The sequence below is a fragment of the Petaurus breviceps genome, unplaced genomic scaffold, assembly GCF_028583685.1.
Source record: "Petaurus breviceps papuanus isolate PSGF00001 unplaced genomic scaffold, PetGlider_PUasm1.0 99, whole genome shotgun sequence".
NCBI classification, from domain to species: Eukaryota; Metazoa; Chordata; class Mammalia; order Diprotodontia; family Petauridae; genus Petaurus; species Petaurus breviceps.
Genome location: NW_027187465.1, coordinates 23430871 through 23497126, shown reverse-complemented (window position 1 = coordinate 23497126; position 66256 = coordinate 23430871). Strand labels below are relative to the sequence as shown.

The window sequence follows — 66256 nt, the reverse complement described above, 5'->3', positions numbered from 1 at the left end:
AGAGAGAGAGAGAGAGAGAGAGAGAGAGAGAGAGAGAGAGAGAGAGATTGGGGGGAGAGAGAGTGCTTTTTTCCCCTTAAAAGCTGTGAAAGTTCTGAAAACACTTGTAGGTCCTAGGCACCTTTCCCCCTCCCCCTTCACTATTAATATGTATCCCCATTATTCTCCACAGGGTTTGAGCCTGAGCTATGGGGGGGGTAATATGTTCCCATGTGGCTGGGAGTGGGCTTGGTCGGTCCTTTTTCCTGCTCCTCCAAAGATTTTTCTAAATCTCTCTTCAATCCCTTTTTCATTGGACACTAAAGGGTAATTGCTGTTTCAAAGCTTCTCTCAATAACTCTAAAGATCTCATGCTTACGTAGACTATTGATCTTCAAATCAAGTTTAGAATGCACTTCTGGTTCCCTCTCTTAACTGTCCAAAACATTTTTTCTTTTTTCCCATAATTTTCCTCATCCCTACTGAGCCTCATCTCTTAGTGGTGGACATAACTGGCAGGATTTTACCAAACTATTACAGTTTGAATACCTGGGAGTCCTGCTCCCTCTAGGAATATCTGTATTCCTGTGCAAATGTATGCATTTACTCACCTGCCTCTTCCTCAAACCTTCCCATCTTCATGCACAAGTGAAAAAAAATCAAAATTTGAATTTTGGGGGACCTGTTTCTCTTTCCCATTGTGAGTCTTGGGGAGCTGAATTCTTCACCACTTCACTGTTTAATCAGTGTGGGCGGTGGGGAGCTCTACCCCAGCTTGCTCTCAGGCAATGCCTGAATGTTGACTTTTGGGGTGGTGAGTGGGGGTGGGGGTGGGGTGAAAGTCCTCAAAAGAACTACTGGCTGGCTTGCCAAATTTTTTTTTGTCATGAAGAGGTATTCTCTGCTTACTTCTAGTTTATTATGTAAGTGCTTTCTTAGGGACCTGCTTCTAGCCACGCCTGACTCAGGGGATCTGAGAGGCCTGTGAGTTCAAAAGCTGTGGTGGCCCTAGAGCAGTGTGGACTGATGGCAGGGGAAGCCTCTGCATTAGAGAGGATGGTCACTGGTGAGATTGGCCCACGCCTGTCCTTTTTACCCACAAACATGTACAAGGAGTAGTCGGACAGTATGGTACATGGGTGAAATGTGAACCTATTTCCCCGTCCATTAATAGCAGCCTTATCAAACTACTTCTGTTCTAACCAGGCATAAATATTAGACTCCCATCATGTTGTAACCAGAACTACAAGTTAAGTTACTGAATTCTAGTTATTCTGTTAATGTTATCTACTTAACATTCCTTTTAGACGATATGAACAAAAGAATACCTGATTCATATTGTACTACGAGTAGCCTTTTACTTTCCCATCACCACCACTTTTGGGGTTCTATACAAAAGCCACAACTCAAGTCACAGTGAATGGGGGTCTGGGTTTGTTAATGACTCAATCCAACTAATTAGAATTCCTTTTTTCCTGGGACTGAACCCTATCTATTGATCACAATACTTGGGAACCTGACAGGAGGGGTCCCTGTGGGCTTAGTGAACCATCCCTCCAAACTAGATTACAATCTTTATTTTAAGGCCATAAATTTTGTGAAAATTTCTTTAAAAAATAAAAACTTCTGTTAACATAAGTTAGATGATGACAGTAATAGTTTGGGGAAACCAGTGCTCAAGTCTCACTTTGCATATTCCTCATGCTGTGCACTCCTAAAGAAATTAGACTGGAATGGAAATTTGCAGTTGTCCAGTTTTGTTTTTTATTCCCCTAGATTTTTTTTTTAAAGCAAATGGGGTTAAGTAACTTGCTCAAGGTTACACTGCCAGTTATTTCTGGGTGTGGTGCTAAGTGTCTGATCCCGGATTCGATCCCAGGTCATCTTGACACTGGGGCCGGTGCTCTTACTCGCTGTGCTACCTGGCTGCCCCTATTCCCCTAGATTATAGATAGAAGACTATGACTTTAAAATGAATAATAATAATGAATTAAAACCCCTCTATTATACCTTTTGGTATGCACTGATTTTATTAATATTCATGCTCCCTTTTCCTCCCCACCCCAACTTTCCTCTGTTTTCTTCCCATTTGTTGACTTACCAAATCCTCTTTGAGGCTCCACAGGACATCCCAAAAGTTTTAGTGTCATACTAAGCTATTAGAGCCTTCTGCCTCCAGGTCCTGTGCTCTTTCTTATTCATGCCCATGCTGCCTCTGTGAGGGATCAATCCCTGAGGCACAGAGTTTGTATTAGTAAAAAGTAATGTTGCAAAGGTAGGTATAAACTTGTTATTCTCCTTGGTAAACCTTGACAAACTATGAATGTTTGGGTATAAACTTTTAAAGAGTGTTTTATGGATTTTTAAAAACTTAATTTTCATTCCTCAATGATTTCCCTTCCAGCCCCCAACACATAGACTCATAAAACTTTCTGTTTTAACAAAGAATTATTGTTGTTATTCAGTTGTTGATTCATATCCAACTCTTTGTGACCTCATGGACCATCGCACTGTAGGGTTAATGGAATATAAGATCTCCCCTGTCCATTAATAGGCCTATGTGACCACACGTGTTCCCCTTTTTTCCTGGGAACTGGGTGTATTTCCAGTTTTTTTTTTTTAAGCAATTGGGGTTAAGTAACTTGCTCAAGGTTACACGGCCAGTTATTTCTGCGTGTGGTGCTAAGTATCTGAGCCAGGATTTGATCCCCAGGTCATCCCGACACTGGGGCCAGTGCTCTTACTTGCTTAGCTACCTGGCCACCCCTATTTCCAGTTCTAAAGGTACTGAATCACACAGAGCCCTTCAGGTGAAAATATTCAGGGAAATTTATATTGCCTTGGGAGAGGAACTTGCCTGAGGGGGAGCTTGCTTATGGTGAAACTTGCTTGCAGGAAGACTTTCACACTTTTTGGTACTAAGCCAATTAGGTACTGAGTCATGTGGGTTGTGATGCCTTCCAGCTCTGAGCCTATTAGTTGAAAACTATATATACTAGGAGGCTGATATTTTGCTTTGGGAGCTCACTCATTGGAAGAATGTTTCTTTGTGATTTGGTCAGATGAGACTCTGGGTAGCCATTGTTAAGGAGTCCCCCAGCTGTGCCTGAACCCAGATGTTGGTGTTCCTGGTCTGGTGATCAGGTATCTATTACTCTGTTTACATAGTTGGAGCCCTGTCTGTTAGATTCTTTCTTGGATACTCACTTCTTTCTACTTATCTGTCTGTTAAAATAAGATCATTAACCCCTTTAAAGCTATCTTTCCTTTAGAAAAGCAGATTAAAAAACCTGTGCTAGCAGGACATCCTGGGTGTGCTAGGGTGCTTGCTAACACAAGCACATCAGGCCCTTCTATCCTCTACTATTTCCCAAAGTCTGTCCATGCTCATGTCCATTTCTTCCATGATACTATCCATCCATCTCATCCTCCACTGTCCTGTTCTTCTTTTAACTTCAATTTTCCCCAACATCAGGGTCTTTTCTAATTAATTCCATCTTCTTATTATGTGGTCAAAGTATTTAAGCTTCAGCTTCAGTATCTGAACTTCCAGTAAATAGTCTGAATTAATTTTTTTAAGTATTGACTGATTTGAACTTCTTGTCCAATGGACTCTCAAAAATCTTCTCCTGCAACACAATTCAAAAGAGTAGATTCTGCAACTCTCAGCTTTCCTTATAGCCCAACTCTCACAGCCATACATCACTACTGGAAAAACCATAACTTTGACTCTACAGCCCCTTTTCAGCAGGGTACTGTCCATATTTGCCATAACTTTCTTCCAAAGAGCAAGTGTCTTTTCGTTTCATGGCCCCAATTGCCATCTGCAGTGATCTTTGAGTCCAAGAACATAAAATCTGATATTGTTACCATTTCTTTTCCCTCCGTTTGCCAGGAAGTGATGGGACCAGTTGACAAGATCTTAGTGTTGTGAGACTTTTTTTTTTACGTTAAGCTTCAAGTCAGCTTTTACTCTCTTTTGTCCTCACCAAGAGGCTTCTTAATTCTTTTTCACTTTCTACCATCACAGTGGTGTCAACTGCATATCTGCGATTATTGATATTTCTCCTGACAACCTCAATTCCAGCTTTTGATTCATTTAGTCTAGCATTACATATGATGTACTCTGCATATAAGTTAAATAAATAAGGTGACAATGTACAACCTTGTTGTACTCCTCTCTCACTCTTAACCCAATCAATTGTTCCATGTTCAGTTCTAACTGTTGCTTCTTGACCCGAATACAGATTCCTTATGAGACAAGATGATCTGAGATTCCCATCTCTTTGAGGACTTGCCACAATTTGTTGTGATCCACACAAAGACTTTAGTGTAGGCAATGAAGCAGAAGTTTTTCTGGATTTTTCTTGCTATCCCCATAATTTAGAGAATGTTGGCAATTTGGTCTCTAGTTCCTTTAGTCTCTTGGAAAACCAGCCTGTTCTTCTCATAATTCTCAGTTCACATATTGGTAAAGACTATAGTTTGCTCACTCTTACGCGTAACCTTGCTGGCATGTGAAAAGAGTGCAATAGCAACATTCTTTGGCATTGCTGTTCTTTAGGATTATATAAACTGATTTTTACCAATCCAGTGGCCACTGTTGATTTTCCAAATTTGCTGGGATATAGAGAGTGCAGCACTTTAATAGCATCATCTTTTAGGATTTTAAATAGCTCAGCTGGAATTCTCTCACTAGTCATTACTAGCAATACTTTCTTTTTTTTTCTTTTTCAAATGCTTTATTAACTTCTGATTTACATCATTCATTTCCACCAGATTTTGAGTTATAAATTTTCTCCCCGTTTTTCCCCTACCCACCGCCCCCAAATAGCATATGCCCTCCTCCCATCTGCTCTCTCCCATATTTTCTCCCATACCCCTTTCGACTTTTCCAGTGGATCTCTATGCCCCAGTGCCTGTATATCTTATTTCCCAATTACCTAGCAATACTTTCTAAGACCCACTTGACTTCGCCCTCCAGGATGCCTGGATCTAAATGAGTATCCACACCATGGTGGTTATTGGTGATGCTAAAATCTTTCTTATATATTTCTCCTCTTCTTAATTCCACCTCTTCTCATCTCTTCTGCTAATGTTTAGTTCCTACAATTTTTGGCTTTTATCATGCCCATTTTTGCATGAAATGTTGCCTTGATACTTGAATTTTCTTGGAGAGATTTCTTGTCTTTCCTATTCTATTATTTTCTTTTATTTCTTTGCATTGTTCAGTTAAGAAAATCTTCTTATCTCTTGCTAGTCTGTGGAATTCTGGATTTCACTTGGGTCTATCTTTCCCTTTCCTTCTTCCCTCAGCTATTTGTAAAGCCCCATCAAACAGTCATTTTGCTTTTTTGCTCTTCTTTTTCTGTTCATTGTTGCTTCCTCCTCTACATATTGTTAACCTCAGTCCATAGTTCTTCAGACACTCTATCTACTAGCTCTAATCCCTTAAATCTGCTCATCATTTCTGATTCATATTCATAAAGGATATTATTTAGGTCACACCCATATGGTCTGACAGTTTTCCCTACTGTCTTCAATTTAAGACTGAATTTTGCAATAAGAAGCTCACGATCTGAGCCACAGTCAGCCTCAGGTCTTGTTTTAACTGACCATGCAGAGCTTCTCCACCTTTGACTGCAAAGCGTAGAATCAAACTGATTTTAATATTGAACATCTGGTGATGTCCATGTGTAGAATTGCCTTCTGGGTTGGTGAAAAAGAATGTTTGTTATGCCCAGCAAACTCCATTTGTCTTTCCCCCGATTAGTTTTGTACTCCAAGGCCAAACTTGCCTGATGTTCCAATTATCTTTGAATTTCCTACTTTAAAATTCTAATCCCCTATGATGAATGTGACATCTTTTTGAGGGTGTTATTTCTAGAAGATGTTGTAGGTCTTCATAGAGCTGATCCACTTTGGCCTCTTCAGCATCAGTGGTTAGAGCATAGACTGGTATCACTGCAATGTCGAATAGTTTGCCTTGGATTCAAACAGATCTCATTCAGTCATTTTTGAGATCATACCTCAGTACTGCTTTTCTTCCCCTTTTATTGACTATGAGGGCTACTCCATTTCTTTTTTTCTTTTTTTTTTTTTTTGCTTTTTGGAGGGGGAAGGTAGGGCAATTGGGGTTAAGTGACTTGCCCAAGTTTACGAAGCTAGTTCTGTGTTAAGTATCTGAGGCCAAATTTGAACTCAGGTCCTCCTGATTCCAGGGCTGGTGCTCTATTCACTGAGCCACCTATCTTCCCCTACTCCATTTCTCCTAAGGGATTATTGCCCACAGTAGTATGTGTAATGATCATCTTAATTAAATTCACCCATTCCTGTCCAATTAAGTTCACTGACACCCAAGATGTCAATGTTAATGTTTCCATCTCCTGTTTGACCATATCCGGCTTACCTTGGTTCTGAGACAAATGAAAAACCTGAGAGACAGAGTTTCTGGGTAATTAATAATGAGTTTATTAATTAAGCTAGCTAATAATCAATAAATTGATGGTCAGTGGTTTTTCTCTGTAACCAAAGACCTAATGGAGACAATGAATGTTTTAAATATAGTTTTTTTTTGAAAGGGAATGTCCCTGACAGGAGAAATCAACTCTAATTGGTGAACAATTAATGAGAGGGTGGGCATATTAATGAGGAGGTGAGCTAAAAGTCTTTAGCTCCTCCTGCTAAGGATGTGGCTTGATCATGAAACTCAGCTGCCTCCACCAATCTGGACAGAGGAATCCATCTCCACTCAGACCACTCTGGTTGATTTTCTCCTTCACGGAGTACAAGGGCATAAGTTCATTGCTTTGGGGCTGGAATGCACCTAGATTGGATACTGTTTACACTCTAAATAGAAGTAAGGTCCTCCTAGTTGAGTGTGGTCTTGGCCAAGATTAAAAAGCATGTGGTTCCAGGAGGATTTGGACAATCTCATCTATCAGCCTTGTCCTTCAGAGACTGACTAACCTCTAGGTCCTGGGCCCTTAATGAGGAAATAGAAAGTGAAAACCTTCAATCCCACTTTAATAATTGGCTATAAATACAATATAAAGACAATTTTGTTCAGTTCATAGATCTTACATCCCAGGTTCCTATGCAATATTGATCTTTGTAGCATTGGGCTTCCTTTTGTTACCAGACACAGCTACAGCTGAGCTTCCTGTGGCCCAGCCACTTCATTCTTTTTTTTTTTTTATTTTTTGGAGGGCAATTGGGGTTAAGTGACTTGCCCAAGGTCACATGGCTAGTTTTTGTGTTAAGTGTCTGAGGCCAGATTTGAACTCAGGTCCTCCTGACTCCAGTGCTCTATTCACTGTGTCACCCTGCCGTCCCCAGCCACTTCATTCTTTCTGGAGTCACTTGTAGTTGTCCTTTGCTGTGAAAAATAGTGTGCTTCAGTCTGTATTCATACTTCATCCATTCTTTCTCTAGAGGCAAATCACATTTTTCATCATGAGTCCTTTGGGATTGTCTTGGATCATTGCATTGCTGAGGATAGCTAAGTAATTCACAGTTGATCATCATACAATATTGTTTCATATTTCAATACTGTTTCTCTGTGCAATGTTCTCCTCACTTCACTTTGCATCAGTTTATTTAACTCCTTCCAGCTTTTTCTGAAATCTTCCTTCTTATCATTTCTGATAGCACAATAGTATTCTTTTACAACTTGTCCAGCCATTCCCTAATTGATGGTCATCCCTTCAATTTCCAATTTTTAGCCACCACAAAAAGAGCAGTTATAAATATCCTTATACAAATAGGTCCTTTCCCCTTCTTTTTGTCTCTTTAGATAGAGACCCAGCAGTAGTATTGCTGGATCAAAGAGTATGCACAGTTTTATAGCCCTTTGGGGACAGTTCCAAATTGTTCTTCAAAATGGACCAGTTCACAACTCCACCAATAGTGTATAAGTGCTCCAGTTTTCCCATATCCTCTCTAATATCTATCATTTTCTTTCTCTGTCATATTAGCCAATCTGATAGGTGTGAAGTTGACCTCAGAGTTGTTTTAATTTGCATTTCTGTAATCAATAGTTATTTAGAGAATTTTTTCATATGACTCTAGATAACTTTGGTTTCTTTGACTGAAAATTGCCTGTTCATGTCCTTTGACCATTTATCAATTGGGGAATGACTTGTATTCTGACAAATTTGACTCAGTTCCCTATATATTTGAGAAATGATGCCTTTTACAATAGCTTTTCAATGAAATACACTGATTGTAATAGTGCAAGAACATAAAACATTAAAAACATTACAGGTTTTTGCCAGTAGCTTAATTGCTTCTTTGGTACAAGGCCATTTAGAATAATGAAAGCAAAGAAGAATAGAAGCAACCAGTTTTTGAGATTTAATTATCAGTGTCCTGAAGTTACAGGGTTTCCCATAAAATGAGCCCTCCATTGCCAAGGCTAGGAAATGTGAAACTGCTTTGAGTTGTTTTGTCAATCTGGTTTGACAAGGACTATTTAACCATCAACGAAAAGCAGGTAGTACTTGAATCAAGTACATACCATGTGCTGGGCATGGGTAGGAAAGAGAGCATATCATAATGATTCTACATGAGATGCTAAGAATGTGTTTCTGATGGGTTCTGATCAGACTCAGAGATCTTAAAATTTCAGATCCCAAGATCACTGTCTGATACCAGCATCTGGGAATAATGCCTTTTCTTGGCCTGTTCCAATAAGAAGTTAGTCTTTGTAGGAGAAAAAGAGAGGAGTGAGAGGAAAAGGGGAGGAAGGGAAGGAAGGAGAGAGAGACAGAGAGAGACAGAAAGACAGACAGAGAGAGAGAGAGAGAGACAGAGACGGAGACAGAGAGAGAGGGAAGGAGAGGGGAAGAGAAGGAAAGGGAGAGAAAAGAGAGAAGAGAGAGAGAGAGAGAGAGAGAGAGAGAGAGAGAGTAGATGAAAGAGAGTTGTAAATCTACATCTAAAATAATTAAGTTCAGCCCATAAATAAGAATGGCAACTTCCATTTGCATAATGCTTTGTGGTTACAAGATGCTTTGTCCACATCATCTAATTCTGAGCACAGAAGAATCCTGTGAACTTTCACAAATTTTAATTTTCAAAGAATTAAAGCCACAGAAGGCTCCCCAGCAGCCACCAAGCCCAACTCATAGCTAGACAGTAATTTCCTCTCCTCTCCCTCCAGTGGGGGAGGGGGTCCTCCAGGCTCCTGGGGCAGCCCACCCCACTTTGGGACAGCTCTCATTTGAGAGAGTTTTCCCGGACATCCTCCTTAAACTCACCTCCTCGTTACTTTGTTCTGCTCTCTGGGACAAAGCAGATAAAGCTAATTGCTTCCACGTCTTATTTAACTGAAGTCTTTCCCCCCATCTCCCCAAGACAAGAAAGCGACTCTAAGTCTTCTCTTCTCTAGGGTAAATGCCAGCCAGGAAGTTTGACTGACCATCCATGGCCTGAGCTGAAGGCCCTGGTGCTTTCCTGGTTATCAGCATCTTCTGGGATCAGACCCACTTACAGTGCTCCAGTAGTGTTCTGATGAGGGTAATGCCAATCTCATTTTGGTCCCATTTTACAGATGAATACAATGAAGTCAGAGAGTTCATAAAATGGTAGAGCCAGGTCATCGAGTGGTTGATATCTGCATAAAAACTTGTATATTCTAAAAAAAACACACACACACACAAATTATGGTTGTTTCTGCCCTTTTGGAACCCAATCTTACCATTTTCCTTTGCACAAAAGCATCAAGAACATTAAAGAGGCAAGGCCTGTGTTTGGTAGTTCAGCCAACTATTCCAGAAGAATTTTCTGTTATGCCAATGATGGGGGCAGGGACTGCACCCATGTTTGTAATGGTACAGGGAACTCCCAGATGAAGACATACCTGCTACCAATGCAAGTCGGCCACTCACAGTCTCAGAGTGTGACCCTAGCCCACTGACTGAGAGGTTCAGTGACTTGTTCAGGGTCACCTAGCCAGTAAGTGTCAGAGGTGGGATTTGAATACAGGTCTTTCTGGCTTCACAGCTCATGCTTTAGTCTTGTGCCCCACTAAAGAACAGGAGTTAATATGCTGTGAGAGGAAAGTGCCATAAGCCTATCCATTAAACAGAGTCCTGCTTATATATCGATCTATTTTGAAAATCACCCATTCATCATCTTAAATTATAACCTTGATTACAACTGTTGTAATGTCAAGGAAATGCAGGAGGCATGAAATTCACAATTCTGGAAATTAAGCATATTATCTCTTGCTGACAAGTTCTAATGAAGAGGAGGACAGTCAGCTTAAAGAAACAAATTATTACAGTTGGCACCCAAAGTGTAAACTGGGCCTGAATGAATCAATTTGCTAATTGATCTTCTCCACTGCAGCTGGTGACATTTCTTTTCTAGGGGATGGTGGGGCTTGTGAGCAGATGAGAAATATCTGCGTTCCCCAGGGAGGGAGTTCAGGTCACTTTTTGTGCCTTAACGCTGGAATGTTACCTTGTGTCTGGAATTCTTTAGCCGTGCTTGTCAGGGAATAGATTATGTTTCTCCAGTGGCTCAGTTAATTATCCAGAACTTTTCGGTATTGATTGAGCCAGGAGATGATCTGATCCTTCAAAGTCAGTGTTCACTCAACATCAAAGATCTTTTCCTCCCTGGGGGCTCAGTTTCTAGGTAATGTTGCATTTTCTCGGGATGTTCCAAGTTTGTGTATGTATGTTCCCAGGAGAATTGGTTCATGTATTACATTTTCCTTGGGAAGCCTCTGCTGGGTAATTCATGTTTAGTACCATCACAGTGATGATCTATTTTCCCTAACACGTTGTCTTAGAATTGCCCAACAACCATAGCTGGAGTTTGTAATTTTCCAAAGTATCCGCTCTTGCTCAGCTGACATCAGCAGCAGGTAATGCATGATTTCTGCCACACTGCTGGCTTTCCCATCTGTTGCGGGAGGCGAAGCCTCAGTGCAAACACTTTGCTCCTGGTGTATCACTGCCTAACGGGAGATGTGAAGAATGAGTGATGGAAAAACCCTGCATTTGGTATGCACCATGGTATGTGCATGGCGCATGTCCTCATCCAGTTCCTTGAAACACTACAAAATTCACTGCATGGTATTTGGTGTTTGTGTGTTTCTCACCTAACTCTGTGAACTGATCAACAAGCATTTATAATGTTCTCTGCTTGGCCCTGTGCTAGGTGCTCAGGATATAGCTTAACCCCGATTGCCTTGAAAAAGGTGGGGGGAGTGCCCAGGCTAGTACCATGGAGATCTAGGCTTGGTCCTGTGCTGTTTGAAATTTTCATCAGTGCTTGGAAAAGGCACAGATGGCCTGCTTGCCATGTTTTCAAGTGACACAGAGCTCAGTTTCCTTACTCTGTGGAGGGGCATCACTATCCAGCTTCTTGCCTCTGGAGACATCTTTGACTTCCCTCTTCCTCACCCCTCCCCGCTCTCCCACCAGATCCCATCAGTCAGTGTGTTTCATCGATTCTACCTCAAGACCGGCTCTTGAATTTGCCTCCTTTGCACTCCCGTGGACAGCACCCTAGTTCAGGCCCCTCTTGCCTCTTGTCTGCTTTCATCCATTCCTCTCATAGCTATCAGAATAATCTTCCTAAAGCACAGGGACAATCATCGCGTTTTCTTGTTCAGATTCAATGACTACATATTGCCTCTATGATAAAATACAAACTCCTTACCTTGGCATTTAAAGTCCTGTGCAACATGGCTTTAACCTGCCTTTCCAGGCTTCTGTTACTCCCTCAGTTTCAGGTACTCTGTTCTGGCCAAACAGGTCCACCTTCTATTTCCCCTACTTGACTCTCCATCTCCCATCTCCCATATCCACACCTTTGCACATGCTGCCTCCCACGCTTGTGATGCCTCCTCCTCACCTCCGACTCAGAGAATCCCTAGGTCTCTCTGTACGCCATTTCCAATGGGAAAACTTTCACAACCTCCCCGCCTTGAGCTGTTAGTGTTCTTTCCCTTTTCCTCATATTATCATACATATAATTATCTCTTAATATGTTGTATCTTCTCCCCTTGGAATGCAAGCCTCAAGATGTCAGGGACTGGGTTTCATTTTGTTTTCTAGTCCCAGTTTCTGATACAGCAACTTGCACAAAGTGGGTGCCCAGTGAATGCTTGCTGAATCGGATCAGTTGAATTGAATGACAAAATAATCAAAAAGAGCTTGATAGGCTAGAACATTGGGTTGAATTTAAAAAGATGAATAACAACCAGTCAACATGTATTTATTAAGGGTATACAAGAAAAAAAATCCCTGCCCTCTAGGAGCTAATAACCTAATGAGGGGAGACATGTGTGTACATATGTGTACATACACATGTACACAGTGTACATGCATGTAGAGACCCACATGCAGTGCATTGGGATGGAAAAAGAAATATATGCACACATATTGTTTCCTTTCACTAGATTATTGTGTGTATGCACACACTACCTACCTACCTACACATATACACACACAAAATAGATACAAGGTAATTTGGGGGGGAAAATCAAGAAAGGTTAGATGTACATCTCCCACCCCAAATTGCTCTGCATGTCTTTTATGCATATTTTGTACAAAGTATACTCTGGCCCTTTCTACCAGAGCCCAACAGGCTTTATCTGCCCCTTAGGGCTCTGGGGTATCCTAAGGAGTTTTGGGGGGTGGCTCTTTTCTATTTCCACCAGTTCAAACCCATACCAGTTATGTTCCCCTCTTGTCAGGGGAACATTGCTGAATTGGATCAAATAAGGTATCAAAAAGAACTTGATAGGTTAGGACGTTGGGTTGAATTTTAAAAGACGAAGTTGAATATCAACCATTCAATATGCGTTTATTAAAGGCATACAAAAAAAGGTTCCTTTCCTCTAGGAGCTTATAACCCAGTGAGGGGATACAACACATGTATACATGCATGCATGCATTTATTTAAGTATGTATATCTATGTAAAACACAATGTGTTGATATATGCATATACACATGTGTTATCTCCCTCAGTAGAGTATTATATGCATATGTGTATATATGTATACATGCATGTATATATGCGTGCACACATACAGACAGATATACATACACACACAAAAGAGATATAATTTTGGGGGGAAGGCAGAAGAAAAGTTGGAGGTAGAAGGTGATACTTTAGCTGAGCCTGAGGGAACAAATGACCATGTCACCTCAGTCCCATTTAAGCACTTAATACCAATTAGCTTTTACAAAGGGATATTAACTGCAAAGTTCTAGTAAGAAACATTATATAAATATTTCCCCAATAGAATGCATGCTTCTTGAGGGCGGAGGCTTTTTCCAGTGTTTGTATCTTCAGCACCCAGGACAGTGCACTCCCCTCCCCCCCACTCCCCCCCACCCCCTAGTGTATATTTAATTAAGATTTGTTGTTGATTGATTATTGGATTCTCTTGGGAGGAATGATTATTCCTCCTTCAAATGTAAAAAAAAAAAAAAGAATACAGTGAGTGTTTGTGAGAGAATGTTACAATTATTTCAATGAGATCTCTTCTTTTTTTTTCTCCCCAAACTGGTGATTTTATTAGCATATGGAACTCCCTTCGCTGATGGGCATTAGGAACTCCTCTGCAACTAATTGTCTTAGACAGTTGGGTGGGAACACCAAGAGGTTAAATGACTTTGCCATTCCCACAGCCCAGACTGTCCTGACTTCTACCCACTAAACCAAACTGCGCTTCTATCCAGTATCTGAAATGTGCAAATTCTTGGTGATGATAATAATAATTATAGGTAATATCTTACATTTATATAGTGCTTTATGGTTTGTAAATCACTTCACACTTTGTTCAATCTTATTATCAGTGATTGACCTTTCATGCACTCTACAGGTAGAATGAACAAATAATTTAACCCATTCCTATTTAACTCAGTTTCTCTATCTGTAAAATACAGACAATAGTAGTTATTACCTTGTTGTTACTGTTTTCAGTCATGTCCGACTCTTTGTGACCCCATTTGGGATTTTCTTGGCAAAGATACTAGAGTGGTTTGCCATTTCCTTTTCCAGATCATTTTACAGATGAGGAAACTGAGGCAAACAGGGTTAAGTGACTTGTCCAGGGTCACAAGTTGAATTTGAACTCAGATCTTTTTGACTCTAGTACCAACACTCTATCCACTGCACCACCTTCAGTTATTACCTAGGTCAGTATCAATTTCAAAATTTAGCTTGGGAAGGAGAAATGAGTTGAAAGGGAAAAAAATGAGGTAAAAAAACATGTTAGGATTAAGACAAAAAAATGGATAAACACTGTGCTTCTGGATGATTGTCATTTACTAGTCCTTCCCACTTTCCCTGCCTATGCTATTTCTTGTGCTAAGGCGAGGACATGAAGATAGATCAGTTTCAGACATTGATTTAACTGGTTCTAAATGTTTAAAAGCTGGTCATCCTAGTGTTTTGTCACCATGTCAGTCCCTCTCTGGCTGCTCCTTTGAAATGGGGTTGTTTTTATTTCAAGGAATACAGTTTTTCTCCCCAAATTCTGTTATACCTAAAGTATTCCCTCTCACCCCAATGGAACTATACAATTATTCCAATCACTGGAGCCTTCTCAGACAATTCATATTTATTGCTTGTATAGCACCTGTTTTAATGGGCTCTCATACAAACATTATGGATGCAGTATCTCTTTAAGAGCCAAATGCAATATTGAGTAAATGGTAGTTTTTAGACTCCTTTTGGAGACACTATAGAGACTAATAGATTGAAAGAAGTTGAAGAAACTGTTTTCCTTCCTTTGCTGAAGAGAAACTAGAAAAAAACAGAGGGGTAAGGGGGGCTGCTAGGTGGCACAGTAAATTAGAGCACCAGCCCTGGAGTCAGGAGTATCTGACTTCAAGTCCAGTCTCAGATAGTTAAAACACACACACACACACACACACACACACACACACACACACACTAGCCGTGTGACCTTGGGCAAGTCACTTAACCCCAATTGCCCTACCTCCCCCCTCCAAAAAAGCAAAAAAAGAAAAAGAAAAAAAACAGAGGGAAAAAGATGGAGAGTCCTTCTTTCTTCATGGAACTATTTTAATCTTTATCGTGAAAAGAGGATAAAAGGAATTTTTGAGATGAGAACTTGTCTGGCATCTTGAGTAAACTGAATGGTGAAACTGTTTCCAGAAGTAAGGAAAAAATAGTCTGCAATTACAGTGATGGCTAGAAGTGATTCTGGCTATGGTCTCTGGCATAGTTAAAATACTATAGTTACTTGTGTTTTGCATTATTATTTATTATTAATAACTTACTAGGAGATAAGGAGTTTTGATGTATTGAGGGTTAGAAACAACTGTTTATGAGAAAAACAGGTTCCTTCAGTTTGTTAAACAAATAATAGTTGATGAACCAGAGTGGGGGCTCTGAGCTTAGTTGGTTATTTTAGTAATTAAAGAGAAAATATCCAAACTTCCCCTGAATTACCATAGAGTTGAAAATTATAAGATAATATAAGAATGAGTCAAGTAGCAGATTGAGGGGTGAACAATTGAGAATATTTAACCTCTTTGTATTAGCTTGTTATACATGCAATAGAAACTATTTATAACATTATATCTTTTATCGCTCAAGAGCCCTCATCTGTCAGTCTATCTTTACAGTGTTTTTGGAAGCCTGGAAAAAGAAAATGATATTTAAGTAAATTTCCTATTCTCTCACTAGGAATCTAATTTTCTTCTCTTCAGCAATTTCCATTGATATGTAAGCATGCCCAGTTTTACCCTGTTGCTGACATGCTAAGAAAAACATTTGGTTTTTCAAAACTTTTATTCATAAAAATTTTTGTTGATACTGATAATACTATTAAACAATGAAGTTAAGAAATAATTATACAATCAAGCTATTAACATGTATTTATTAGGCACCTGTTGTACCAGGCACAATACTAGCACTTGGAAAAAAAAATAATGAAACGATCCCTACTTTCTAGGACAAAGAGTGTAGGTATTTTTAACTTCCTCAGTTTTTTTTAACTTATTGTTGTGGTTATGATTCACATTTTTTATTATTCCTGCTCATAAAAAATTTAATTATTTTTAAAAATCTTTCTTAAAATTTTCTCTGCAGGTGGAATTTGTCAATTTATAGATAGTTCTGCCATACTGAAGATGAGCAAATAGTCTCACTGGAGCCTTAAGACAGAATTAATCAAGCAATGAATTAAAAAGTATTTACTGAATTACTACATAACAGGCACTGGGCATACAGAGCCAAAAATGAATCCAACTCTGCTTCTCCAGGAGCTTAGAAGCTCTTATCTACATGCAGTAGCATTTGGAGTACTGTTTACCAGGGATGGACAACCTCCAGGCTTGAGGCCACATGTGGCCCTCCAGGTCCTTGGGTGTGACCTTTGGATTGAGTCCAAGTTTTACAGAACAAATCTTTTTTTTTTTTTTGCTGCTTTTTGGAGGGGGGAAGGCAGGGCATTTGGGGTTAAGTGACTTGCCAAGGTCACATGGCTAGTAAGTGTTAGGCAGGATTTGAACTCAGGGTCCTCCTGACTCCAGGGCAGGTGCTCTATTCACTGCACCACCTAGCTGCCCCAACAACTCCTTTTATTAAAGGGATTTGTTCTGTGAAGTTTGAATTCAGTCAAAGGGCTGCACTTGAGGGCCTACAGAGCCACATGTGGCTGTGTTTTTAGGTGGAGTAGTATAGTGTTGAAAAACCTGGATTTGGGGATGAGGACAGAAGTAGATTCAAATCTGCCTCTTCTCTTACTGGCTGTGTGTTATTCTGTATCCCATACTGGGCACTTAATACAGTAGGTGGCACCACTGTGTATAGAGCCCTGACCGAGAGACAGGATGACCTGTATTCAAATCCAGCCTCAGACACTAAATAGCTGTGTCACCCTGGGCAAGTCACTTGACCAGTTTACCTCAGGTTTCCTCATCTATAAAATGGGGATAACAGCATCAGTATTGTTGTAAGGACAAAATGACACATTTGTAAAGTGCTTTGCAAACTTTAAAGCACTATATAAATGCTAGCTATCATGTTATTATTACTATTATTAATATTTCCTTCCTTGATAAGGTTGTTGTAAGGCACAAATAAGATACGGTATTTAAACTGTTTCGAAGGCATTAAGGGGATATTTGAATATTATTTTTATTATTACTAGAGGCAGTGTTTGCATGGTGGCTAGAAAGTCTAAGTTGAAACAAAGAAGGCCTGAGTTCAAATCCTGCCTCTGATCCATGTTGCCCATGTGACCCTGAGCGGCACACTTGATCTCTCAGAGCTGCAGGCAATTCTCCAGGGCCATAAATGGTAAAGAAAGCGCCGGAGTTTTCTCACCTGTTCCCCGTATCAATGACTTCACAGGTCCATCTGGAACAGCGGATTGAGCCCTGGGCCTGAGTTCTAATCATACCAGCTGTATGACCCTGGGTCACTTAACCTCTTCCCAAAATTGTAAAAAATCGATGCTTATAGCACCCACCTCCAGGGTCGTTGTGAGGATCAAATAGGAAAACATTCGTAAAGCGCGAGGCACAGCGGGCCCTATGGCGTGACTACGTCACGTGGGCCTCCCAGGCCCTCATCTCCCGGCCGGAGCCTCTTTCCCAGGGGGACCCTTTAACTCCCTCCCACTTCAGCGCTGGTTTCTATGGGGATGTAATCCGGCAGCGCACAGCTCTCGCCCAACAACTTCCACCTTCCCGCTTCGGGTTCTGCTTTCTGATTGGTAGGCTGCCTCCCACCTGACCCGGCCCGGCCTCCCTGGTTGGCTGTCGCGGGCAGAAGCCGGCCGGAAGTGCTTGGTTTCCCGGGTTACGGCGCTGCGCGCGGCCCGCCGTTACCGCTGGAGGAGCCGGGGCTCCGAGAGTCGCCGCTGTGGGCGGCGGCGGGGGCGGCCGCCATGGCGAGCGTGCACGAGAGCCTCTACTTCAATCCCATGATGACCAACGGCGTGGTGCACGCCAACGTGTTCGGCATCAAGGACTGGGTGACGCCCTACAAGATCGCCGTGCTCGTGCTGCTGAGCGAGATGGGCCGCGCGGGCGGCTCCGCCATCGGCCTGCTGGAGCGGCGGCGGCTCAACCAGCTCCTGCTGCCGCTGCTGCAGGTGATGCGCGCGCGCCGGCCGGGGGCGGCCCGGGGCGGGGGTCCCGCCGGCCCGGGCCCAGCCCACCCACGTGCCAGCCCTCCGGGCCGCCCCCACCCAGGCGCGGGGAGGGGGAGCCCCAGGATCCCCGCCCTCGGGGTGACTGAGTACGCCTGCCGGGCGGTGGCCCGGGAGACACCGTCTGCAACATGTATTAAGCACCCACTGGGCGCCAGGCACCGTGCTGAGCGCGGGGGTACAAAGACAGCGCCTGCCCTCAGGGAGCTTAGAGTCCACCGGGCAAGAGAGGAGGGGAACCAGGTTGTTAGGCACCGGGCTAAGTGCTGGGGGTACAGAGAAAGGCCAAGACAGCGCCTGCTCTCAGGGAGCTTACAGTCTAGGGGAAAGAAGGAAGGAAACTACGTGCCAAGGACTGTGCTGAGGCAAAGACAGCCCATGCCCTGAGAGAGCTTATGGTCTGGCGGGGAGACCACATGTAAACAACTGTATACTAACAAGCTGTAGACAGGGAAGCTGGAAATAAAGACCTGGAAGGCCCTGGAATTCAGAGGGTTTGAGAAAGGCTTGTCCTCTAAGGTGAGATTTTAGCCGAGAAAGGAAGGTAGTTAGGAGACCCCCGTGTTGACCCCAGAGGGAGGCCGGGAGCTGCAGTATGATGGGGGGGTTGAGGGGGGGGAGCACGTGCCTTGGTCCCCGTTTCACAGCTGGGCAGTCTCACCCTGAGCGCAGAGCGCGTGCCTTCCATTGCACCTTGGCTGGTGCTTTTTCTACCATTGCAGTTTTCCAGCCCTTGACTGGCCATCTTGTGGGAGGAGGGAAGACCCCCCCCAGGAGGGGAGGCTTCGGAGTCCCAGAGAAGGTCCCACCTGGTGAAAGCTGACCAAAGTGGGATGGTGGGATGGGGGGCAGGGTGGGGGACTGACCCCTGCTGAGAATGGGGGGCAGGGGGTGTGCTGTGGGTCAGTTCAGCCAACAAACATTAAGTTCTTAATACATGTCAGGCATGTTGGACTTTGAGTGAGGGAGACCCAAGTCCAAATTCTCTCTCTGGCACATGGTAGGTGGGTGACCCATGGCAAGTGAATTCAACCTCCCCGTACCTCAGTTTCCTCCTCTTTAAAATTGGTACAATAATAGCACATGTCTCACAGGGTTGTTGTGAAGGTGCATCATTAAATAACTAATGGCAAATAATAGTCATCATTTATGTGGTGATTTAAGGTTGACAAAGCATGTTAGAAACATCCCATTTAGCCTTATGGGAAGTAGAGGCTCTTATTGTCCCCATTTTACAGATTGGGAAATTGAGGCACACACAGGTTAAGTTATTTGTTGTATCAACTACTAGATGTCTGAGACTGGTTTTGAACTCAGGGCTTCCTGACTCCAGGCCTGTTGCTCTCTATCCACTTTGACATCTATAACACTTGTAAAACCTGAAAGCATGTAAATATAAGCGATTTTCCCTGTTTTGTAGGAGAGGATCCTGACCCTCAGAACTGAAGTGACTTGATCATTTAAAAAAAAAAAATCGTGGGCTGGGTCGGCTAGGTGGCACAGTGAATAGAGCACCAGCCCTGGAATCAGGAGGACCTGAGTTCAAATGCAGCCTCAGACATTTGATCACACTTACTAGCTGTGTGACCTTGGGCAAGTCACTCAGCCCAATTGCCCTGGCTCCTGCCCCCCCCCCCCCCATCGTGGGATTTTGAGCTGGGAGGGACCTCTTTCATCTTGCAGATGAGGAAACAGACCTGGGGAGTAGAGGGAAGGAAAGAGAAGGGTCTCTGTAGCTTCACTGTGTAGGCCATCTAAAGGACCTACCACTAGCTGGAGAGTTCTGTGTGGGACTCACTCATGGCCAGTCTGATTGGGGGCTTTCATGTGTATGACTTCTGCTTGGCATTTACTACCTTCTTCCTGCTGGTGGCCCTGTGACATCTTTGCACTGGTCCCCTTTCCTGTCCTGAAATGGCTACTAGGCCAGGCCCTCATCTGCCCCCTAAGACCCTTGTGGTGACACTGGACTCTCCTTTCCGTTCCATCCTCCCCCCAGATACAAAGAAGATGTGTGCTTGGCAGGGCTGTGGACCACTCACATGAAAGGAGTCCTTTGTTTTAAAAAGGTTTAGGGTCTTTTTCCCTACACTTGTTGCAGTAATTTTCCCAAGCACAAGTCTGATTGTGTTAACTTTACTGCTCAAGACCTAGTTTATCCTAAAGTTGGACCTTTGGGTTAAAATGTCAGCTTTGCAGCTCAGCATTTAAAGCTTTCCACAGCCATCTTCCCTTTCTGAGTGTGTTTCATGTTGTTCTGCTTCATGTGCCCTGTTCTGGCTGGCTGGCCTGCTTCTTTGTGGGTTAACCTTTATACCTGACGTTCTCTCCCTGCAGTCCCCAATTAGAATTCCCAGCTCCCTTCTAGGCTTTGCTCTTTTTCTACTTCCAGTCAGGAGCCTGTCTTGACCCCACCCACGCCCCCATTTGTTAGCCCTCTGTCCCCCCCTGATGATCATTTGTTCACTTACCTATTCATATGTTTCTCCTGGAGCCTGGAAGCTCCTTGAGGGCAGAGCTTTGTGCTTTTTGTCTTTGCATGCCCAGCACTTAGCCTTGTGTCTGACGGGATAGGTGCTTGAGTAAACCTTCTTGGTTTAGGTCAGAAGAGGCAGATGAGCTCACAATCTGGAGGGTTAAGGGAGGAGAGGAACCTGACACATGGCTGAACCAGCCGCGTGTCAATGCTGAAACTCAGATCTCCTTCTCCATCTTTAATGTCACCCAGGGACCCGATATGACTTTGACTCGGCTACACAAGGCAATTGATGAATCCTGTCCACAGCTGGCAAATTCAGTTCAAATCAGGTAAATCCCCCTTTTTCTAGTATCAGTTTGAAGAAGTGTTCAGGTGGACAGGAATGAAAGTAAACCCTGGGCACTTTTGATAGTGTTGTTTCATTGAAGCTAATAAGGTAAGGTTTTCATGTTAAAAAGATTCATTTCTTTATGAATGCTTTGAAAAACAGAACTAAACATCTCTACCTTTGCTGTATGACTTTGATAATTATCTAAAAAGCCAAAATAATTTAGGGCATGAGTGGCAGGTGATTTAATGCTAAGACTAGTTCAGAGCCATTGGGAGGGGACTCTGTGGGGGCTGGGGTGGGGTACCAGACACAGATCATGGTTTAGTCGGTGTGGGACACACCTCCCCCCAGTGCAGGTCTGTAGCTTCTCTAGAAGCTTGGTTGGCTGGGACCCTGGGGTGCCTTACCCCGGGTCACACAGCCAGGAAGGGTCTGCCTCAGCTACTTTTCTTCCAGGCCAGTCCTTGCTCCCCTGGCTGTAGCCAGGGCAGATGTTACCATATCCATTTTGCAGATGAACCTGAGGTTCACAGAAGCAAAGGCATGCTTGATGATTGAGATTGTTGACCTAGATTTGTTGATGTCTTTTATTTTTATTTTTCTTCTTATGCCACTCACTGCCCCTTCCCCGTGTTTCCTCTCTTCTCTTCTCCCCCAAACCTTGTAACAAAGAAAAATGGTTAAGCAACATTAGTAGATGTAGTTTGAAGGCCAAAGGCTGTAGAGCTGGACATGGTGGCCTGCATCTAATCCAAGTCCTGATTGTATAGATGCAGAAACTGAGGCTGGACAGGTCAGGTGAGATGCTTGACATCACCTTGACAGCCCCTTGTCAGCGTCTCTGGCCCACCCTCCCAACTCCAGGCCAGCGCTCCAAGGAGTCCCAGTGCGAGCAGCACTGCTGCTGAGCTGGTCTCTTCTCCTGAACGCTCCTTGGCTCAGAAACGTTTGTTTTAGGCCTTTCTGGCAGGGCTGTCACACAAGCAGTAGCTAGAGGTTTGCTTGCTTTAAACATTCCTCTCTTTCTGGAAGGAGGATTGGATGTTGTCTTTGTGGCCCCAGTGCCTCTGCTGGAGTCTGGGGCATGATGGGGGCTTGGAAATTCTAGATGAGTGAGAGCTGAAGAGTTGGCAGAAGAATTATGGGCCTTGTTAGCAGCAGCTCCCAAGGTTCTTTGTTCTGCGGGGTCTTCAGTGGGTGGCTTTCCCTCAGGTCAGTAGGCAAAAGGTCTGAGGTGAGAATAACAGTAACTGACATTAATTTGAGCACTTATTATGTGCTGGGCTCTGTGCCAGGTGCTTTACAGATATCATTGTTGATCCTCACAACTCTGTGAGGCAGGTCCCATTATTATCATTCCTGTTTTACAGATGAGGAAACTGAGCCCAGGGTCACAAGTAGTGTGTCCAAGGCCGGATTTCAGATCCATAAGACAATTAAAGACATTAGTGGTAATGAGGGGGAGCTGTGAAGTCAGAAAGTGCTTTTTCACCATTCACTTAGGACAGATGAGGAAGCAGGCGGCTCACATCAGTTTGGAAGGTGAAAACTACCTCCTCCTCCTTCCTCCTCAGGGAGATTGTGCACATGCTCCGTTCCCTGGGTCTCCTTTGTCACTGTTTGCAGCTCAGTTCGTTCTGCCTTAGACATTGCTTTGTTTTCTCTGTAGACTCAAGGGCAAATCCAGCTACCCAGTACACAACACACAAACCCACATGCACATACACACGTTCTCTCCGCCCTGGGTTTCTCTCCCAACTCTGGTCTTGTTTCTGAAAATCCCTTTCCCTTGCTCTCGTCATTCCATTTATGAGGCACAGAAGCTGGAGACTTTTCCTTTTGAGGGATTGGGGTACAGTACAAAGGCTGAAGCACCCCAGGACCTGAGTTCACATCCCAACTCTGGCTCACAGTAACTCGTGTGCCCTTGGGCAAGTCCCTTGTGGGACCTCAACTTTTTCCTCTCAAAAATGACCGAGTCCAACTAGTTGATCTGGAATTTCCCTTCCAGATCTAAGACCTATGTAGTGGGGGTTTTTTGTTTTTGTTTTTTAGGGAAAAATATGTAGCTAGATGGTTCAGTGGTAAGAGTACTGGGCCCAGGGTCAGGAAGATCTGAGCTCAAAAGTGACCATAGATACTTATTATCTGTGTGACCCTCAGCAAGTCACTTAACCCTGTTTGCCTTAATCTGCTGGAGGAGGAAATAGCAAACCACTCCAGTATCCTTGCCAAGAAAACCCCATAATTGGGCCCAGAAGAGTCAGACATGACTGAACAACAATAAAATGACCAAGATGCATTTTATAGAGAGATTAAACATTTAAATGATTAAAACGGTCAGTTCAGTGAAATTAAAATCGTTTGAAGGTACTCAGAAAGTCTTTTGATAAACTCCATAATTTGAAATAGTGGGGAAAATACTAGCATGAAACTCAAGAGATCTGTTTCTTCCCTTAGCTTGCTTTGTGACTCTGGGCAAGTCACTTTCCAACCTGGGCCTTAATTCCCTTGGCTTCAAAAGGAGTGATTTGTATCAGACAATTTCTAAGAGTTCTTCCAGGTCTCAGATTTTGTCCTTTGGTTTTCTTGCTGTTTTTCAGTCATGTCCCAACTCTGTGACCACATTTGGGGTTTTCTTGGCAAAGGTACTGGACTGGTTTGCCATTTCCTTCTCCAGATCATTTTTATAGATGAGGAAACTTGAGGCAAAAAGGGTTAAGTGACTAGTCCAGAGTTTACTGTGTGTTTGTTCTGATTTTCTTTTTAGAACTACTAAGTACTGGATTTGAGATATATATACACATACATATACGGAATTCATCTGCTTAGTTTTATAGGTAAAGCCTGTAAAATTTTACATAAGGCCTGGTGAGATCAAGGGTATCAAGGCTCTTGGCCAAGGTCCCATAGTTAGCAAGGTCTCTGGTATCTTGGTTTATTGTTTTGTTCTCTATCACATTTTCTTGAGTCAGCAACAGATAAATAAATCTTTGCATAGCTCTCTCTCCCTTTTTTAAAGGAAGTTTCTTGCTGTCTTTTGTTTTTATATAACATTCATTTCTGAATAGTCGACTCCCAACCCCAGATCAGAACATCCACCCTGTAACAAGCCTTTCCCTGCTTTTCCCCCTAAGGTAGTGAGGACACCTGATTGGCTGAGCCCACATGGAATGGTTGAGCAGCTGGGAACTCCTAAGCTCAGTAGATCCAGTTGAATTGCAGGCACCTGTCACCACACCTGGTGCCTTATCTTTTTTTTTGCCTTTTTTTTTTTGATGGGCAATTGGGATTAAGTGACTTGCCCAAGGTCACATGGTTAGTAAGTGTTAAGTGTCTGAGGCCAGATCTGAACTCAGGTCCTCCTGACTCCTGGGCCAGTGCTTTACTCACTGTGCCACCTAGCTGCCCTTGGTGCCTTATCTTTAGCTAACATGATCTTTTGGTAAATTTTGTGGCACTAAAGAAATTGACCTGGGATATTGTTTTGTGGGAATGTGGAAATAATATTTTTGGAGATTTTGTTGTGTCAGCTTGTCTTCCAAATAGTTTCTTTAAAAAAGCACATTTTAAAATAATAAATTTAGCAACACTTAACATAAAAACACAATGCAGAATTAGATCCCATATAAAACCATTAGACCTATAATACTTGATTTTAAAAGTAGTCACATAAATGGTCATCATTCATTCTTTCCAGTAGTGCTTCATTTGTGTATTTGGTAAGTTTTGTTGCTTTTTGTTTCTAGTCTGTACATTTCATATGTTCTTGGGCCTTTGCATCACTTAGTACAGATTCCATTTTATTGTATTCATAGTTATCTATTTTATAGGATGTTCTGTTCTGTTACATTGATATAGAATGATGGTCGTATTCTGCCAGTGGATATCAGTTCAGCAAGCATTTATGAGTGTGCTCGGCTTTGGGGGTACAAAACCAAAGATGAAAATTGAGTAGTCCCAGCCTTCAAGGGGTTCATGTTTTACTGGGACATGTGTCACATACACCTCAAGAAGCAGAGAGATTGCTTCTGGATCTTGGCTTTTGTAATTCATGCTGTTGTATTTCTGTATGGAGAGTGCCTTTCTTTTCGTATCCTTTGGATATAGTTCTGCCTCTGGGTTCTTGGGATTCATGTCTGATCAGCTATGTGCCTCTTCTCTGAATGAAGAGCAGCCCCTCCCCCCCCCCCCGGCTCCCCTGAAATGTCCTTCCTCCCCAAGGCTTCCCCCTCCCCACTGCAGTGTAAGAGAGTGGCGACGTGGGTTGGCCTAGATTCCCTTGTGAAACATGGAATGGTTGAGGTGTTATGGCATTTTACAAAAATGAATTGATCTAAATGTTTTTGCTCAGGATCAAGCTCATGGCAGAAGGGGAGCTGAAGGATATGGAGCAATTCTTTGATGACCTTTCAGATTCCTTCTCTGGAACTGACCCCGAGGTTCACAAGACAAGTGTCGTAGGTATGGCCTGCGCCAGGAACGCCAGAGCGTGAGTGCCTCTGTGCATAGGCTGCCCCGCGCCAGAGCGTGAGTGCCTCTGTGCATAGGCTGCCCCCCGCCAGAGTGTGAGTGGTTGTGTGCATAGGCTGCCCCCCGCCAGAGCGTGAGTGCCTCTGTGCATAGGCTGCCCCCCGCCAGAGCGTGAGTGCCTCTGTGCATAGGCTGCCCCCAGAGCACACAGCTCTTTGCTGTATCACATCTTCGTGGCATTCCAACGGAGCCAGCAGGTTCTTTGTATCAGCCCCTGCCTTTGAAAGCTCTGTCTGATAACAGTCCATAGCAAGCACCCTATCTATGCCCTTGTCTAATCTCAGAGTACTAACTTTATTAGTGGGGAGGAAGGGCAGCCCTCTGATTTCATCGATAAGGAAAATTTCTGGTGTGGAAGATCCCTCTACTGAAGGGGATCAGCAGCTTCCCTGTAATCTGCAGATTTAGGGAGCTCCCAGGTTAAGGCCTTCTCTCTGGTCAAGGCCAGTATATGTCAGAGTCTGGACCTGAACGCAGAGCTTTGTGCTTCCAGGGTTGGCCCTCAGTTCACTCCACTGTACTGTTTCTCCATTGAAATCTCAGGTTCAAGTAGAAGAGTCTTTATTCCAGATCATCTCGGCAGGTTACTGCTCAGCACTCACCCCTGTCCATTTGTCCTGTGCCCTCCTTTGCACTCATGCATCAGCCTGCTCCTCCAAGCTCATGTGTGCAGGGAAACAGAAAAACCCTCCAGTCTTTCAGGGGCTGCTCCCATCCAGTGTCCCAGAGTTTTCCACAGAGGACTGATAGTAGCTGAACTTTATAAGCATAGGAATGATGTCTATTCAGTTTGACCTGGGGATTAATGCAGTTTTAAATGAAATTTAAATGGTTTGTGTTATTCAAAATTTCTGTCATCTGTATTTAAAGATCACTATTCAATTTAGCAAACTTTTGTCTGGAGCCTACTAATTGTAGGTTGCCTGAAGATCATTTAGCATGATGGCTAGAAGGCCTTCTAGTTACAAATGTTGCCTCAGACACATACTACCGTGTTTCCCCGATAATAAGACCTATCCCGAAAATAAGCCCTCCCCTTACTGTGTAAGATTCCTCTAAAATAAGCCCTCCCCCCAAAATAAGCCCTATTGAGATTGCTACTGTAGTGAAGGTGATCCCCTGCGCTACACGCTACATTACGGTACCCTCTGTATGCACCGTACCCCCCCCCCATGAAACGTACGCCGCGCTCCGAGCTGCATCCAATCAGAGCTGCAGCAGTGAGCGCATCATCCTGTTCTTTATTGAATTCATTATTGAATAAAGGTACTTTTTTGTTCACATTTACCTGTTTATTAAAATTGCTGTCAATGTTCATTAAAATAAGCCCTCTGGTGTTTTTCTGTCCAAAAAAATTAATAAGACAGTGTCTTATTATCGGGGAAACACGGTAGATGTGTGTCTGTGTCCAGGTCACTGAATTCTCACTGCCCAGGGCAGTTCTCTTGCTGCTCTGGATCCACAGAGGGGATTTCCATACTGGGAGGTCCCCATCTCGATGCCCTTACGATTTCAGCCATCTACTACCTTAATTAACTAAACTTAAATGTGTTGTGTTTTCCAGGTTTATTTCTGCGTCACATGATCTTGGCATACAATAAGCTTTCTTTTAGTCAGGTGTACAAGTTGTATACCGCCCTTCAGGAGTACTTTCAAAATGCGGAGAAAAAAGCCGCCGCGGAAGAGGCTGAGATGGACATGACCAGCCCCGAAGGGCAACTCTTAGGGACGATGGAGAGAGAGGAGCTGGATGTGCCTTCGAGGTAAAGCCTTGGGCTGGCAGACAGCAGGCTGGCCAGGGACAGACAGATGCTGTTCACTCAGAATTTAGACAGCGGCCAGCTTGAGGTGTTTACCTTGGCACTATCTATGAAGGAAGGATTTATTTATTAGGCAAACTAATTGTGCACAGAACATTTTGGGGACATTGAATATGTGAGACTATTGAAAGGAAACTAGCAGTTTTCCAACACCCACAAGGCTTGGGATGCAGCAGAAAGTACTCTCTATTCAGAGACCAAGGGCCTGGGTTCAGATCTTGGCTCTGCCTGCCTTTTCTGATGACACTGGCCAAGGTATTTCCCCCTCTGGGGCTCCAGTTTCCTGGGTTGGTCTGGGTGATCCCTTCAGCTCCCAGTTCTGATCTATGAAAGAACCCATTTACTTTACACACTCCAGGTGCTGGTTAAGAGGCTTTCCTAGGGTTTCAGTAAAGCAGGTGCCCAAAAGACCTCTTGGCCCCTGTTGTTCACCTGGATCCACTCGCTCTATTTCCCCGTAAAGCCAGGCTTTCTTCCTGTTGCTCAAGTGTGACATTCTGCCTTGTGCTCTCACCCTGGCTGGTCCCCTCAGCCTGGGATCTGGCTCCCTGTCTCCTCCTTCAAGGCTCCCCTCTGTGCCGCCGCCTTTCCTGACCCCATGACCCCATGGGGGTGCCCATGCTGGCTCCTCTGGCTAGACTTACTTGTTGCACATTGAGCTCAGTGTGGGTTTGGTCGAGGGGAAGCTGCTGTGTGAAGTGTCTTTGCAAGCACAGCCCTCTGAGCTGTCTTCTGGGAGAGGCAGGGTCCAGGCCTAGGATTTCACTGACGTGGGGAACTTCCAGAGTGGAAATGCCTTCCACAGATGCATATTGGCCATTTGTTTGGAATTTTTCGTCTCTGGGAAGATGATTGACCTCCACCTGCTCTTGGAGCTCACAGGGCCAGGATGTCTCCAAGACAAGACTCCACTGTGCGGAGCTGCCCATCCCTCCTCATTAAGCATTGTGATGTTTATTGTTCATCTGGAAAGAAGTCACTTTGCTTGCTGTCAGTACTATGTCAGAGTTCTGTGATGTGTATTTCTGTACACTGTCTGCTCTTGGTTATAAAAGTAGCTTTTGTGGCAGTGTTATGATTCATGACCTTGGATTGCTTTATGAAAGACCATTTTCTCTCTCTTTCCCTTTCTCTTTTTTCCTTCTCTCCTTCCTCCCTCTCTCCCTCTCCCTTCCTCTCTTCTTTCCTCCTTTAAGAGTCGTTGATGCAGTAGAAAGATTTAGAGGCAGAGGTCCTGGGATTGAATTCCAGCTCAGCTACTTCCTATGTGGGTAGAATGGGCCAGTTCACTTACTTTTTCTGGCCCTCAGTTTCTTCTCTGTTCCATCAAATTAGGGAGTTCTATAAAATGACCTCCTGAGGTCTTCCAACTCTAAATCTATGCTTCTTTAAAGAACCTCTATTTTAAAATGACTTTTCTTCACCTAGTCATTCTTGTTAAAAGTGGAAGGTGGGGAGCAAGGACTACCGATATCTTGAACCCCACCCACTTAGTTTTCCAAATCCCCCTTGTAGGCCCTTGATGTTCCTTCTGGTAAAACAGGAACTACGCTTTTTTGGAAAGTAGAGAACAAAAATGATGCTTTTTCTCTTGTACCTTCGGCAGATGGCTTAGGAAATGCTGTAATAGATATCTGGCTTTAAACTGGCTTTGTTGCCCCCAAGTGGTAGCATTTGGATCTTGCAGGATGAGACCAGCCCCTGGCCTCCCTGTCGTCCCTGGTCTCAGCCACCACAGTGGCAGCAGCGGCCAGACTTTGGGTCAGGCTGAGACCGGGCACCTGAAGGATATGGGGGCTCGCCTCAGCCAGTGTTGCCAGGGGACCCTTGGAAGTGGCCACTGGCAATTTAATGTAGAAGTTGTGTGGTTTGTAAGCATCCTAGGGTTCATTCATGTCTTTACTGACTCCTTTTTGGGCTCCTGCTGTGGCCTCTTTACTAGTCTCCCCACTTCTGTTCTCTTCCTTCTCTAATTCATCCTTCACACCTGGGTCAGATGATCCTTTCTAGAACATTGCTTTCATCATGTGCCTCCCCTCCTCCAACACCTTTAGAGGCTCTCTATTGCCTAGAAGATAAATTTAAGCCACTTAGCCTGCTGTTTAGAGCCTGTGTATGCTGGCTCCTATTTACTCCTTACCTTATTTCCCTCTGCTTCCCAGCAAGAACCTCAAGTGTCAGCCTGATATAGCTATTCACTGTCCCTCTCCTGCCTCTGTGCCTTTGCTTGGGGTGCTGTTTCTGCATCTTTTTCCTTCCTTGTGGCTTGGCTCACTTCCTCCCTCTGGGAGGCTGTCTTCTCTTCCCTCCCTTGCCAAAGTTGCTTCTCTCCAAACCAGAGCAGCCCCGATTATATGAAGTCTTCCTTTCAGCACTCAGAGAAGCCTAGGCTCTGAGTCAGATGTCGCAGAGGCTTTGGCAGGGGTGATATAGGCCTCATTTCTCCAATATATAGAAAACTAAGTAAACTTATAAGAAAATGAGTCATCCCCAATTGACAAATGGTCAAAGGATATGAACAGGCAGTTTTCAAAAGAAATCAAAGCTTTCTAGAGTTATATGAAAAATGCTCTAAATCACTATTGATTAGAGAAATGCAAATTAAAACAACTTTGAGGTGCCACCTCACACCCATCAGATTGGCTAATATGACAGAAAAGGGAAATGATAAATGTTGGAGGGGCTGTGGAAAAATTGGGATGCTAATGCACTGTTGGTGGAGTTGTGAAGTAATCCAACCATTCTGGAGAACAATCTGGAACTATGACCCAAGGGCTATAAAACTGTGCATACCCTTTGGCCCAGCAATATCACTTCTATGTCTGTATCCCAAAGAAATAAAAAAGCAAAAAGGAAAAGGACCTACAGATACAAAATATTTATAGCAGCTTGTTTTGTGGTAAAAAATTGGAAATTGAAGGAATGCCCATCAATTGGGGAATGTCTGAACAAATTGTGGTGTATGATTGTGATGAAATACTATTAGTGATAGAAGAAATGATAAGCAGGATGCTTTCAGAAAAACCTGGAAAGACTTACATGAACTGATGCAAAGTGAAGTGAGCAGAACCAGGAGAACATTGTACACAGTAATAGCCACATTGTACAATGACCAGCTGTGAGTGACTTAACTATTCTCAGCAATATGATGATCTAAGACATTTTTGAAGAACTTATGGTGAAAAATGCTGTCCATCTCCAGAGAGAGAACTGATGGAGTCTGAATATAGACTGAAGTGTACTTTTTTTTTTTACTTTTTAATTATTCTTGGGATGGCTTTTTTTTGGTCTGCATTTTCTTTTGCACCATGGCTAGGATGGGAATGTTTTACATGCCTGCACATGTGTAATCTGGATCAAATTGCTTCCCTTCCCAAGGAGGGGGACAGAAAGGAGGAGAGGGATAGAATATGGAACCTGGCAAAGGAGACTGGAGAGGAGTGACCAGATAGGAGAAGAGCTAGGAGAGAGCAGTGTTGCAAAAACCCATGGAGGAGAGACTTGTTGGAGACGGGGTGGTCCCTAGTGTCAGATGCTGCCTGCGTACAGCTCCAGAAGAGCCCCCGAGAACAGGCCACAGGTGTCTTAGGTTCCTTCCAGCTCTAGAGCTCAGATCCTGTGATTTGGCAGTTAAGACAGGGGTCATCTTGGAGAGGCTAGATTGACTGGAGTCATGAGATTAAGAAGCCACACTGGGAGGGGTTGAGAAGGAAGCAGGAGGTAAGAAAGGGCAGGCGACGGAGGGAGACAATTCCTAAGAATCTGGTGAAGTGCTGTCGTGTGGGAGGGTCAATGGTGGGGTCAGGAGAAGGATTTCTTTTAGGATGGAGATTTGGGTATGTTTGTATGCGATAGGGAAGGCCCCCTATTGGATGAGGAGGACGGAGCATTAGAGATGGCATGATCCTGAGCACGAGCTCCCTAGGAGATGGGGAGAGAGCGGGACAGAGGCTCAGGAGCAGGGGCTGGCCTTGGCATGGAGATGGGCCCCTCCTGGGTTCCTGGAGCAAAGGAGGATTGAGTAGGGGCTGTTGGGGTCATTCGAAGCATGTAATTGGGGAAGGAGGAGAGGGAGGGACCTTACAAGGGGCATCAAAGAATGAGGTGACGCCCCTTTTTCCAGAGGGTGTAGGGAGGGGCAGCTCTAGGAGACTTGAGGAGAAATGAAAAGGTTTGTAATAGTTACTGCGGGGACCCAGCTGCAGTGCCATAACACGGAGGATGCTTGTAGTGGATCTGGGCAGCAAGTTTGGCGACCTCCATACTTGGCCAAAGTTAGAGCCAGAATTTGAACCCAGGTCTCTCTCTAAGGCTTGTGCCCTCTTGGAGGAAGGGGCTCTGAGTCTGCTTCTAGATCTGACTGTCATTCCAAAGTAGAAATTCTGACCCTGTTTTTAATCCTGATTCTTATTTAGGAATTGAAAGGAAATCTGTTGGGAAGAGTTTTAAGATCTTTTCACAGGAACCCTCTCGCTTTGGTGGTGTTACTGTGTTTGTTGCCGTGGTGTCCTCATGTTCACGGTCATTCTTTTTTTTCAGAGATGAGGAGATCTCCTGCAGTGGGCCTCTTTCCCAGAAACAGGCTGAATACTTCCTTTCCCAACAGGTGCGTTAGCTTGGTAGCAAGCAGCCTGACCTTCCCTGCCCCTTCTGTGTGGTGATCCAGAGTAGATCTTAATATCTCTGGGTTAATCCACAAATCCACAGGAGACATCAGCATTTCCCTTAGTCTCTGCAGTGATGGACACCTGCCTCTGACAGCCTTCGGTCTCCCTGCTTTTGGTTTCATTTCACTAACACGGGAAAGATGCCTCCTGTGGTGCCATGCCACACAGCAGTGACCCACCTTAGGGGAGGTGCCAGAGGTTTCTTCTCCTTTAACTTGGGAGCAGCATGCTGTCTGCTGATAACTGCATTTTAGCTGCCACAGACCCAGAGAAGCCTGAAGAAATGATTCAACAGATGTATTTTTAACAAATTGGAAAAACCTGTCTGGGTAGAGGGGCTGTCGTATGTAGTCCAAAGTCAAGTCCTATCACTGCTTAATCTGGAGCTGATTTCCCACATGTGATACTTAAGCATCACTGATCTTCCTCTTTATGAAACTTTATCTGATAAACTTTATCATGTGATCCTCAGCGTACATTTCTCTGCATTTTTTGAAGCTGATTTATTATCTTCATTTCAGGCGTCTTTATTAAAGAATGATGAGACAAAAGCCCTCACTCCAGCTTCTTTACAGAAAGAATTGAATAACTTGTTGAAATTTAATCCAGATTTTGCCGAAGCGGTAAGTGTCTTCACAAGCCATCTTCTGAGAACTGGAATCAGACTGGGCACACTTGGTGTTTTGATAATAGCACCACATTGTCAATGGTATTTTTAACTCAGACTGTTTTAAGCACAATTGTTTTTCATCTTGGTTCTTAATTAAATAGGATTTCAAAAAGTCACGAGTCACATTTTTTCAGCACACGGGCCCTAACATGTCTGTGATGTGATGTGGATTTCAGTGTGAAATTATTTCTGAAAGTCCTGCAATCTGAACCATTTGGTTACTGTGTGCATTGTGACCAGCGTTTACTTTGGTATAGAGGGGAACATTAGGAAAGGGTTATCCTTGTCGTCCTCTTGCTGCACGACAGGGTCCTGTGTGCTGTGGTGGCTGGGGATCATTCTGTTACTCCGCCACACGGTCTTTAAGATGATTTCCGCAAGAAAGGGAGAATTATGAATACTATTTGGTGTCTTTCATTTTAGCATTACTTAAGCTACTTAAACAGTCTTCGGGTCCAAGATGTTTTCAGTTCTACGCACAGTCTTCTCCATTATTTTGACCGCCTGATTCTCACGGGGGCAGAGAGCAAAAGCAACGGGGACGAAGGTTATGGGCGAAGCTTGAGATACGCTGCTCTCAATCTGGCTGCCTTGCACTGCCGATTCGGACACTAGTAAGTTCTAGCTTCTCCCTCCTTCCATGTGAACACGGAGGAAAAGCTCAGGGATAGAACTGATCAGTGGCTCTGCAACCCCTCCCCACCCTCACCCCCCCCTAGCAGAGGGACACCGCCTCGAGCCCTTGCCCTGGGTGGCTGCCCAAGTGCCCTTCATGTCCGTGCTGAGGGTCACTACCTTGGTCTGGGCCCTGTGTGGTTGCCCTTCTGGTCTGTCCTGTCCATAGTCACGGTGCCAGAAGGGTCTGGAATCCCTTTAGCTGTTCCTCTTGCCCCATCCAGGGCAGGCCTGTGATCTCCTCTGCAGAAGTCCAGGGCAGGATATTGCACAGGCCTCAGGGATGGCCTTGTCTAGTGCAGAAATGACCTTTACTGGGGTTTGGACACTTTCCCAGAGCCTTTTGGAGGTTCAGAGACTTCCATGGGGAGGCATCTGTCATAACAGAGGCATCTTGGGGCACTGAGTGTGTCAGTTGTTGTGGGTAAAGGGTGACATTTTTCTTAAAATGCTCTCCCTCTTCCTGAGCCTTGGTTCATCTTTGTGATTTGCTTTGTCAGAGATGGGGTGGTGTCCAGAGAGCTGTCACAGAGATTTGTGGCCTCTGGATTTTTCTGACATGACAGTGCCAAGGCAGCCAGGAGCCTGGCATTGTTCAGGTGTTAATCCAACAGCCGCTGGCCACACAGCTCCTCTCCAGGCTGTCCTTGGTGCCCTTTCCTCCTAACAACCATTTACCTGCTGGGGTGACCCGAGAGCCGTGCCCCATGAGCATGCCTAGCTGGCCTCAAGGGCTGGGCTCTATTTGTTCCAAGCCTATGTGCATTCATGCAACCTCCTTTGCTCAGCAGGGCCCTCTGGGGGGCTCTAGAGAAGAAGCCAGCTTCCTCTTCTTGCTCCTCTGGTGCTGAGGGTGATGCTGAAGGGCTAAAACACAGCGGGGGGTCCCCAGTAAACTCCAGTTATAGAAATGCCCCTTTCACGTTGCTGTTCCTGTTCTCCACCAGCAGACACGTGTACCTGGCACTCACCATGTAGGGAGCTGGCAGACAGGAAAGTCACAAGCGATGATAGCTGCCCTCTGGGAGCTGATAGTCTGTCTGGAGAGACTGTGGGTTCTCCCACAGTAACAGTGACAGCCGTGGCCAGGGTTTCTCTAGCACTTTAAGGTTTGTGCAGTGCTGTGTGGAGAATTAATGTGGTCCTCACTATGACCCTGGGAGGTGGGCGCTGCAGTCCCTACTTTATTGATGGAGAAACTGAGGCAGCAGAGGTTAAGTGACCTGCTCAGAGTCACACAGCCAGGAAGTATCTGAGACTGGAGTGGAATGTGGGTCATCCTGACTCCAGGCCCAGGGTGCTTCACAGGATCTAAGGAGATGCCGAATTTAAAATGCGTGGCCAGTCTTAACTTGGGATAGCAATGGAGCTGTTATGTTCTCAGTACCTGCGCCACCTAGCGGCCAACCTCAGGGTTCCAGGTCTTTGGGACTTGAGCCTGGAAGGGTCTCTAAGATGTGGAGGGGGATGGGGGAAGGAGAAGGCGTTCTAGGTCAGAGGACAGTTAGGTGAGGGGCGCCTTCCCATGTCCTGACATCACCCTCACAAGCAGCGTGCCCTGGTGCTGGGGAGGCTTCACCAGGCAGAGGCCAGGCTCTGTCTTCTAGGCCAGACGTCAGAGTGGTAGGAGGACCTCTGTGGCGGTGTTACTTCTTCAGCTTCTGCATCCAGCTTGTACATGTTTACCGTGAAGGGGATAGTAATGCTTGGTCTGTCATTAGCCAACAGGCAGAGCTTGCCCTGCAGGAGGCCATCAGGATTGCCCAGGAGTCCAACGACCACGTGTGTCTCCAGCACTGTTTGGTAAGGCTGCCAGGCCCCCCTAGGGCCATCTCCGGTGGCACCTCATCTGAGGCAGGTGGGATGATGATGCCCCCAGACGGTGGCAGGGATGAGAGTCTCACCGGATCTGAGTTATCCAGAATTACAGGAACAGGCCAGGAGACCCACCTGTGCCTCTGGTCTTATCCAGCTTTTAGGATTTGGGTGTTTTAACCTCGCCCCCACTACCAAAGGTAAGCCTTTGACCACCTCCTTCATTGTGGTGTTTTATAAAAAGGCATAGGCCAAGCCGAGACCCTGGCTGAGGCAGCGGTTGGGAAGCACAAGCGGGACACAGAATCTCCTCGGCAGTCACCCTGGAGGGCTCAGTCCCAGGCCACGGAGAGGCTTTGGCTTTTCTCTGTGACTCCCATCTCTGGCTGTTAGGGAGAGAGGTCATTCGTGCCAGTCCGTCAGCTCAGGTGCAGGCAGGGCAGCTTTGTGCGGGCTCTTCATTGCTGAAAGCACGTGCTTTCTGAGGATTTCTCAGGTCCTGTTACTACTTGCGTACGAGCTCACGCTGAGATTTCAGGATCTTTTTAGCCCTTTTCCTTGCAGTGATACTTTTCTTCGCTTCCCCCACCAGAGCTGGCTGTATATCTTGGAGCAGAAGAGATCAGATAGCTGTGTTCTGTTGGAACACTCGGTGAAGAAAGCTGTGCATTTTGGGCTACCGGTAAGGCGCCTCGCGGCTCCGGAGGCAGAAGGCCCGAGCCTTTGTCATATCTCTGCTCCCTCTTGGACTGGAGCAGTGGCAGCTTCCATGGTTGGTTTGATTCTCTTCTTGCTGCTTTAGGCCAGATTTGAGACTTAGCCCATTCTGCCCATTATCCCTGAGGGAGCTCAGCTTTCAGGCGTGAATCTGAAAACATTAAGAATAATACAGCTGATATGCATGGTGCTTTAGACTTGGTCCTCACAATGATGCTTTAGCTTGTATTTATTTTTTAGCTTTCTTTAGTTTTGTGATATGGGTCAGCAGTGCTTGGCACAACACTTAGAAAGGCTCATTTTTTGCCCATTTAATAATGTCAGGAGCCAATGACACAGTTTGCTTTACCTCCAGTGTAAGGGGAGGGGAATTCATTTTTAAAAGTTCCTACTTGAATTTTTGTCATTGCTCAGCCTCCAGACATTGGGCCTTGTCCTTTCCTGGCTTTCAGGAATTGTGGCACAAGCCCCACCCGGCCATGCTCCCAGCAAGGACGTATGCTCTCCCTTTTGGGGAGGATGCTCATTGGTGCCACCTTGCCCCTCTTTGCCCTCCTACGTGCGAAGACTGCACAGAGTCTGAGTGGCCACTGAAAAGAGACTTTGGGCCGGGAATCATTGACCCTTAGTATGGGCTATCCTCTGCCTGTTTTGTATTGCTTTGCCCACCCTGAGCTCTGCCTCACAGTGGAGGTTAGAGGACCCTGGCTGGAGAATTCTGCCCACCTCTTGGTCCCCTGGGCGCCTGCTGGCTGCCCTGCTTAGGTCCCAGAGAGTCAGTGACCATGCTCATCACTGCTCTGGGGCCGAGTGGGCTAGAAGGAGGTGTGCTCAGGCCACCTGGGCCTCCCTTGGCCTCCTCTCTGGCAGCAGCTCTGTAGGAGAACCAATGATGCTGGGACTTCTTCTGAAAAGAAAAGAATGCTCACAAGTGGCTTTCTTTTTTTTCTTTTTAATTTAGTTTTATTTCATGTTCAGTTTCAAATCCTCCTTCCGCCTCTCCCCACCCATTGAGAAGGCAAGAAAAAGCAAGCTCTGAGGTGATTGTCACCCTCTGTTGGAGCCCTCTTCACCCCCTCTCCCTCTGGGAATAGATTGTTGGAAATTATCGTGGAAATCAGTGAGAAAATTTGATCTGATAGCATCTTTTCTCCTTCTACTTTTTCAGAAATACAATTTAGGCTCTCAAGTGACATTTTCCTTAATCCATTGGGGGTCAGGATGTACTTCAGTGAAGGCAGTTCTGTAACGTGACCCTGCCTTGTGGGTATGTTTCCCTAGTATTTAGCATCCCTTGGGATCCAGTCCTTAGTTCAACAAAGAGCTTTTGCTGGGAAGACGGCAAACAAGCTGATGGATGCCCTGAAGGACTCTGACCTTCTACATTGGAAGCACAGTCTGTCGGAGCTCATCGACATCAGCATTGCCCAGAAAACTGCCATCTGGAGACTCTATGGGCGAAGGTATGTGTCTCCAAGCAGGGTTCGGAGGTCTCCTCTCCTGCAGTTGTTGTGTCAGGGTGTGCCTGTGGGGCACCTGTTTCCTCGCCTCCCTTCATGGATGAACCATGTGGAAATGGGGAAGTTGGCCTGAGTGAGGGGGCTGTTGGGCACTGGGGCTCTTTCAGAGTTGAAGAGAGGGGATGACGAGACGCTCACAGTTAAACACTCCACCTTTCTGCCGTCAGCTGTGGTCCAGACTGAGCTCCATCCTTTATGGAGCTGACCCCCTACCCTCATCCTAGTTGCAGGGAGAAAGAAGGCTGCATCCTCTTTGGCTCATGTCTTTCCAGGGGAGCCCCTGAAATGGCTTGTTTCCTGGACATTTAGTCTCCTCTCACTTGCGAGTGATATTCTGTAATGCGTCTTCAAAGCCTGAAGCCTGATAGGTCAGCTTCTGCTCTGCTCTCTCCCCTGACCACATTTCACTGTTTTTCACAAGTACCCACTATCTAACCTGGCCTTGAAGTGCTTCATCATTTTGCTGGGAGGGTAGCTGTCTTCCTCACCAGCATTCTAGTTTCCAGAAGAACCTCAGACAGGCTGGCACCAAATCTGCATTGCACAGGCATGCCCGCTACCTGACTGCATTTAAAGTGGGGAGTTGGGATTTGGGAGGAACAGTAAGTCTAGACTAAGCTCCCACTTACCCCATGGCCTGCTTGGATCCCATCCTACCTCAGCTTTTAATGTCTGTGGCTGTGGGCAAGAGAGCTGGGCCCTGGGGCCGCTGCAGACCCAACCAAGAGCCAGGAGGGGGGAGGTAACCACATATTTCCACTTTAAAAACATGTGGGTACTTTTTGTTTTCATCACCTTTATTTCTAAATGTATCCCTCCCGTGGTCCTTACCCAGAGAACCTTCCTTTGTAATCAAAAATAGAAAGAAAAAGCATTGAGCAGTATTCCCCACAGATGAGCCGCATGTGACCAGGTCCCCAGCTGTGGGCGCTGGTATCCAGCCGGGGTCGAGGGAGGACATCCTGGGCTCACTGTGGAAGCTTGGTTCTGGTCCTTCTCCATGTACAGCACCATGGCTCTCCAGCAGGCCCAGACGCTGCTTAGCATGAACAGCCTGGAGGCCTTGAACCTGGGCGTGCAGCAGAACAACACGGAGTCGTTTGCGGTGGTGCTGTGTCACCTGGCTGAACTCCATGCCGAGCAGGTGAGCTTGGGACCTGCCTTCAGCGGGCATTCAGTGTAGGTGGTGGAGGCCCCAGAGACCCTCTGTGGGGAGGGGAGCAGCTGGATGCAGGGTGTGGCCGTGGGGGGCTGGGCAGGGGCACCAGGACAGAGACAGGTTTTGATTCAAAATTTAAGCATGGATTATTATTACATTCTCTTGAAAAAGGTTTGAAGGAAAAAGGGAATCATCTGCTTTCCCCCTGGCTGTAACTTCCTGGGCTGTGTTAAAGGGGAATTGAAATCTCAGAAATGTTTTCTCTCATAAGAAAGAAGCCAAAGAAACATTTTTTCCTTTTGGTCTGAGCATCTCACTAAGCACTTCCCTGCCTCTAAAGGATTCCTCTTCCAAACCTACAGACCACACTCTTCCCCTTTGTGCCTCAGCAGGCTGCCTTGCTGTTGGCCTGAGCAGCTGTGGACACTTACTTGACCCTGACCTGTGCTCTGGAGCTCAGAGTGGCTTTTGCCCTGGTGGGAAGGCCCCAAAGAAGTCCTGCTGTTCAGAGCAGTTTTAGCCTTTTCTAATTTTGCAGATAGCTTGATGATGAGTTATGAGCTGACGTTTTCCAGGGTGTTTTTATCAGCTGGTCTTTCCCTGAGCCAAGGCAGGATCCCCCAAAGCTTTCTGGTATGAACACACACAGCCAGCTGGGAGCCTTCTCTCACCGTCCTTTGTGAAGGTTCACAATGACTACTCCCCATTCAGTCTTTTCCTGTTCTCGATTTATGGCCCTGAAGCATCCGCTGCCCAGTACTGTTCCCTAATGGGCACATTTGCGCTGGAGACAGTATCTGGGAAAGGTTTACTCAGGTATTTGGTTTGATTGCCTGCTCATTTCTCAAATATTCTGGAGGCAGAATTTTTTCCTTCTTAACTATGGACATGAAATCTGGCCAAGCATATCTTTCATGAGTTATGCAGGGCACAAAGAATTCTTTTTCTGCTTAGAAGACTGCTCTTTAAAATCATGACTTTCCCTTAACTCTTAGTTTGCACAAAAACCTTGACACTTTACTCACATCTAGTTCTTTTAAGTTCTCGTGGTTCATTAAAGGTTAAGTTAAAATGACCCTGAGAAGGGGTTGTGCCCTTTGGATCTTGTTAGTGTTCCCAGCCGGTCCGGGCTGGAGCTCTCATCCATCTGGGCCCCGCCCCAGGCTGCCCTGTAACGCCTCAGCTGCAGAGCAGCCAATGGGCTATTCCAGCTTCTTCCTTTTTCCTTCCCCTCCCTTTGCAGGATAGCAAGGAAGGAAATTTAAAGTTTAGAAACTTCAGAGATAAAAATGCACGGGAAAACAAAGCCAGAGTATCAGAAATTTTACTTAGTCTAATGACTGTGATGTAGGTAGATTGTTTCACTGTGAATTAGAATCGCTGTGTTTCCCATGTTATCCAGACAGGCCCTTTGGGAAGGGAGCTGTGCTGGGAGAGCTGTTCGCCCACTTGCCGTTACGCTCGCGGTTCTTAGCTCACGTTTACTTGGCGCGCTGCTTTACATTTCATTTCATCGTTCCAGTACGAGGGTTATCATCCTCATTTTATAGGTGAGGAAGTGGAGGCCCCGACACATCCACATCTTAGAAAGGGCCCGAGCCAGGGCTGGGTCTGGGAGCAGACCCTCGCATCATAGGAGCTGCTGTCTGATTGCCCCTCCTCACAGGGGCCATGGGTAACAGGAGCACGCCTGCTGTCCCCTTTGGTGACCTCAGCCTGTGACTGCTCAGCTGGTCAGTCACCTGAACTCAGGTCTTTGATATGGGATCCTATTGGTGGGGGGTGGGGGGAACAGGGAAGTCTCCTCCTGCAAACCCTCCGTGTGGGGGTGGGGCGTCCCCAACCTGAGATATTAGGGTCCTTCTTCTCCATCTCTTGATATCATGTGGATGGTTACCATTGGAGCTGCTGGACTGGCCATTAATTGGTCTCCACTTCGCCATGTGCCTTCTTGTCTGACTAGACATGCACATGTATCTTTCTGATGGCGTAATCTGGAATTCATTTTTTATGTAACAGTAGATGATTGATGTGGTTTTATTTGTGTGGACACTTAAAGGAAAAATTGGGGCTCACCTGTTATAAACCATAGCTCCCAGACTCCTCGGCCCATTAGGAATGAAGCCTGAAAGCCTGCTTGTGATGCTTGTCAGGAGCCTTGAATGGGTGTGGACTCCTGGTCCTCTCCTGCTGAGGCCGAGCCAGATCAACAAGTCAGATCAACAGGCATTTATTCCTACCAGTTAACAGCAATAGCTGGCGTTTCCATAGTGCTTTAAGGTTTGTGAAGAACTTTACAATGAATGTCTCACTTGATCCTTACAACCACCCTAGGAGGTAGTGCTCTTATTATCCCCATTTTACAGATGAGGAAACTGAGGCAAAGAGAGGTTATGTGATTTGCCCAAGGTCACCAAGCTAGTAAGTGTCTGAGACTGGATTTGAACTCAGGTTTTCCTGACTCCGGGTTCAACTCTACCCACTGTGCTACCCAGCTACCTACTCTGGGCACTGAGCACAGTGCTGGGGATGCAGAGAAAGACCAGAAGCAGCCTGTTCTCAAGGAGCTTACTCTCAGGGGTCAGTAGAAGCAGTCTCAGAGGGGGCTCTGGCTTTGTGGCCCCCGCAGGTACATGTTCTGATCTTGGGGGTTAGCCCTCCTCCTTAGCCCTTCCTGGCAGACCCAGGTGACTGGAGTTGTTGCCCAGTGTGAGAACATTCCCTATTCTTTCAGGTCGGGGCGAAGCAGGGATATACTAGCAGCTAGGGCCGGGGCGTGCTGAAAGGAGGGGGTATCTGTGCCCTGGCACGTGGACATTGATGACCCTGGAAGGCAAGGGAGATGTTTCCCAGGCCAGGACTACACTGGCTGAGTGAGAGGCCTCTTGGGGCCTCACATGTACCAGACCAGCCAACTCCTTGCCGTGCTGCCAGCTCGCGTGCCCAGAACAGCTGACCCTCCTCAGCGGCCTTGTCTCTGCTTGGTCAGGAGGCTGCTGAGTCAGGGATTTAACCCACTGGGGCCTTTCTCTTCTTTCAGGGCTGTTTGGCGGCTGCTTCTGAAGTGTTGGAACACTTAAAAGAGAGATTCCCGCCGAACAGTCAGCATGCACAGGTAACTCAACTGCTTGGATGTCATCAGAGGCCGCCACATGTCTCCCTGAACAGCAGGAATGGGGTGTTAGTTGGCTGACAGCATGAGCTGGATGATCTCCTCCCACCCGGGCTCCTCTCCTCTGATGTCTGGGTGTTTGTGGCCAGTGGGAGGGTACAGTAGTGGAGGAACTAAGGGAGGCCGGGGGCCGGGGGGGTGTTCCAGGCACCTCATTTTCCAGAGGAGGAATGTGGAGGTAACAGGGCTGAGCAGGGACCCCGTGAGCTGCTGGCTCCACCCCCTGTGGCCTTCCCAGGACCCCCCAGGCTGCCTCTGCAGCACTTCTCTGACACCCTGCTCTGGGAGGTGTGCCTATTCGGAGAAAGAGGCTGGGCCAGGGTCTGTCTTGTCCTAAGTGGTGTCTCTCCAACGGCTAGCAGGGCCTGAGACGCACCGGGGTGGCTGGGGACCCAGGGGCACTTGTGCCTTGTGTGTTGCTGGCTCTGGCTTGGCAGCCTTCCCGGCTGAAGGGCCTTCTGTGCTGTCCAGAAGGGGAGGCTTTATAAGGGTCTCCTGGGTGTCACCTACTCTCCCTCCGTGTCTCTGCTAAGAGTCCAAAGGGGCTGGTTTTTCTTCCTTCTCTCTGAGAACCTAGAATTGGAAGAACTTCTGTTAGCACAGTTATTGTCCTCCTAAGGCCGGTCCCCAGGCTTCTCACTCAGATGGCTTCTTAAAGTCCAATTAGAAATGAGAAAACTACTGAGATTCTCTCCATGAAACATGGCGTTATTAGGCCTCTGTTGGGTGGGAGCCCTGCTGGGCCCTCAGCGAAGCAGGCTTTTGACATAGTCCCTGCTTCAGGTCCTTGTTGCCTCCTGATCCATGTCATTGAACCAACCAGGCCGGAGGAGAATCAGCACCAAAGTCAGCTGGAGAACAGAGGTTTACCTTTGGGCCTGCAGTCATTCCAATGAGGATGTAGCCCGAGGGCTCGGGTGTGAGTGTGTTCTGTGGGGAGGGGCTTACTCAGCTGCCAGCGGCCCTTCGCTGTCTCCATTCTCTCCACACAAGGGCTTTCACCCCAGGAGGACAGGGAACAGCCGATGTGTTTTTACTTAACAGTTTGTGAGGGGTTTTTTTTTGTTTGTTTGCCCTCCAGCTGTGGATGCTCTGTGAGCAGAAAATACAGTTTGGAAGAGCCATGAATGATGGCAAATACCATGTTGCAGATTCTCTTGTGACAGGAATCACAGCCCTGAACAGCATAGAGGGGGTGTACAGGTAGGAAACCGACTCCTGAGGAGGCTTTCACAGTTGGCTTTGTTTCTGTTTGTGTGGCTGCTGTCTTTGTGAACGATCAGCTAATCATTTATTGTAGATTTTTTTTCACATTAAAAATGGATTCTGCTTACCTTCCTACCCCTTCTAGTTCATATTGACGGAGAGTTCTGGCTGAGACCTGTTAGAAGTATCTCTCCTCCTCAGTGAGCACATATGTATGGAGCGGCTGCCGTACGTCACGGGGTGTGGGTGCTCTGAAAGCTGCAAAGGCGTGTTAGATATTGTCCCTGCCCTTAATGACCATTTCATAATGATAATCATTAGCTAACATTTGTATCATATGGTACTTTACAAATATATTGTGTCATTTTATCCACACAGCAATCTTTGGAGGTAGCTGCTATCATAATCTCCATTATACAGATGGGGATACTGAGAAAGGTCGTGACTTGCCCAGGGTCTCACAGCTGGTGAATGTCTCAGGCAGTATTTGAACTCAGATCTTCCTAACTCTAAGCCTGGCACTAGATGGAAGATATATATGTGTCAAATTATTTTTGAACCAAACACTTTTGTGTTCAAAACCCCATTATCTCCTGACATGATATCACGCTAGATTGTGTAGTATAACTCATACTGTTGGCAAAGCTGTTCTGAAAAATGATTTGGAATTAAGCAATAGAAGTCACTAACCTCTTTATACTCTTTGACCCTGCTCTTGTATTACTGTGCATGTGTGTGAAGGAGGTAGAAAACAGAAGAGTGGGGCCTGTGTATACAAAAACATTCAGTGCAGGACTTGTAGCATCAAAGAGCTCAAAGCTGGTACCTGGCATTGGGAGCAAACAAAATGTGATATTTGAATGTAATGGAATACAAATGGTGACTAAGAGGAATGCAGACAGATTTATGTATGAACTGATGCAGAGAGAGGGGAGCAGAACCAGGAGAAAAATCTGTACACAATGACTGCATAACAAAAATAAAGAACACTACAAGTAAGCTAGATTCTGAGCAGTTGCAATGATCAGCCTTGGTCGTGGATAACAGAAGGAAATGCATCTCCTTTCTCTCAAGACACAGAATGGGATGGAGAATCAGATGGTTATTTTTGCTTACACAGGAGGGGTCAATATTGGGCATAAGGAGAAGGGCATATCTAGAAATAATTATGATTAAGAACAAAAGGTATCAATAAAACTTGGCTTAAAAACAAATTGTTTGTTACTGAAAATGGAGAATTGTGACTACCTATAATCTCAAAGACATGACTGTTTTCTGTAAAGGTGCAATTGAAACCTAACCTCTTGTGAGCCTCTTGTCCATGTTCTTCATACATCATGCCTGGGGCCCAGTCACTGTGCTGGGGGCCTTCCTCAAGAGTTCTTGGCCTGGGATAATCTGATATGCTTATAGTGCAATACGGGGCTCAGTGCCAACAGCAACTTTCTGTTGGATATAGGACCTGACATGGGTCTTTAAGAATGACTCACTAATGAATAAGGAGAAGAAAGTACCTTTAGTATTTTCTGATATTTCCAGTGTTTCCCAAATAGCACCAAGGCAGGATTCTGCTTTCCTGACAAGGTGTCAGAAGTTTGGGCTAAGCACAGTAGTGTCACCAAGAGGAGACAGAAGAGACAGTCTGTGCCCTTGGGGAGGAGACTGTGGTGGCCCTGGAAGTGGCTGAAGAGCCTGTGTGGGGCATCGCCCTGACCCCATTGTTTTTCTTTCTCTCTGGCTGTAGGAAGGCAATTGTGTTACAGGCCCAGAACCAGATGTCGGAGGCTCATAAGCTTTTGCAGAAGTTGTTGGTTCAATGTCAGAAGATGAAGAACACAGAAATGGTGATCAGGTTAGAGGCCTGGTTGTATGTCACATTTGGGTGGGCTTCTGATTGACTCTGCGAGTCTGAGGCTGATGTTAAAGGAAAAAGCAGTCATTTCTGTCTAAACTGTTTGATTGAAAACAGGATCTTGAAGGTCTGGGCTTGTTAGCCAAACAAACACTGGTTGTAAACTACTTTTAGAAAGGAAATGGCTGTTTAGATTTTAGCTGAGTGAGGTTGGTCCCTGATGAGATGACCTAGGTCACTTTCCAGCATCTTCTTAAATTCATTTGGGAAAAATGCATTTCCTTTGTAAACAAGATGCCAGGTTTCAGTTTCAGTAGAGGGGGAACAGAAATCAGCTTTGAGTGAAAATAAAACCATGATGATTCTATTGACAAACAGCAGAAAAGGCCCCAGAGTAAGGCTTGAATGAGTGCTGAGTGCTTGGGAGAGGAGGCAGCAGCCACTGGGCCAAGGTGAGGGCCGTCCATTGGGCGACTCTCCAAGGTCGGGTCCCTGTTTGTTTTCCTGTGTCTGGGACAGTGTCCTGCTGGCCGTGGCGGAGCTGTACTGGAGGGCCTCCTGTCACACCATCGCTCTGCCTGTGCTGCTGCAGGCGTTGGCCCTGTCCAGGGAATACCGGCTTCAGTACCTGGCCTCAGAGACCGTGCTGAGCTTGGCTTTCTCCCAGGTGAGCCGACCTCTTGTTTCACAGAATGCACTTGTGCAGGGGGGCTGGGGATCCTGTGGCCCTCTGTGACATTGCGAGGTTCTACCTCCTTTTGGAGGCAGGGTGGGTGAGGCTGCTACAGGAGCCTGGACTCGTTGGTCGGCACAGGCAGCTCTTATCTCCTTGTTACCCCCGGAATCGTTTAGTCCCTTCCCAGTCGAAGACATAGACTTTGGTTTGTCATAGAGGGCCTTTGATGATTTTGGGGCCTCTCTACCAGTGCACAGTGCACTTATTTTGAGCAGTTCTCTCCCGCGCTGGAGGCTTCCTGCAGGCCTTCCAGCACTCCCTGGTCACCACTGTAGCGTGTGGACAGCCTGTTGCTTCTCCCTTCTCTGGTTACACACGTCACAGAATTCAAGGCCAAACAATTTATGTGTTCTTGTGTGAGGTTAGAAAACCCCAGGAGCCCCTCACCTGTGGCCCTGAAGAAGCTTTTGGAAATCAGATTGCTTTGGGTTCCCTACAGGACACTTCCACAGCCCCTTCTGTGAATCCAAGAGCCTTTTGTGGTGTGGATGACCTTCCGTCCTTTCTTCCCCCATCTCTGTTATTTAAATGGACACTTTCCTATCAGTGCTTTTAAAGTGGGCGTGGCCAGAGTCTGAGCCAGAGGATCCTTCTTCTGGGATACGGTGACTTAGGAGAACAGAAGCCAAGCTGTCGAATGGCCACTTATGGCCATAGAGATGCACAGGCTGATGTTGTGTTGTTTTCCCAGCTTATCCTTGGAATTCCTGAGCAGGCTTTGAACATCCTCCATATGGCCATTGAGCCTATCCTAGCAGATGGGGCCGTGCTGGACAAAGGGCGTGCTATGTTTCTGGTGGCCAAGTGCCAGGTTGCTTCTGCTGCTTCCTATGAACCTCAGAAGAAAGTAGAAGGTAGAGTCAAGATAGTCCTCGGGGGGGCTCCCTTCAGACCAGTCTCTCTAATTTGGCACTTCATTACTAGTAGTAGTAGTGGTATTGATAGTAGTAGTAGTAGTTTAAACCACTGAAGTTACTCAAGTCTTCAGAAACTTCTGTTAGATTTTTATAGAAGGCTTGCAGTACTTATAGAAATATTGGAGTTGGGGATTTTAATGTAAATGGGTGAGTAAACTTATCTTCTACAGAGCCATGTACTGTCAGAAACTGAGGGTTTAAAGCCTACTTCACAAATCTGAAACCTGAGTCAGACTTAAGGAGGAAGAGGAATAGAAATGTATCCAGGGCAACAAAGAGCAGATAGACCTCTATCTCAAGTCTGGAAAGCACATGGGACTCTAGACTTGCCCTAATTAATGGAGTGAAAGGCCTTTTCCCTTTTTTCCGTCAGCGTTGGAGTCAGCCATCCTGAACCTCAACGAAGCCAAGGGTTACTTTGCAAAGGTGGACTGCAAAGAGCAGATCAGAGACGTGCTCTACTTGCAGGCCCGGCTCTACCACATGCTGGGGAAGGCCCAGGAGAGGAACAGATGCGCCATGCTCTTCCGTCAGTTACACCAGGAGCTTCCCTCCCGCGGGGTTCCCTTAGTCAGCCACTTCTAGCCAGTGGCCGTGTTTGTTGGCAATGCTTTCTTCTCCTCCCCTTTTAAATGATGTATTTTTTGTGTGTGCAATCATTTGTGTATTATTGGAATCCACTTGTCAATAAAAGGACTGCCTTCAGTTTAGCTCTTTTCCCTTTTTCATTCCTGGAAAATAGATCTAGTCTTCCTTCCCTCTTTCCTTCCCCCTGTCCCTCCAGATTGTGATGGCAGAGATTGTTGTTGGGTTTTTGTTGTTAAATATTGGCTCCCTTAGCAAAGAATTGGAAGTGGCAGAGATTATATTCTTTCTAAGCCCAATTCCCAAATGTTGTGAATTGTCCACACCTTTGTAAATGCCTTTGTCGGTTGGTTGATTTTCCCGTTTCGGAAGAAAGCCCAAGGGAGAGGAAGATGGGAAGAAAGGGAGTGAAGCCCAGCTGAAATACTGCTTAAAGAGACCAGATGTCTCAGAGCAAGTGATGGCAGTGTTTTCAGTGGAAGAGAAGGGGCAGGAAACCAAGAGGGAAGGCAGAACTAGAGAGACTGCAGAATAAGAACCAATGGAAAGGTGCAGGAGGGGGAGGAGGGGGCAGAATGGAAAAACTGGAACACACAATCCAGAATTGGAAAGTTGCCTAATGTTGTTAGGGAGGATAGGAGGTTCACTGTAATTGAGTGTAAGCTCCCTGAGGGCAGGGACTTTTTTCATTATTTTTTATCATCAGGAGCTGTCCCAGTGCCCGACACTATGCCATTTAAAAATGCTAATTGATTTGTTTGTGAAGATGAGGACTTGAAGCAGATCTGATTTCCAAAAATACCACTGCGTCAACAACAAAAATCTATTAATTGTAAACAACAAATCCATATCAGATGACCCCTTATTCTAGGTAATAAAGAGTGTGGGGTGGCCTTGTGTTTCAATGGGACTGTCACTGGTTCTGGAAGCAGGCAGAGGTCCTGTTTTTGAATCTCAGTGTTGCCTGACTAGGTCACTCAGAGTGACCTAGACTAAGTCCCAATTTCTCTGGGTCTTCCCTTTTCAAATAAAGAGGATGGGATAAATGATTTCTAAGCGTTTTGACCCCATGATCCTAAATCCAATTAGCCTTATGAAATTAGCAAACAGACCCAGAGGAGAATGGAGATTGATTCTGCTGGTTGGTCTGTGGCTCAGGATCTTCTTTTAAAGCAGCCGTTCTGTTGTGCTGGATAAATCCTTTTCTCTGTATGGGAGGATATAGAATAACGATCACCACAAAGGCAGGTGCTGTTCAAAAAAAAAAATGTGACTCGAAGATCTTGAGCATTCACTGTCTTGCATCCCATATATTTTTGAGCTTTCTTCATATTCAGTAACAAATAAGCACAAAAATCCTTCTCCATGAATGACGCGAGTCCAAGGGAATGGTTCCATGTATGCGATTGCTCAAACACACATTGTGTATCCCAGGTCTCTTGAGCTGAGGCCTGTTCTGTTTCGCACGTCCCTTTTGAGTACTAGCAGAAAACCCTTGTGTTTTAAAATCCTAACAGCAGCTGCCCTCCAGACATCCTTATAAAGCAAAAAGAACCAACCAGAAACCATTTATTTCAATGTGGTTCCAATGTTGGTTCCTGGTTGAATGAAAAATGTTTTCTCTCAAATAGAGCTCTGTGAAATACTTGAAGGCAGCTTACACCCAAGCACTTCATTACCTTAAGAAGTAGTAGTAGTAGTAGCAGCCTAAACCACTAAAGCTACTTGAAACTACCCTGAGACTTTTGGGGATACCTTATATTTTCAACCTCTAATTTTTGCCATTCAGTCATGCCCAACTCCTTGTGACTCATTTGGGGTTTTCTTGGGGTCCTCATCATTTCCTTCTCCAGCTCATTTTACAGATGAAGAAACTGAGGCAAAGAAGGGTAAGTGACTTGCCCAGGGTCACCCAGCTAGTAAATGTCTGAGACCAGATTTGAACTTGGGAGGATGAGTCTTCCTGACTCTAGGTCTGGTGCTCTGTGCACTATGGCATTACCTAGCTGCCCCTATAGGGCATTTTACAGATGAGGAAGCTGAAGTCTGGAAAAGATGGTTAACTTGCTCATGGTCACATAGTAAGGATTCAGAGTCAAGAGACTGATTCTCAATCCAGCCTGACCTGGCAATGATCCTTATTTATTTGGGCTCTTCACACTGGACCTGAATGTATAGACCAAAGTTGAGTGCGGTTAGAACAGGGCAGAGTGTTTCTGGCCCCCATGTCTTTGGGGAGTACAAAAAGAGGGGGAACAGGAAGAGTCCTAGCAGATGTAGTCAGAAATGGTAAGGTATTCCCTGGGACCCTCGATGGGTGGAGGAAGAGCAAGGAAGAGTCAGGTATGATTATGGGGTGGCTGGATGGAAAGGTAGTAGTTTTGTGGTATACTTGTTGAATTGAACCATGGGAATGTGTAAAGAATGATGTTGATGTGGCTGCAGAAGGGTTTGTAGAGGGGGAACAATCCTTTTAAGATTCGTGGTAACCAGTGGCTAAGGTGGCTTGGGCAATGACCTGCTTTTTTTCCATTTCTTTTTTCAAGGCAGGCAGGAAATGGGAGTGACCTTCTATAAAGCCCAGCATGAGCAGCTCTCCAGAGGACTGCTGCTGTGAATAGCTTTTAAGGTTCTGATCACATAGTATAGTGAACTCTATTTATTCAGCAATCAACTAAAGCAAAACATTCACATAAACCAAAGTTCAACATTCACAGAGATATAACAACAACTTACTACTAAGGTGGCCACATAGTTTTAAACAAAAGATATCATTCAGGATACTAAGTACGAAGGTCTCCCACCCCTAGGTCACATTGTCTTAATCTCCTCAGTCAGAAAGTCTTCTTTCTTCTTGATTAGAGACTAGATTGATTGGAGACTATCATCCTTAACTCAATCATCCTTAAGGGGTACAAAGTACAAAGGTCTCCCACCCCTAGGTCACAGTGAGCACTAAGTACCCAAGGAAAGGTCCTTTCATCTTGGCTTGAGGCTAGCTCCCAAACTCCATGCTCCCAGCTCTTGCCTGAATTTGCCCAACCGTCACCAGGACTCACAGGTAGGCAGCTCTCAGCTCCTCGTCCAGTTCTCATTCCATACTGAAGGTCACGGTGACCAGTCCACCTCAAGCCCTTCAAAGTTTCTGTTTCTGGGAAGACAGCCTAACAGAGCCACAACAACATTCACACACATTGCCAGCACTATCGTCTCAATTCACTTTCTACCTGTGAAATCAACACAAGTCAACGGACAGCGTTCATCTGTCTGACAAAGTAACACAATCAACAGATAGAGTCCTTTTATCTAACAAAGTAACACAAACAACAGAAGACTTCTGTCTGACAAAGTAACAAACACAAATCAACACAGAACAAACAGAATGCTGGACACCACATGTGTTTCCAGTTGTGCGGAGTTTGTGCTCCTGCTTTTATGTGGTGGTTCTCCTTCCTGTTCCACCCTTCCTGTTGCATCAGCAAGTTCTTCCCACCTTCAAATTACAGGCGGGGCTCAAAGGCAACTGAAGAACTGAAACAAGGTGCTAAATACTTGAATAACTGAAACAAGGAGCTAAATATTCCTTTGCTTGCCATTACAACTTTTGCAACTGCCTCTGACTTGGCCCTGTAGGAGCATGCCCACTTCTTGGTGCAGAGCAATGAGGACCCCCTTGTAATGCCCCCAAATTCCAAGGACTCCCACATGGTGCTGTTGCCAGAGACTGCTCTTACATTCTGTTGAAGCTACAGAAAGTTCAGAATGGCAGAGCTTGGCTGTGGATTTGCAGAACCTTGGCAATCACTCCAAGGGGTCTGCAGAGAGCTGTTGTGCAATATAAATGGGAACCATTGTTGCGTTCCCATCAAAACTAGAGAGAAATGAGGAGATGGTGTAGTGGGTAAAGTGCCTTGGGATTAGGGTGACCTTGGTTCAAGTCCTCACCACCCCCCTGGTCCTAGGTGAGTCACCTCAGGCAACTGATTGATGATGCCATATACAGGCAGGTCAGTTCTAGTTTTGGGGCTCTTTCCTAACTCAGGTTTATATAGCACTCTAAGGTTGGAAAACTATTTGCCTCATAGGCAACTCTATAAATATGACACTCCACTGACAAATAAGGAAACTGAGGCTCAGTTTACATGACTTGCCCTTCGTCACAGAGCTAGTGAGTGCCTGAGGCAAGATGGGAGCCCAAGTCTCCTGACTGCAAGTCTTGCTTTCTGGCCACTCTTCCTCAGTTTCTTTGTCTGGACATTCCTTCTTCACCTCTACCTCTTAGAATTCCAGTTTTCTTTTCAAGGCTCCATGCAGGGTGTTGCAGCCCCTATGAAACCTTTATTGATCCCTCTCAGTAGTCGTCAGTCGGGTCTCTTCCAACTACCTTTTATTTACTCATTTGTGTATATGTTGTATCTCCTTGGTAGTATTATTAGCTTAAATTTAATGCGTTCAGTTTTCAGGATGCTAGATGGTGCAAAGGCTACAACTCTGGACTTTGAGTGAGGAAGACCTGGGTTCAGATTCTACCTGTCACTTACTACCTGGGTGACCATATGGACAAACCCACTTTACCCTGATTGCCCCATCCAGAAAACAAAGAGGTTGGATGCAGTGACCTCTAATCAAGTCCTTTCCAGCTGTGACTACATGACTCTTTAGTCCTTAGAGCAGTCCAGGTTCACAAAGTTAGTGAGTATCAGACGTGGAATTGGGCATTAGCATGGAAGCTTCTGAAGGGCAGGCCACTCTGTGAGGCTCAGCACCCTGTATTGTAAATGTTTGGTGAATTGAACTGAAATACAAATGAAAGAAAATAGAGTGGAACCTATTTATTTATAATAATAAATATATATTTGTATAATATATGTAAATAATAAATATGTTTATAATATTGTGATATAAACTTTAAGACTACCATTAGAATATAAGAAGTATAATGATATAAGAATGATATATAAATAAGAAATGATAAACAGGATGATTTCTGAAAAACCTGGGAAGATTCACATGAACGGATGCAAAGTGAAGTGGACAGAACCAGGAGAATGTCGTACATGATAACAGCAATATTGTTCGATGAAGAATGTGTGAATGACTTAGCTATTCTCAGCAATATAATGATCCAAGACAATCCCAAAGGACTAATGATGAAGCATTCTATCTGCCTCCAAAGAAAGAATTAATATTGTTTGCATACAACCTGAAGTCTGCAATTTTTCACTTTCATTCTTTTCTTTTGAGTCTTCTTGTACAAAATGACCAATATGGAAATGTTTTACATGATTGCACATGTATAACCTATATCTGGTTGCTTACTGTCTCAGGGAGGGGGAAGAAGAAGGGAGGGAGAGATAGAATTTAGAACTCAAAACTTTTTTTTAAAATGTCAGAAAATTATTTAAACATGTAATTGTGGAAAAAATACCCCAAAATATAAAAAGATAATTACCATCAATTTATTTTCTGTCCCCTTCTAACAATTTTTCACCATTATATATACATATATGTATATGCAGGTTTATACGCAAAACATAGTTTCTAATTTATGTTCCAATATTCTGTCTCACTTTATATTACTTTGTATAATAATTTCCATATTTCTTGGTATTCTTTCTATATGCCAAGAGAACCCAAGGAAAACCCCCAGTAATTGGCATGGACTTCCTGTGGTGACCTTATGGAAGGGCATGGACAAGAGGCTTGGCATAAAATGGGCAAGGCATGGATGAGTTGTGATCTTCAAGGTCAGAGGGATGATATCACAGGTTCATAGATATATTAGAGAGTATTCCATTACATGGTAATACCCAATTTATACCTATTTCCCAGTCCTTGGATCTGTAGATTGTGTTTAATTTTTTGCTATTTTGTGACAAATAAAATTACTTTGAATATTTTTGTACATGTTTTCCTTTTCCCCCTTTAAATAACATCCTTCATATGTTACTAAAATTCACCTTGTATATCATTATTTATGTACATGTTATCTTCACAATAGAAAGTAAGCTTCTCAAGGGCAGGGACTGTGTCCTTGTCTTTGTATCTATCAATGCCTCACACATCAGCCCTTAATAAACGCTTGCTGATTGATTGTTAGTATCAACGGTGGAGTCAATGGCCAAGTCACTTCTGTGGGACTCCGTTTTCTTGTCTGTAAAATAGGGATACTTCAGTAGTAAACCTGCAGTATATACTTCATAGAGTAGATGTGAGGACCAAATGACACAATATCAGTTAAGTCTGTAAGTCAATAAATATTTATTAAGCACTACTATGTGCCAGGCACTGTGAAAGGGGCAAAAGACAGTCCATACCCTCAAGGAGCTGTGCCAACCTTCAAAGTGCTGTATAAATATCAGCAATTATGCCTGCTTTAACTCAATATATATTGTCACCTGCCCTTTTGATGTGAAAGAACAATGCTCGGTGAAAGGTAGTGTCGTGGAAAGAACACTGGGACCTGGGTTTGGATCCTGTCTTTGCCACATAATGATAATAATGCTAGGGGCGGCTAGGTGGCGCACTGGCCCTGGAGTCGAGGACCTGAGTTCAAATCCAGCCTCAGACAACTTAACACTTACTAGCCATGTGACCTTGGGCAAGTCACTTAACCCCAATTGCCCTGTCCTCCCCCCTCCAGGAAGCAAAAACAAAACCAAAATAATAATAATAATAATAGTTAACATGAACATGTGTAGAGCCCCGTTGGGCCAGGTACTGTGCTAAGTGCTTTACAATGATTATCTTATCATACCTTCAAAACAACCCTGGGATGTAGTTGTTATTATTCCCATTTTACAAATGAGAGAGGCTAACTGAGGCAAATGATCTTAAGTGGATTGCTAGTCAGGAAGTGACAGTAAGTGTCTAAGGCAAGATTTGAACTCAAGTCTTCCTGACTCCAGGTCCAACCCACTATGCACTATAACACTATCTAGCTCCCTTACTGCTTGTTTGACCCAAGCCTCTTGTCCGTGCCCTTCCATAAGGTCGCCACAGGAAGTGCATGTCAGTGACTGGGGGCTTTCCTTGGGTTCTCTTGGCAGATAGGAAAAATGCCAAGAAATATGGAAACCATTATACAAAGAGATATAAAGAGAGGATAGAAAATTGGAACACAAGCTAGGAACTATGTTTTGTGTATAAACCTACATGTATGAATATGTATGTATATATAATATGTATTTACACATATAAATGTATAGTTGCTTTGCCTGTCTGCCTCAGTTTCTTTGTCTGAAAAGGAATAGAACTTGAGACCTTGAAGGGCCTTGCAAGCCCTAAATTTATGATTGAATGACATATTGACACAGTTGTGCCTTTGTCTCCATTGGGGTGTTAGGTCATCAGGGTCCTCAGGATTTGGGGAGAAGAAAACCCTCATGAGAGAGAATTCCTTTAGGAAAATTTGAGAAAAAAGAAAGGAACAGTTGGCACTTTGCAGAATATTCCAATGCTTTATTTTATCCAATTTATTAAGAAAATACAAATAACCAGGATTCAGATTTAGCATTTAATTGCTTGGCATTGTGTTGTCAAGATGACAAGGGGCCCATCACTGTGCCAGGATAGGGCAGGCTCTCACTGCTCTAGTAGAAGGAAAATGGGGAGACCAGGGCTCATTCTCCCGGATGGCTCTCAAGTGGAAAACCTTCATGTGAAGTGAGAGGCAGCATAGCTAGCAGTGGGGAAGGAGTGCTGGGGGAGGTGGTGTCTGAGGAACTGAGTTCAAATCATGGCCCTGGGACAGTGTGACCCTGGGCAAACTTGAACCTCTCTGGACCTCACAAGCCTCAAGTAAAATGAAGGGGTTGGACTGGTTGACCTCTATGTTTCCTTACCTAAGTTTCTAGCCCTAACCCTAACACTCTGTGTGTGAGAGAGATGAAGAATCTGGGAGATAAAACTGTGGTACTTCCAATTCAACAGCAACAACTACTACTAGTACTAGTATTGCTAACTACCACTACAAGTACACTACACTAGTACTACTACCAGTGAGGGGCAGCTAGGTGGTGCAGGGGAGCACCAGGCCTGGAGTTGGGAAGGTTCATCTTTCTGAATTCAAACTGGACCTCAGACACTTACTGGCTGTCACTTAACCCTTTGCATGAGCTTGTTTCATTTGCTCCTCACAATGACATCAGGTGGCCATAGCCAGAATACGTTCACTTGGAACCTTTACTTCCTCTCCTAGCACTCACTCTTCTCAATCCTTTGTAATCTGGCTTGGGACCCCATTACTCATCGGAAAACTTCTAGCCCTGAAATTACCAGTTATTTTTTTTTTCTTTTTAAATTTTGAGTTCCAAATTTTCTCCTTCTCTCCCACCTTTCCCATACCCACTGAGAAGACTAGCAATACAATATCAATTATACTTGTGAAATGATTCAAAACACATTTCCATATAAACCATATTTCAAAAAAAAACCAAGAAAAATAAAGGAAGTGAGAAAATTGTACTCCAGTTTACCCTCAGAGTTCATCAGTTCTCTCTCTGGAGGTGGAGAGCATTTTCTCATCATGAATCCTTCCAAATTGTCTTGGATCATTGTACTGATCAGAGTAGCCAAGCATTTCACAGTTTATCATCATTACAGCATTGCTGTTATTGTGCACAATGAGCTCCCAATTCTTTTCGCTTCACTTGCATCAATTTATAAGGTCTTGCTATGTATTTCCTGAAACCATCCCCTTGTCATTTCCTACAGCACAACAGTACTTCATCACAATCATATGCCAAAATGTGTTTCTCCATTCCCCAATTGATGGGCATCCCCTCAATCTCCAATTCTTTGCCACCACAAAAAAGCTGCTATAAATATTTTTGTACATATGGGTCCTTTTCTTTTTTCTCTGATCTCTCTGGGATACAGATCTAGAAGCAATATTGCTGGATCAAAGGGTACACCCAGTTTTATAGCCCTTTGGGCATAGTTCCAAGTTGTTCTCCAGAATGCTTGGATCAGTTCACAACTCCACCAACAATTCATTGGTGTTCCAATTTTTTCACACTTTTCCTTTAGCATTTGTCATGTCTGATAGGTGTGAGGTGGTATGTCAGAGTGGTTTTAATTTGCATTTCTCTAATCAGTAATGATTTAGAGCAGGGGTGGGGAACTTGGGGCCTTAAGGCCACATGTGGCCTTCTAAATCCTTAAGTATGGACTTTTGACTGAATCAAAATCAAAAGGATTTGTTCTCTAAAACTTGGATTCAGTCAAGACCACACTTAAGGATTTAGAAGACCACATGTGACCTTAAGGTTTCCCATTCCAATTTAGAGTAATTTTTCATACAACTATAGATAGCTTTGATTTCTTCTTTTGAAAACTGCCTGTTTATATCATTTGACCATTTATCAATTGAAGAATAGTACTTATTTTTTCAAACAATTTTTAATATTTTTCTCTAATTACATGAAAAAGCAATTTTTAACATTAAAAAATTTGAGTTTCAAATTCTTTCCCTCCTCTGTCCCAGAGATGGTAAGCAACCTGATATAGATTATACATGAATGACACTTATTTTTACAAATTTGACTCAGTACTACATTCAGTATATATTTGAGAAATGAGGTCTTTATTAGAAAAACTTACTGTAAAAAATTTTGATATTACTTTGTTGTCTATGGTACCTTTAATCAAAATGAAGTTTCCTTGATTATTCCTTTTAACTCGATCTATTTTTGCTTTGTCTGAGGCTGGGATTACAACCCCTGCCTTTTTTTTTTTTTTTTAGTTCAGCTGAAGCATATTAGATTCTGCTCCAGTCCTTTATTTTAACTCTGTGTTTGTCTTTCTGTTTCAAGTGTGTCTCCTTTAAACAATATATTGTTGGATTCTGGTTTCTTATCCATTTTGTATCTGCTTTCATTTTATGGGTGAGCTCATCCTATTTACATTCATAATTACTATTACCAATTGTGTATTTTCCTCCATTCCATTTTCTTTTTCTCTCTTTTTATCCCTTTTATCTTCAAAAGTTTATTTGGCTTCTAATCACTGCTTCCCTTGGTCTTCCCTCCCTTTTATCATCATCCCCTGTCCCCCCTTTCTTCCATCCTCTTCCTGTCTTTGAACCGACTCTGATGACAGTGAGGTTCCAGCATTGTCCGCCATCCCCACCCCACAGTTTCCCTTCCACTCTAAAAGCTCTTCCTTTTTTATGTGAGAAAATTTCCCCCATTCTGCCTTTCCCTACTCCCTTCTCCTAGTCCATCCCTCTTTCTCACCCCTTCATTTTTTGGAGTGAATTCCAACATTATTGACTCACATTTATGCTCGCTATGTAAACTCCTTTTAAATACCCTAATAATGATACAGTGCATTTATCATCTTCCCATACGGAATGCAAACAGTCAAACTTTATTGAGCCCTTTATGATTTCTCTTTCCTGTTTACCTTTTTATTCTTCTCTTGAGTCTTCTCTTTGAATGTCAAATTTTCTATTCAGCTCTGGTCTTTTCATCAGGAATGCTTGAAAGTTTTCTATTTCATTAAATATCCATTTACCCCCCTGAAGAATTATATTCAGTTTTCTTGGGTAGGTTATTCTTGGTTGTAATCCCACCTCCTTTTTCTTCTGGAATATCATATTCCAAGCCATCTGCTCCTTTGATGTAGAAGCTGCTAACTCTTGTATGATCCTGACTGTGGCTCCACAATATTTTACTGTTTAAAGCATTTTTTCCTTGATCTGGGAGGTCTGGAATTTGGTGATAATATTCCTGGGAGTTTTCATTTTGAGATCTCTTTCAAGAGGTGATTGGTGCATCTTCCAATTTTTATTTCACCCTCTGGGTTTAGACTAGCAGGGCAGTTTTTCTTGAGAGTTTCTAGCCACCGGGGTTTCCTGAGTGTGTGTGCATATGTGTGTGTGACACGATCACAGAACTCATTATCTTTTCTCTCAAGTTGTCCCCTCAAAAGCCAACAATAATCAATAAACATTTATTAAGTGCCTACAATGTGGCAGGGATTGTGCTAAGTGCTGGGGCTACAAATATGAAAAAAAGGTCCCTGCCCTCCAGGAGCTTACATTCTAATTTGGGAAGATAATACCCTAAAGGAAACTGAAAAGTGAGGAGAGATAACTAGGTTGGGGAGAGGGTCAAAGAAGTCCCAAAGGAGAGCAATCAGGTGGGAAATGAGATATCTGTACTGAATTCCTTTAAAAAAAAAAACTTGCTTTTTGGAGGAGGGAGGGCAGGATAATTGGGGTTAAGTGACTTGCTCAAGGTCACATGGCTAGTAGTTGTGTCAAATGTCTGAGGCCAGATTTGAACTCAGTTCTCCTGACTGCTCAATTCACTGTGCCACCTAGCCACCCTTGAATCTCTTTCTTAATTGGAAATTTTGGAGTTCATGGCTCCACCCTTCAGTAAGAGAGGCAAAAGGGTGTTGCCTTTGCCCTTTAGACTGTTAAACTCCTTGAGATAACAGTGACTTTATTTTTTCCTATTTTTACCCCCAGTGGTGGGGCATCTAGGCCTGGAGTCAGGATTACCTGAGTTAAAATCTAGCCTCAGACACTGAACCAGCTGTGTGACCCTGGGCAAATCATTTCACCCTATTTGCCTCCTTTTCCTCATCTGTCAAATGAGCTGGAAAAGAAAACGGCAAACTGCTTCAGTACCTTTGCCAAGAAAACCCCAAATGGGGTCACGAAGAGTCAGACACAAGCCAACAGCAACAATCCCTAGTGGTAAGGAGGAGGGTTGGCCACCCAGGCTTTCTACTAAACTTTACTATTTCTGTGGCGGACCGCGTCATCCTCCCAATCAGGCAGGTTCCTTGCCTCGGTATTCTGCTGGCCCCCTCATTACCTTCGCGCTGACCCACGCAGTCAGAGGCCACTTCTCGCCTTTTTTTTACCTCCCACTTCTCACTGCGTCTCTCCACCCACACAGCTTCCACCTTAGTTCATGGCGTCCATGCCTCTCACCTGGACTACTCCAGCAGCCTCCGAAATGGCCTCCCCCCACTCCAGCGCGCTCACACGCTGCTGCCAAAGTAATTACCCTAGCTACAGATCTGACCGTTCCCCTCGTGGGCTTCACTCCGGCGACTTCCTGTTGTTTCTAGGCTGAAACAGAAAGCCTGTTTAGCTTTCAAAATCCTTCACCACGTGACCCAAGTTGGCTGTTCTCGGCCCGCTGGCACAGACCTATGAGAAAGGGAGGCCCTCTGCCTCCAAACTTAGGCTAGCCTCCCGCTGTTCAGGGAAAGCTAGGCTTCCCGGAACCTTCCCAGACTGGGGCTGGCTCCGCCGGGATGGGGACGCGTTGGAAGGGATTAGCTCCCTTTCTTCTCCAGTGGCTTCTCTTACTAGCCACTCCAGGGCACTTCTGCCGAGTTATATCCTGGCTGTTCTGCCGGAGTGGGGAAGAGCATCCTGGAGGCTGGAGCAGTCTGCCTCGGTTTCCCCTCATTGGCCCCTCCCCACTGTTTCAGAGCAAGTCTCCCTGAAGCAGTTTGCAAGTGTCCCATGGAAGCAGAGCCAGGGTCCCCTTGCATAGAGCGTGTCCTTCCCACTAGACTGAAGCTTTGGGGAGCTCTGTGTGTGTGTGTGTGTGTGTGTGTGTGTGCACGCGCGCTCTCAGGAGAGGCACCTGTTTTCAGCTCGAGCTTCTAAGTGGGAGGTGACCTGCGGGACAGGAAAAACAGAGGTATTCTGGGCTGGGGGGCAGGGGAGCTGAATTCTCAGCTTTGCTCGCGGGGTGAACTTTGTGCGAGCGGCTTCCCCGGATCTATCCAATGAGACTAATGCCCTCGAGCCAGCGGGCAGGTGGCAGCTCGGAGGAGAGAGGCGCCTGGGCGGGGGCGGGGAGGGTGGCATCGTCCCCCGCCTCATCCATCCCTTCCCATCCTCCCGGACCCTCCCCGTCCTGGGGCCGCGGGCCCCGAGAAGCCAATGGGGAGCCGGCGTACAGCGGCGCACATCTGGGCCATTGAGCTGGGCGGCGGGCGGCCAATCCCCGGACCCGGCGGCTCGTTCCTCCTCCTTCTCCTCCTCTTCCTCCTCCCTCCCTGGCGCGGTGAGCCCGGGCTGCAGCCAATCGGCGCCGCCGCCCGCGCCGGCCCGGCCACCCCAGCCCCGCTAGCCAGAAGCCCGGCCGCAGCCGCAGCGGTAGCCCCAGCCCCGAGGCGCAGGACCCCAGACAGCTCCGCCAGCCGCTCGCAGGACCCAGCGCCGGGTGAGGACGGGAGGGCTCCCCGCGCGTGGGGCGGGTCCGGGGCGGGGGGCAACCAGCCCAGGGTAGTCCCTGTCCTTCCCGGAGGGATGCTTGGAGCCCGAGCCGGCGCAGACAAAGGGGAGAGGCCCGAGAGGGCCGAGGCTGGGCTCCCCGGCAGGACTCGGGACCCGCCGAGCCGCCTCCACGTGGGGCCCCCCCCCACCCCGCGCTCGGTCATGGTCACGGTCACGGCCAAGGGGGCTGCGGGCTGGAGCTGTCTCGCTCCGCGGCGCTGGGGGTGGGGAGGCGGGGTGGGCAGAGGTGCCCGCTGCCCCAAGTTCGCCAGGCCCCCAGTGGCCCCCGGCGGCGCGGGCGGTTCAAGGTCCATCCCTCCCCGCCTCGGCCTCAGCCTCTCCCTCCAGTGTGTGCCCAGGCTTGGCCAGCAGGGGTCCCAGGTCCTGGACAGCCAGGGAGTCTGGACAGGGGACAGCCCGCCTGCCTACCTCCCACTGGCATCACTTCCTTAACATCGGGGCTGGGACCCAGAACCCAGGGTGGGCAGGCACGGCGAAGCAGGAGACCTCTGCCCCGAGCCTTGGCATCTCCGAACCAGTCCTATTGTCCAGGGCTTTCCCCTCCACTGACTGTGTTTTAAAAGCTCAGATGCCAACCTGCCCTGGGGAGAAGGACCTTTTCCTGAAGGCTCTGAGATGGCCAGGCAGCTTCCTGGGCCAGTCCTGTCAGCTGGGCAGAGGTGTGGGATCGGGTCTATCTTTTGCCAGCCCCTTCTGCCTTCCCCTCTTGGCTCCCTCCCCGGTTCCCTGGGCCCTGGAAGCCTTTCCTCCCGCCTCCTTTTGTCCTCTTCTCAGCAGCTGGCTGTTTTCACAGTTTCACCAACTTCCTTGCGGTTCTCACCTGTCTCCTGGCCAGCCACACGTCCTGCTTCTGTCTCTCTTTCCTAGCCCGAGGCCCACCCAAAGTCAAGTGAGGTGGGCACTTTAGGTCAGACTTCATCACTTATTGGGGAGAGGGCAGATACACAGCCCCGCATCCTTGGGTCCTTCCTTTATATAATGGATAGATGAATCCTGGGAAAACACTGTGTTCAGCCATTCACCTCCTCCTGGAAATTCAACTTTCCCCTCCTGGCTAACCCACTTGTTTCTAGGGGTGCTAGAGGAGAGTGTGGTGTTCCTAGAGGGTGGACTGGGTGGGATGGGTAGGATCTCTTTTCTCAGGGAACTGCTATTTTGCTTTGGATAGCCCACACCCAAGGTAGGAAGGCACTCACTGATAGGGTCAGAGTCCTTGTCCCATCATTCTTTTTGCCTAATTTGGGAAGGTAAATTCACTTACTTAATATTTATCCTGGTGATATACCAGCTGTTTGGGGGTGGGGCAGGGCAGGGAGAGATATAAACAGGAGCCTTGCTCTCAGGGAACTTACCCTCTAGCAGGAAGGCATGTAAGCACAGTATTTTAATGCAAATCAAAATGTGCTGATCTCACACAGAGGGCTCTGGAGGTGCCTTATGAGGGTGAAGAAGATGATGTGAGGGAGTAGAATGGGCCCTGGGCCTTGGAGGCAAAGGCCCTTTGTTTGAGCCCTAGGTTCATTGCTAACTGTAGGTGACCTTGCCACCTAAATGTACTAAGTCTCTAAGCTGAGTTTTCTTCATCTCTATTTCCATACCTTTCGGGCCTGTGAGATCCTGGGTATAGTTGTGGCACAGATTTAGCCTCTCCTTTCCTTCTTGGGTCATTCTTATCCATGTTCTCCCACTGCTCTGGAAGCCTTAAGGTCACAGATGCTGAGATTTGGTGCTGGAAAGGGGTCCAAGCCCCTCCTTTTGGAGGTGAGGAAATGTTATTCTTCATTCTTCTGGCGCTGCACAGATTTCTCTTTTGTCTTTTTTCTTCTCATCTGTAAAATGAAGACAATTAAACTTGTAGCTCTGGGCTTGTTGTGGGGGAAGTGTTTTGGATCAGTGTGTGCTGCTGTTATTGCTTCTGACTTCTCTGCCCACACAGTTACCACCCTAGTTAAGGCTTCCATTCCCCGGCTATTGCAGTGGTCTTCTGACTGGTCTGCCTGCCTCCAGTCTCTCTCCTCTCCAATGGAGGCCCAAGCCAGACAGTGAAGGTCTTTAGAGGAGTCTGGATTTGATTCTACAGGAAATAGGGAGCCACTGGGGTTTCTTGAGCAGGGATGGACCATGGTCAGACTTGTGCTTTAGTGAGACCTTTTAAGCATTATGTGGTAATGTCTCCTATCCTTAGCATTAATGATAGTAATACTAATGATGATAGGGGCAGCTAGATGACACAGTAGATAGACTCATCCTTCTGAATTCAAATCCACCCTAGCTGGGTGACTCTGGGCAGTCACTTCACCCTGTTTGCCTCAGTTTCCTCGTCTGTAAAATGAGCTGCAGAAGGAAATGGCAAGTCACTCTGCCAAGAAAACTCCAAATGGGGTCATGAAGAGTCAGACATGACTGAAAATGACTGAAGAACAACAAAAACAAATGCATTTATATCATGTCTTATATATGTCATTTCTTTGGGTCCTCATAACAATCCCGTGAGCTAGGTACTATTACTATCTGTTTTATAGATGAGGAAACTGAGGCTGAGAAAAGTTAAGTGACTTGCCCAGGGTCACACAGCCAGTATTTCTTCTTAACCTTCTCAGATCTCCTCCCTCCCCTCTCTTAGAATCTGTAACATCCTTCAAATCTCAGCTCGTTTTACCTCCTGCATGAGGCCTGTCCATAGTTCCCTCCCACCCCAAATTACTCTGTATTACTGAGTTCCCTGTACATATTCTCTGAAACAGAATGTAAGCTCCTTGAGGACAGGAACTGTTTCATTTTTGTCTTTGTATCTATTCCCTGGTACAGAATAGAGACTTATGGAATGGATAATTTGGTGGGGGAGGTCAGAGAAGATTCCATATGTTAGGTGGTATTTGTGTTAGATGGTGCAGTAGATAGAGTGCTGGACCTGGAGTCAGGAAGACCTGAGTTCAAATCTAGTCTCAGACATTTCCTAGCTCTGTAACTCTGAGCAAATCACTTAATCCCATTTGCCTAGTTTCCCCAACTGTAAAATGAAGTAAGGAGGAAAGGGCAAAGCACTGCAGTGTCTTTGCCAAGAAAACCCCAAAGGGGCTTACCAAGAGTTGGACATGGTTGAAATGATTGAATAACAACAACAAATTATAGTGTTCGGGGTATAGGGGCAATCGATGGACAACTGAGGAAAAGGCTCATCTCCCCAGTCAGGATTTAACTAGACCTGACTTCCAATTTATTATTCTTTCTACTTTACCATAGTGGCCTTGGTTTCTCTAAAACCCAGATTGACCAGTAACCTTGATAACCACCAGCCAGGTAGATCATAGTGTCACAGATTTAGGGCTGGAAAGGGCTATTTAAGCCTTTGAGTCCAATTCCATTATTTTACAGATGAGGAAACTGAGTCAAGGTCTCTCAGCCAAGTCCATGGGCACTATATTGGGAAGGGAACTTTGAGTCTTTCACTATGAAAACTTTTTTTAGGATGTGATCTGAATGCGTGGGAAGGCTTTCTCATCATGGAAATTCCTCTACTAATGCTGATGAACTGCTCAGCAAAGCTTATATGGGGGATTGCCTCATTGTTTCTCTAACCCTAGCATGTTCCTGGCCCATAGTAGACACTTTATTAAAAAAAAATATTGATTCAAAATATCTTATTTCCTCTCCCAATGAAATCCTCACCTGGGTGTTCAAGGCCATTGGGTTCCTTAGCCTTTTCAAACCTTAAGACTCCTTTTAAAATTAAAAAAAACTTCCCAGACTCACCCATTTCCCCCCCCCCCCCGTCATAGCTGTAACCATACTGTTAGCATTCATTTATCGAAAAATCCAGTCATAACAATAGGCTGCTAAGAATTCATTGGTTTTAGAATTATAGTGAGATTTTTGTTTTGTAAATCAGAAATAACATTTACACATATTTAAAAATCTCTCTCCATTTTTGTGCAAAGCTGATTATTTATGCTGTCTTTGGAAGGATAGTGCTTGTCATACATGTGAACTCAGGGCACCCCTTGGAATCACTCGTCAGCCCCAGTGCCCAGGTTGGGAGTCACTGAGCTGCCCAGCTCTTCGCTAGTGGACACGATCGCAAGCGGCATATGGTTCCCATTTCCCTTTCAGAATGCTTTCTGTGCCAGTGTTTTTTGGGTGAATGCTATTTCAGGTTTCCTTTTGAGTCAGAGAACTTCTTATTTATATTTGTTTTATAAGGGTAGGGTTGTTTTGGGTGTTTTGGCTTTTTCAAAATAAGTTACCCTCCATCTGGTCTGAATTAGTGCATGGGGATGGGGAGGTTCATTAGGTTTTGTTTCCAGAGTCTATGGGCCCATTCCTTGATCTTTAGTGTCTCTCTCTTTTTCTCTCTTTCTTTCTTCTTTTCCTTCCCTCTCTCCCTCCCTCCTTCCTTTTCTTTCTTCCTTCCTTTTCACTCTTTCTTTCTTTCTTTCTTTCTTTCTCTTTCTTTCTCTTTCTTTCTTTCTTTCTTTCTTTTTCTTTCTTTCTTTCTTTCTTTCTTTCTTTCTTTCTTTCTTTCTTTCTTTCTTTCTTTCTTTCTTTCTTTCTTTCTTTCTTTCTTTCTTTTTCTTTCTTTCTCTCTCTCTCTTTCCTGCTTTCTCTTCTTCTCCTTCCCTTTCCTTCTATCTTTTTTTCATCCCTTACCTTTCCCTCTCTTCCTCTCCTCTCCTTTCCCCTTTCTCTTCCTCTCTCTCCCTCTCTTCTCTCCTATCTTCATTCCTCTCTTCTCTTCTCCTTATTTCTCTCCTCATCCCTTCCCTCTTTTCAACTTTCCTCTCTTCATTTCCCTCTCCTCATCTCCCTCTTTCCTCCAGTTGGATGTTTATAGAGGAATCCTAGGCCTGGGAAGGATTTGTCTGGTCATCTTGTCCATTCCACCTTCTCACAGTAGCACTTGAGCCTAAACTAGCCCTGATCTGGACTAGCCTCAGTAGGTTAAAACAAAAAAACAGGGGCGGGTAGGTGGCACAGTGAATGGAACACTGGTCTTGAAGTCAGGAGAACCTGAGTTCAAATTCAACCTCAGACACTTAACACTTATTAGCCGTGTGACCTTGGGCAAGTCACTTAACTCCAATTGCCCTGCCCTCTTCCCTCTAAAAAGCAAAAAACAAAAACAACCCCCCCACAACAACCCAGCAACTCCCCAATGCTTTTCTTTTTCCCTTGATTTCAGGGGGTGGAGTGTACAGTGACTTGGCCTTTTCCCCCTCCCCAAAGGTTATGAAGATCTTTGTGAGAGATCTGAGAGCTGGTTTTGCTCAGTTCCTCCTCTCCTGGCTAGTGGGGCCCTTCTGGAATGAGTCATATGAGAGGCATTGGAAAGAAGACTGCATTTGGAATGAGGGGACCTGAGTTCCAAGCATGGCCCCATGACCCTAGGCCTCTTTCCTCATCTGCAAAATGAAGGTGTTGGCCTTGGTGACCTCGAGGTCCCTCCTGGCTGTAAGCCTGTGATTCTATGACACCATAAAGGCCCAACCTCTCTGGGCCTCAGTTTCCTCATCTGTAAAATGAGGGGGTTGGACTGTGAGCCCCCTTTCTAGCTCGGCTTTGAGCATTCTTGAATCCTTTGAGTTTTCGGTCCATGACCCCTTATGCATGGGTATAATGAAAAGCCAACAGCTTGGTGGTCAGGAGTGGGTTTTTTTTGGGGGGGAGGTAGCGGCTTAAGGGAAATTGCTCTGTGTTGAGCATCATTTTATGGCCAGAGTGAACTGGTCTCTGTGAAGTGGGCCTGACCATTTCCCCAGAGGGCAACGCCAATTTTCCAGGGCCTCAGGCCAGAGATACTTCCCCTTTTGCTAGGTTACACGATAGAACAAATGCTGTTTTATATAGCTAACCCTTTAAGGTTACAGAATGGCTAGGTAGCACAGTAGACAGGGCCGTGGTCCTGGAGTCAGGAAGGCCTGACTTAAATCCAGCCTCAAATACTTCATAGCTGTGTGACCTTGGACAAGTCACTCAACCTGTGTCTTCCTCC

General features: G+C 45.4%; 2 protein-coding genes and 1 long non-coding RNA gene across 10 annotated transcripts in view; 2 read left to right on the top strand and 1 right to left on the bottom strand.

The window, feature by feature from the left end:
* Window positions 1-6255: 6255 nt before the first annotated feature.
* On the bottom strand, window positions 6256-17633 carry LOC138156464 (uncharacterized). Its single transcript, XR_011167155.1, has 3 exons — window positions 17309-17633; window positions 9473-9616; window positions 6256-7409 (listed from the first exon to the last, which is right to left on the bottom strand). It is a non-coding gene; the product is annotated as an uncharacterized lncRNA (long non-coding RNA).
* A 137-nt stretch (window positions 17634-17770) lies between these two features.
* Window positions 17771-47116, top strand: ANAPC5 (anaphase promoting complex subunit 5). Of its 4 annotated transcripts, none has more exons than XM_069081802.1 (17): window positions 17771-18080; window positions 20866-20945; window positions 25302-25411; window positions 27045-27243; window positions 31840-31906; window positions 32489-32590; window positions 33061-33251; window positions 35034-35115; window positions 35720-35809; window positions 37126-37307; window positions 38373-38508; window positions 41564-41638; window positions 42777-42898; window positions 44646-44753; window positions 45273-45420; window positions 46205-46343; window positions 46780-47116. In XM_069081802.1, the coding sequence occupies exons 1-17, from the start codon at window positions 17874-17876 to the stop codon at window positions 46989-46991; spliced, it is 2250 nt and encodes a 749-aa protein (XP_068937903.1). In that variant the 5' UTR covers window positions 17771-17873; the 3' UTR covers window positions 46992-47116. The 4 variants fall into 4 exon arrangements, with proteins under 4 accessions (XP_068937903.1, XP_068937902.1, XP_068937901.1 ...); XM_069081801.1 differs by having other exon boundaries at window positions 46181-46343; XM_069081800.1 differs by having other exon boundaries at window positions 35720-35899.
* Window positions 47117-60034: 12918 nt separating this feature from the next.
* CAMKK2 (calcium/calmodulin dependent protein kinase kinase 2) overlaps window positions 60035-66256 on the top strand; it is a 63821-nt gene continuing 57599 nt past the window's right edge. For all 5 annotated transcript variants that reach the window (XM_069081835.1, XM_069081833.1, XM_069081834.1 and 2 more), the window contains exon 1: window positions 60035-60193. The gene's annotated coding sequence lies outside the window, so the exon portion shown is untranslated. The remainder of the gene's footprint in view (window positions 60194-66256) is intronic.

Excerpts from the sequence above, each read along its gene's own strand:
- ANAPC5 (XM_069081798.1), top strand. The coding sequence starts at position 17,874 with ATGGCGAGCGTGCACGAGAGCCTCTACTTCAATCCCATGATGACCAAC. Across the intron at positions 41,639-42,776 it reads CGAACAGTCAGCATGCACAG|CTGTGGATGCTCTGTGAGCA; the intron begins GTAACTCAACTG and ends TTTGCCCTCCAG. Across the intron at positions 45,421-46,180 it reads TGAGCTTGGCTTTCTCCCAG|CTTATCCTTGGAATTCCTGA; the intron begins GTGAGCCGACCT and ends TTGTTTTCCCAG.